The sequence below is a fragment of the Notamacropus eugenii genome, chromosome 3 (genome assembly GCF_028372415.1).
Source record: "Notamacropus eugenii isolate mMacEug1 chromosome 3, mMacEug1.pri_v2, whole genome shotgun sequence".
In the NCBI taxonomy this organism is placed as follows: Eukaryota; Metazoa; Chordata; class Mammalia; order Diprotodontia; family Macropodidae; genus Notamacropus; species Notamacropus eugenii.
This window is the reverse complement of record NC_092874.1, coordinates 175,325,270-175,386,217: the sequence shown is the minus strand read 5'-3', so window position 1 is coordinate 175,386,217 and position 60,948 is coordinate 175,325,270. Positions and strand designations below refer to the sequence as shown.

At 37.4% G+C, this 60,948-nt stretch overlaps 1 long non-coding RNA gene and 1 pseudogene across 1 annotated transcript; both read left to right on the top strand.

The window, feature by feature from the left end:
- Positions 1–13,446: 13,446 nt before the first annotated feature.
- LOC140531308 (uncharacterized) lies at positions 13,447–26,286 on the top strand. The gene is made up of 4 exons (XR_011976317.1): positions 13,447–13,609; positions 19,330–19,610; positions 21,831–21,972; positions 25,671–26,286. It is a non-coding gene; the product is annotated as an uncharacterized lncRNA (long non-coding RNA).
- A 20,025-nt stretch (positions 26,287–46,311) lies between these two features.
- On the top strand, positions 46,312–47,790 carry LOC140531307 (NF-kappa-B inhibitor-like protein 1; annotated as a pseudogene).
- Positions 47,791–60,948: the final 13,158 nt, after the last annotated feature.

Genomic DNA, 60,948 nt, shown 5'->3' with positions numbered 1-60,948 from the left:
TGGAATATGGCAATAGGCTGGATCTTGAATACTCTTTGGAAAGAAAGTGCTACTGTCTCTTGAGTCCAGTTCTCCAATGTGCAGGTCAGAGGGCGAGTTACATAACCCTCTGAAGGTAAGACTTCTGCAGGTTCATGCAGGGATGTGAAGCTTGAGAAAACATGGGTAAACAATGGCAAAGAACTGTAGGAGGAAGGAGGCAGCCTGAGCTGCCGGCTCAACCGTGCTACTTAGGATAGGCTCTGCCAGCAGCTAACTGTGACCTCGTTCAAGTCATTCAAACTCTTTCGGCCACAGTTTTATCATTTTTTTTAAGATCAAGGAATGGGCCATGTAATATAGAAGACTCTTCCTGCTCTAAAAGTCTGTGATTTTATTTTCACTGCCTTTCACTATCCATTCCCTGTATTTATGAACAGAAAAAAGAAAAAAAAAATTGAAGCCAAGCAAGTCATAGGTTCATGGCACAAGATGGACTAGAACAGAGGTTCTTAACTTGGGTCTGTGAACTTGATTTTCCAAAATTATTTTTATAACTATATTTCAGCATAATTTGTTTTCTTTTTAAATCTTATATGTTTTCTTTTATATATCTAAAAATATTGTTCTGAGAAGGGGTCTTTTGGTTTCACCTGACTACCCAAGGGATCCCTCACACAAAAAAGGTTAAGAATCTCTGGGCTAGAGGTAAGCATAGAAACATGTCCATCTGCCAGAGGACCAAGTACTGCCCAAATAGCAGGGAAGTCTTTGAAATCAGGGCACTTCTCTCTTCTGCATGTTTATTATTATCTTTAAATTAGCAAATATACAGTGACCCCTTTCAGCCATTTTCTTTCTTTTTTTTAATTAGGGGATGGGTCAAGATTTAACCCCACCTATCTAACTAGTACCCAACTAATATCCTAATAGATTCTAGCTACATGTAACACAAGAATTTTCTGTTGAGGGGCAGAGCTGTAGAATAGGAAAAGCATGGAACTCAGACTAGTTGACAGTCATAGGTAGTCAGTCATAGATTATGCTTCCATATCCCATGAGGGAATATTCTCATTGGTCAAAAAAGGAGCCAATGGGAATGATCCTGCAGTGTGCTACATCTAACCTTTGCTTTATTCAACCTTGAGTCCTTGGTCCCTCATTTATTGGGTCTTATGATGTAAGCTTCCATTTCTTCATATCTAAAATGGATGTATTAATGCTTCCATGGTGACCCACAAACATGGTTTTGGAAAAAAGTTGTTTGTGTCAGATTTTTCGATGTTTTAATTGTTTTTTTTGTCTGCATTTTCTTTCCTTTTCTTTTTTTTTTCTTTTTTAAAATTCTTTGTTATAAGGTATAACTCTCCGGCAGAATTAGGGGGAAATTTAAGCCATGTAAAAGCAAAAGGTATTAATAAAATTTTATTTAAAAAAAGAAAAATGTAAAGTGCTCTATAAAGGTGAACGATTACTGTGAGACAATGAAACTGATGATTGAGGGAGGTTGTGGGACTTCTTTTTAAAGTTCTTTAAAACCACAAACCTGATAGCCACACATTCATTACCGATAGTTTGGTTACGCTCCTGACTGGATCCAGGAGGCCTCTTCAAAATCCCTTCTGGTACTACCTTGAATTGTGAAAGGAAAAATAAACTTGGACTTTTCCAGGAAATAGATGAAAAATGAGAGCAAACAAAAGAAATGATCATTTTAAACAATTGATGGCTTGCTATGTAAAAATCTGTAACCAAGGGAAACAACCAAATAATGTGTTTCTTTCCTCCACTTTTCTTTTACATTTTGGCTCCCCATTTGATATTAGCATTTATATGAAACCTGTGGGAGTTATTGCTTATCTCTCTCTCTCTCTTGTTACGTAATGTTCATTACTCATTAGATTGTAGTGTCCCTGTTATTTGCCCTCAAACGTTTCTCAGGCAACGTCATTCCATGTCATGTAGTAGCTCATATTTGTAGCCAGGCTTTAAGGTTTGAGAACACCTTTGCAGACTTCACCTCCCTTGATCCTTTAGCCTTAAGAAGTAGGTGCTATTATTGTCATCCCCATCAGAAACGAGGAAACCAAGAATCAGAAGGGTTTGGTGACTTGTCCAGGGTCACACAATATTTGAAGCAAGATTCTATCCCACTTCTTGCTGATGCCAAGTTCAGAGCTCTAGTTACTCTACCGTACTGCCTCTATTAGAGAGGTACTACTTAATACTTAAACTCATTCAAAAAGTTTCTATTTATGCACTATTTCTCTGTTATAGGTAGCTCTGTAGCATTTCTTTCCCAAAATGTCTCTATTGTTTTGATAAACCTTTATTCAGTAAAGAAGAAACTTACTTGAAAAACTATAACATATAATCTAGAACAGTTAGCACATAACTAGGTTATATGCTTTCAATAGATTTCAGTGCTTCCCTGTGACCTCCAGGATCATATGTAAAAACTTCTGTTTGACTTTCAAAGACTAAAAACTATAACATATAATCTAGAACAGTTAGCACATAACTAGGTTATATGCTTTCAATAGACTTCAGTGCTTCCCTGTGACCTCCAGGATCATATGTAAAAACTTCTGTTTGACTTTCAAAGACTTTCATAACCCGGTCTCTTCCTACTTTTCCCGTCTTCTTACACCTTACCCTTCTCCACATACTATTTAATCCAGTGACACTGGCTTCCTTACTATTCCTCATACCTGGACTCTCCATCTTCCAACCCCAGGTGTTTTCATTGGCTATTCTCCATACCTGGACCATTTTCCCTTCTAATCTCTGCCTCTTGGCTTCCCTGGCTCAAGAAGTCTTTCAGTCTGCCTTAATCTGAGACAGTCCCCAATTTATCCTATATATGTATATATATATATTGTGCCATCATTAAGTGCCTTCACATAGCAGAATAATAATACTGGGCTATAAGAAATGATGAGCTTGTTGATTTTAGAGAAGCATGGATAGACTTCCATGAAATAATGAAGAGTGAAATGAGCAGAGCCAAGAGAATATTGTATGTAATAACAGGGACATTATTTTTTTAATATATAATTTATCTATTTTTCAGTATTCAACATTCACTTCCACAAGAATTTGAATGTCAAATTTTCTCCCCACCCCCACCCCAGTATAGTGTGCATCCCATCCACCCCTTCTCCCAGTCTGTCCTCCCTTCTATCATCCCCCCTTCTTTTATTCCCCTCCCTTCTATTTTCCTATAGAGCAAAATAGATTTCTATGCTCCATTGCCTGTACATCTTATTTTCCAGTTACATCCAAAAACAATTTTTAACATTAATTTTTAAAGCTTTGAGTTCCATATTCTCTCCCTTCCTTCCTTCTCACCTGCCCTCATTGAGAAAGCAAGCAAGCAATTCCATATAGGTCATACATGTGTAGTCATGCAAAACACTTCCATGACAGTCATATTGCAAAAGACTAACCTCTGTCCTGTCCTGCCCTCCATTTATTCCATTCTCTCCTGTGATCTGCCCTCCCACAATAGTGTTTGCTTCTGATCATTCCTTTCCCCAGTTTGCTGTCCCTTCTGTTATCTTTCTTCTTCTATCACCTTCCCCCTTGCCTTCCTGCAGCATAAAATAGATTTCCATATCCAGTTGAGTGGGTGTTATTCCCTCCTTGAGCCAAATCCCATGAGAGTAAGGTTCACTTGTTCCCTTTCATCTTCCCCCTCTTCTTCTCTGCTATAAAAGTTCTTCCTTGCCTTTTTATATGTGAGATGATTTGTTACATTCTACTCTCTTTCTTTTTCTCCCAGTACATTCCTCTCAATACTAAATTTTATATATTCCTTTTAACTACCTTGATACTGAGAAAGTTCTCATGAGTTACAAATATCTTTCCATGTAGGAATGTAAACAGTTGAGCTTTAAGTTGAACTTAAGTAAGTCCCTTATGATTTCTCTTTCCTGTTTACCTTTTCATGTTTCTCTAGATTCTTGTATTTGTATGAAATGCAAATATATGTATATGGATAAAACATATTTCATATTTCTCTAGATTCTTGTATTTGAAAGTCAAATTTTGTATTCACTTCTGGTCATTTCAATAAGAATGCCTGGAAGTCCTCTATTTCATTGAAATCCCATTTTCCCCCTAAATTATTATACTCAGTTTTGCTGAGTAGGTGAGTGGTTTTAATCCTACCTCCTTTGACCTCTGGAATATCATATTCCAAGCCCTTTGATCCCTTAGTGTAGAAGCTGCAAAATCCTGCATTATCCTGATTGTATTTCCATAATACTTGAATTGTTTCTTTCTGACTACTTGTAATATTTTCTCCTTGACCTGGAAACTCTGGAATTTGGCTGCAATATTCCTAGGAGTTTTCCTTTGGGGCATCTTTCAGGAGGTGACCAGTGAATTATTTCCATTTCTATTTTACTCTCTAGTTCTAGAATATCTAGAATATAGGGCAGTTTTCCTTGATAATTTCTTGGAAGATGATGAGTAGGCTCTTTTTTGGATCATAGCTTTCAGGTAGACCAATAATTTTTAAATTATCTCTCTTGGATCTATTTTCTAATTCAGTTGTTTTTCCATTGAGGTATTTCACATTGTCTTCTATTTTTTCATTCCTTTGGTTTTGTTTTATAATTTCTTGATTTCTCATAAAGTTATTAGCTTCCATCTGCTCCATTCTAATTTTTAAAGAACTATCTTCTTCAGTGAGTTTTTGGACCTCCTTTTCCATTTGGCCAATTCTGCTTTTTAAGGCATTCTTCTCCTCATTGACTTTTTGAACCTATTTTGCCATTTGGGTTAGTCTATTTTTAAAAGTGTTATTTTCTTCAGCATTTTTTTGGGTGGCAAGCTGTTGACTCATTTTTCGTGATTTTCTTGCATTGCTCTCATTTCTCTTCCCAATTTTTCCTCTACTTTTTTTACTTGATTTTCACAATCCTTTTTGAACTCTACTGTGGTCCGAGACCAATTCATATTTTTATTGGAGGCTTTGGATGTAGGAGCCTTGACCTTGCTGTCTTCCTCCAGTTGTATGCTTTGATCTTCCTCATTTGAAAGGGTGGAAGAAAATACCTTTTCACCAAGAAGGAACCTTTTATAGACTTATTTTCCCCTTTTGAGCATTTTCCCAGCCAATTACTTGACTTTTGAGCTCTTTGTTAAGTGAAATGTATACTACCCTAGGTTTTAGAGGTTTTGTGCAGCTATTTTCAGAGATATCTCTAGGTACCTGAAAGTTCTCAGTTCCTCCAAAGTGATATAATCAAGGGAAAGGTGTTTACTTCTATCCTGGTCTGCGTTCTAGTCTGTGAGCAACCAAAAGCACTCTTTTCTGCCCTGCAACTGTGAGTAGGATTCCCTTTCCACAGCTGTCACCAGGTCTACCACACCAGCACTCCTCCTTACCCTAAGACCACCACTCAGGACTGAGACCCAGGGCAGCAGCTGCTGATGCTGTGGCAATGGCTGCTGGTGCCCTGGGGCTAGGGCTGGGCCAGACCATGCTCCCCTCTCATCCAGGTAAAAGAGTGTTCTCACTGACCTTTTAAGCTGTCTTTGGTGTTTGTAGTTTGAGAAATGTGGAAGCCACAGCAGCTGCCAATGCCTTGAGACCTGCTCCAGTCCTATCTGTGCCAGTGTGGCCCATTCTGGGTTGTACTCCACTCCAAACCTGGTAAAATAGACCCTTCCTGTCAGTCTTCCAGGTTGTCTTGGGCTGGAAATCTGTTTCACTCTGTCATTTTGTGGCTTCTGCTGCTCTAAAATTTGTTTAGAGTCATTTTCTACAGGTATTTTAAGGTATTCTACAGGTATTTGGGGGGAGAAATTGAATAGGTCTCTGCTTCTACTCTGCCAACTTGACTCCACCCCCCCCCCTGCAGGGATATTATTTTTAAAGCAACTTTGAGGAAATAAGCCATTCTCACTATTATAAACACCCAAATTAGCTATAGAGGACCTATAAGGGAAGAAACTATCTGCATTCAGAGAAAGAATTCATAAGTAGAAGTATGTATTGAATGATTTTATGTACTTTGTGCGTTAGATCCCTACTAATGGTTTTTGTTCTGTTTTCAGTCCTTTTTCCTTGGCAAAGAGAAAGAAGCAAAATAGGAACTGAGGAGCTCTCCTCTCATTGCTATCCATTATTATCATCATCCCCTTTACTCAAATATATGTCTCCTTTCCTTCATTTTCCCATTTTCCCCAATATAACCAAAATACAGGACTTGAAGGAATCTGTATTCTATTTGCAAGAAGAAAAAAAACCTCTTTACTTGAATTAATATCAAGAATCCTCTCTACAGTGTGTTTCAGCTTAGCATCTTAAAACTTTTCAGATTTTAATTTAATATGAATCATGAGTATAACCATATTTGATTTTGATCCAAGTATATTGTGCTTACAATGTCTTATTTAATAATAACATCACTGACATTTATTTTTCATATTTCTTCCTCCCATAGATTTATTTCCATGGCAAGTTTTAATTAATTTTTTGAAAAAATCTTAATTGCTTATTTTGTTTTCCTTATTAGTCTATGTGATGTTAATAATTATAGCAATTATATGTATTATATATACATATAGGTGGGATATGTATATATGTATATGTGTATATATGTATGTATGTGTTTATCTATCTACACATAGATAGATATACACACATATACAGTGCAAATGTTTTCCATTTGAGGAAACTGAGACTTAAAGAGCTTGAGTGATTTGTCTAACTTTATGCCATCAGAATTTGAACCCATTTCTTCTAAGTTTAGTTGTTATCAAAGAAAATAAAAAAGAACATTCATGGAGTTGTTCTTTTCAGAAGAGGTGTAGCTACAGTGAGGAAAGGAATATAGGACCTACTATGTGCCAGGCACTGTGATACGTGCCCTTTGCAAATAATGTTTCATTTCATCCTTACAACAAGCCTGTGAGGTAGGTGCTATTATTACCATTTTGCAGTTGAAAAACGGAGGCATACAGAAGTTTAGTGACTGATTATTCTTATTTCGAATAGAGGAAACTGAAGCAAATGGAGGTCAGGTGACTGATTATCCCCATTTTTACAGTTGAGGAAACGGAGGCAAATAGAGGTTAAGTGACTTGCTCATGGTTACACATTTAGTAGGTATCTGAAGCTGGCTGTAAACTCAAGTCTTTCTGATTCCAGCACTCCATTTACTGCCACACTAACTTTCTTACTTTATTAATCTATCAATAAGCATTTGTTAAGTGCCTACTATGTGCCATGATGCTGTATACAAATAAAAGGAGTCTTGATCCTTATTATCTTCATCATCAATGTCATTATTATCATAAATATCATATCATCTTTATCATCACCATCATTGTTGACACTCATTTATTGCATGCCTACTATGCGGTGGGAACTATGATAAGTGCTAAAAATAAAAGGAAATATGGCACAGTTCCTGTTTGTGTGAGGCATAGATGTGTATATCTACATATGTCTATATGTAAACATACATGAAAAATTTACCAATACAAGATCATATATGATGTGTAGATTTTAAATTCAATTAACAAACACTTTTCCCAACTTCCTCCCACCTCCCCCCTCTAACTGAGAATGAAAAAGAAAAACAAAACTCTCCTAACAAATATGCAGAGTCAAGCAAAACAAATTCCCATGTTGGCCATGTCCAAAAACATATGCCTTATTCTGCATCTTGAGTCCATTATCTCTATTAGGAAGAAACTCTGTCAGGAGGGCTTAGTGCCAACTGACTGGGGAGAGACAACAAGTAAGCTGAGAGGAGAGGGAGAAATCACTGAGGTCTAGGATAATCAAAGGCATCTTCCTGGGGGAAGAACACATTGAAGTAGATCTTGAAAGAACATGAGGACCTTGGGACCACAAAGGCAAACATGTGCCAGCTGACCAGGGATTAGGAGCGAAGTTGCAGGTATGGAACAGGGTGAAACCATCTTGTGTCACCCATAAGCTCAATTGTGTGGCCTTGGCCTTGTGGTCAAAGGGGCAGTACAGTATAGTGGAAAGAGCTTTGGATTTATTATCGGAGGTTCAAACCCTAGCCCAGCAACTTACTATCAGGATGGCATTGGGTAAACCACTTCGTCTCTCTGGGCTTTGTTTTCCTCATCTGTATGAGGACATTGGATGAGATGACTTCCAATTCTATGTCCTGTGCTCCTAGGAATACTTTTGCTACTGACTTTACTTTGTTTGTTGTCAGGAAAATATTTTGCAAATTGTAAATTGCTGTACACATGAGTACTGTATTTTAACCAGGTATAGATAATCATGATCAGTACAGAGGCATGTGCTGGAGCCAGTTCAAACCTGTGAGAGAGAATTGTTGAATTTTCAGTATGATCATTTACACCTCGGTAATCAGCAGATGCTACAATTTATTGTTTTGTTAATTGTCTAGAGTTAAGAAAATGTTACTAATGCAGATTAAACTTAAAAGTGAGATTTTTTCCTTTTTTTTTTTCTGGAGCCTGTTAAGCATTTGCTAGCACACCCTTAGGACACCTTTGATGTCCCCTGAGAGGAGGCACTGACAGACATGACTCAAGGATTTCAATCAGACATATGTTGGTCTCGACTATTATTATATTGTAGTACGACATGCATAAGGTATACGTATATATGTGCATAAACACAGGCTGAGCATGAAATTAGGTTTGTGTTTTGTAATATCTTGAAAATGGCAGCTGGTAAAATGAGATTTATGTTAGCTTGTAGGCTTCCTTACATCTGACGATTTTATTTCACAATGTAACACACCCTGCATCTCAATGTACTTATCCTTCTTCATACTGGAACAATCTTCTTTTACAAACTCCTGAAAAATAGAACTGATGGCATCTTAAATTCATGGTACAAACCTCACCCAGTTCTGCCTTATAGTTATTATTTAATATTACAATTCTGTATTCTTGTTCTAGTTACATCCTTAACAAAATGGCTGTGAGCAAGTCATGACTTCCTTGGGCCTTAGATTTCTCCATTGTTAGAGAATGGATTATAATTAGATGACCTCTGATCCGTCGAGGTCTAAGACTCCAAAATTTTAGGATTCTGCCATAAATAGGAGCAGGTCAGGGGACATGTTTCCTTGAAAAATACTTCTAGACATTTGTTGCCAAAAGGAAGTATTTGTGTATTAAATTGCTGGAAAATGACTAGATCAATGAGATTCTTTGGCTGGGTCAGTTGAATGAAGGAGATTTGGAGATGAGGCAACATCTGGCTTGTCCCATGTTCTCCAAGCAATCTTAATGGAGGACAAATGGCAGGTCTGGCACTCCTTTGCAAATAGAACTGGTATGACTCCAAGTACCTATTGTCAGTGACTGGTTTTTGCAGAAGCAGTCTTGAGTCTTAATAATACTTAGCATTTATAAAGCACTTCAAGCTTTGCAAAAGGCTTTACAAATATTATTTTATCCTTATTAAACCCTTGGGAGATAGATGCTGTTGTTAGCTCCACTTTACAGACGAATAAACTAAGGCAGACAGTGGTTAAGTGACTTGCCCAGGTTCACATAGGTACTAAGTGTCTGAGGTTGCTCAGTGTCAGTTCTTTCTGACTACAGGGCCAGTGTTCTACTCACTTCATCAACCAGATGCCTTGAATCCTAATAAAGATTCAGGAAGGAATATCAGTTGAAATTTCTGAATCTGTGATGTCTGTGTAAGCCTATCTGTAGTTTTCTGTGTTCACGTTTAGAAAATTTGGTACAACGTACTGAGTCTTGCCCCTAACTATCACTGAGTACAAAGAAAAGGGTTTGAGGATGTAATGTTTCCTTGACAAACATCAGATATTCATGTTTAAGTCTCTCTAACTTCTATAGTTCCTTGAGATTTTCAGTCAGCAGAACAAGTAAAGCCCAATTGTCCAGTCCAAGATATCGTACGATAGGGATCTGGTGCTGACCCTATCACCTTGCTGTACTGATGCCATTTCTCCATGTGGAAGTTGCTGGGATCTTTGCTTCTGGGAGAATCTTGACGATATATTAGAGAAATGCTAAGGGAGGGAATGTGGAGCAGGCCTAGACGTTCTGAAAGTAGTTCCAAAGGTCACTCCTGAAGATCTTGCTTCTTGGTGATTGGGCTAGTTGCAAAACCTGGCCTGAATTCCAACTCCCAGAATCCTGCAGCTTGTTCTTTGTGATTAGAAACTCCATTCCCTGTGCTTAGAATGGAAAAGACCAAGGACTGAGGGTATTTGCTAGGGGGACAGATGGCTTCAGAGGAAAATATGGCCCTGAGGCCTTTCCCCTTACACCATAGTTTTTCACGTGATACCAGGGGAGGAAAAGTCACTGAACTCTCCTAAGCATGGATGGAGTAAAAAAAGAGCTGAGGTTGACTTGAGCTTTTCTGAATATGCCACCAATTATAGCTGTAGCTTAAGCGAAGAGCACTCCTTGTTGTCATGAGAATGGCTCACTAGACCAGTTACAGAATGTGCCCAGGGTCTCCAACACACTTCCCTTACAGGTGGCCAACTCTGGGAAGCCACACGAAGGTCCTCTACGAGCTGAGGTGGCACCAGATCAGCAAACTGCTAGTACTGGTCTGCACAGGCAGCAGACTACCATAACAAATTATATGCATTTTTTTTGCCTGTTGCCATTTTGAAGAGAAGTCAGGAAGGCATGTTCAAGACTTATGTTGGACACATGCTAGCTGTATGATCTGGGCAAATCACTGAATATCTCAGTGCTCTATTCAAATCTATGTAATTTACAGAGTTGCCAGTCTTTAATAGCAGAGGGAATCTCCCCACTGAGAGCTCGTTATAGTAATGAATTCACAGACCTAAATCTGGCTTACTCCCATCCCTGCCCCCCAAAAAAGTCCAATCTCTTTAGTAAGGTGGCAGGTTCCTGAAAGGCAGAGATCATTTGACAATTTTTCTGTATGTTCCTTAACACCTAGGGTGATGGTATTTCTTTATTCATTCAACAACCATTGATTAAATACTTATTATATATGGGTGCTGGCAAAGATATATATATATATATATATATTATATATATGATACATATATATGTTATATATGTAATATAATATTATGTGTATATATATGTATATATATATGTATATAACACATCTTCCTGCCTTACTGAAGCTTACAATCTAGCTGAGGAATAGTCACATGTAAAAATATGCATGTAAAAGGTAATCAATAAATAGTTAGTGAGAAAGCAAATTGATGAAATGGAGGATATTATCCTGTGAAATTGCCTTGGACTGGAATTTTGTGTATTGATAGATTTTTCAAAAACATTTTCAAGGTGAGTTTATTTTGTTTGGACTGTCATTGAAATTAATCCCATAATAGCCCATAGTCATTTTGGAGGTGAAGATAACCTTGGACTTGATCTGTACTGTTTCTGTTTTGTTTTTGTTCAATAGGATTCTTGTCAAAGCAGCTGGATATTCCAAGATCACCTCTTCACAGTACATTGAGTAATAGTCCCACACATGCCATACTAGGACATTGTCCTTGTGAAATCCTGCTAGGATGTACTAGTACGTACTGGGTCAATAATAGAATATTCTTGGAGACTTGGAATTGTTTTATTCTTTGTATCTACATTCCCAGTTCTTAGCATGGTGCCTGGAAAATAGTTGACACTTAATAAATGCTTGTTGATTGACACTGAGTAGTTTCTTTTATTGAAATCCAAGACTGGTGAGTTGCGTACTCTTTCCCACCATTGACTTATTCCCTAATATGAAACAGGTTATTGAAACTTACTACCTCAGTTTCTTTATCTGCAATGTGACATTATTGTAGCTTATCTTAGAAGGGTGTTGTGAGAAAAAACTAATAAAACTGTCTTAATAGTAACTTTCATGGTATATTAACAATTAGTGCTACATGAATGCTGAATTATGAGCTAGAATTATATCTTCATGTATGAGAAAATCAAGTTGGGCAATTTTCCAGTATTTAATCATGGGGACAATTTTTTCTCTTTCAGAATGACACAAAGATGAGAAATTTTTTCCCCTTGTGGGAATATGTAGTAAAGGTTCATAGAATTTTCAAGTTGAAAAAGACCTTGTCAAGATGATCATGTGATTCATTGGGTTGGGCCCATTTAAATGACTCTGCACAGATTGGCATTTATTTTCTTTTGTAAAGACCTGGAGAAAAAGGAAGGTATTCTCCACAATCTTCTTTGATAATCCATTACAATCTTTAGCAAGCCAAGTATAACTCTAAGAATCAATGTCGGGCTCCCAGACTTGGACAATGGAGGCTTCACTAGGGTATTGTTTGTTCAGCCAAACTTTGGAGTAATGGAAAGACATATAGTCTATCTCTCCACACTGAAAAGAGTAAAAAGCAACAGCTACTGGATTAAAGCAGAAAACCCCAATTCATTAATAATTAGCATCATATACATCTTTAACTAGGGATACTTTGATTTAATTATGAAAGACCTGATAACTTAGATGTGCAGACCAAAAGACAGACATGATTACTGGGATACTGAGATAATAAACTTTTCCCTCAGAACTCAACTAGTGGGAGTCAGTGTTACTAGTGTGAACCAACAGTTTTATTTAACAAAACCCAAGTAATCAAAGTTGATTCCCCTCCAAATTAGATGGGATCCAATTAAAGCCAGCCCAAACTTAGGAAGTTGCCTACAGTGGCAATGATAATAATATACCTGATATGGAGGAGTTCCATGGATTCATTAATAGGGAAAATACAAATTTCTTTAAAAAAAAGATTGATTTTGATATAAACTACACTTCACAAGAGCAGAAAAGTGTATCTTGCCTAAACTTTGTATCTCTCCCAGTGACTAGCAAGGTGTTCTTCACTCAAGTGCTTAATAAATATTTGTTGAATGAATAAATGAACTTGTTGGTTTTTTAAAAAATTTGGTTTAAATTATTTTTTCCCCTCAAATTGAAGAACCAGGTATCAAAGAAATCACATTTTTCCTCAGACCGTCAGGTGAGAGAATTTTCAACTGGGAATAGAATTTAAAAATCATCAAGTTCAACTTCCTTATTTTACAGATAAGGAAACTGAGACTCTGAGGTTAACTGGTTCACAACCAGGAAGGGGCAGAGGATCATAAATTTAGAGCTAGAAGGATCAAGGATCTTAGAAAACATCTTGTCCAGTTCTCTTACTTTAAGGATCAGGAACTCATGGCCAAAGAGCTTAAGAGGATTTAAAATACAGGCCTCGGGACTCCCAAGTCTAGCACTTCCCATGTCTCCCACAGTAAATAGCATGCTCTTAATCACACAGCTAGGTAAGGACGGGCCAGAATGAGGATCCAGGAAGTTTCCTGCTTCCCACTAGTCCAGTGCTTTTCTCTGTAGAGACTTTTAGCTCAGTGTCAGAAAGGACTGGAGTGAACTGGGAGAGCCAGCTGGGGCGGGTTTGCTCTCCACCCTTTCTCTTTAATCAAGATAAGTGAGGAAGCCTTTTCAGTTGCAAAGGCTGCTTCTTGCCTCTGGCCTCACTCTCTCCAGCTGATTAGGGGTACATTTGAAAGGATGCATATCTGAGATATGACAGTTAAAGTTCTTGCTCTTGGCTTCTCTCCCTCCAGCCAGTCTCTAGGAGAAAGGAAAATTCTACTTTGGAGGCAGGTAAAATAATTAGAATTTAAAACATTTATTTTCTGGAAAGGGAATTCTGAAGTCTTCTGGATGAGCTCCTAATTTTATTTCCACATTTTCATAGCGCTAATATTCCAGACATTTTGCTATTTTTCAGTTGTGTCTGACTCTTTGTGACCCCATTTGGGTTTTTGTTGGCAAAGATAGCTCATTTTATAGATGAGAAAATTGAGGCAGATAGGGTTAAGTGATTTACCCAGGATCTGAGGCCAGATCTGAGCTCAGTTCTTTCTGACTCCATGCCCACCGCTCTATCCATTGTGCTACCTAGCTGCCCACTTGCGTCCAGGATCAAAAGTTCAAAAGAAAAGTCTGCATACTATATCATGATAGAATAAAAATGGTTTGTTTTAGAAATCTTGCTACTTCTTTTTCAATTTTCTTCTGTTTGTGACCTTCTAATTTTCATCCATAAATGTTCTCAAGATTATTTGGCTTAATTATGTCTCTTGCCAATTTTTTTTTAAATTTGTTTTTCTCCCTGTAGCTTCTCACTCTTTTAGGAGGCCATGCTGTTCCAAATCTTCCACCATCCTTCTCTGTACAATTTTACAAACAGGTTTATATCTTAAATTGATATTATCTATGCCACAACTCTCTGTTTAGCAAGGAAATCAAGTGTTCGCTAGCTGATGTAATTTTGGTATCTTTTTTTGTGTCAAATGATTTTTAAAATTTAATTTCCTCAGGAGATAGTGATCATCTGGGTGGATATCTGCCTTTTCATCCATTTCTCATTTTCTGATGTTAATAGCTTGTTCCATCAGGTCAGGTTGTGGTTGTTTTAATGTATTCCATGATGTGTTATTTTTAATCACTCGTCAAGATATTTAGTATTGATTTTGATCATTGCTTTAACCAGAACACGTTCTATTTGTACACAGATGATTGATTTGGAAAGGACTCTGACTTTGGAGCTATTTTCTTTCTGTTAAAATCTATCAGTTTCTTTTTTGAGATTTTTGTTGTTGTTGTTATTTGTCATGTCTAGCTTGACCTGATTGTCTTCTTGAAGAAAGTATTCATGATACATACAGTCTTGAGGTTTCTGTATAGGCTACAAACCTCTGATTTGCGTATTTCTTACATCTGCATCATGTTTTCTAACACTATTCTAGAATCTCCCCTATGTTCACCTATGTGTTCTAAGCTGTGTGTTTGGTGTTCCTCTTTAAAGCTGAACTCTGTACCTTTAAAGAAAGATGGTAAGCATGGAGGAGCAGCTGTGCATAGGAACCTTTGTCTGCTACTTAGGGCTGCAGACAATGAGGATGTTTGCTAAGCTTATAAAAAATGTGTGCAAACAGCAGGAAATGAAGTGAAAATTGTGGAAATTCTATTCTTTAATAAAACAGAAAATGAAATGGATCTGGAGAGGATGTATAAGTTTCAACAATAGAAGCAGAATTTCATTGTAAAATTATTTTTACAATTAAACCAACATTTGTGCAACATCTCTAGTTTCTTGGTACATATGATTATTTGTGAGCTTAGCATAGCTCTATAGATGAAGTGGTCATCATAGCTCTAGCTTAAAGTAGATGTATGATTTTACTTTATGATAATGTGACCTTTGTAAAAAATTTAGATTTGAAATGACACCATAGGATCAAGAGAAATCTAGGTGAGAACTGAAAGTACAATTCACTATGCTGAAATAGTTGTATTTTAAAATTTCAGTATCTATGATATAAATTTCATACTTCATGATTTTGGGGTTACACAATCTCATTTATTACATGGTCTCAACCACAATGTGCTCTATTCCTATATTTATGCTTGGTGAGCGAAAGTAACATTTTAATTTTTTTGTCTTAGCCCAGATGTGTTACCTCGTCTATATACAGTTTGGAAATTTCCTCTACCAACTTATCTGTATGTATAGTCTTAGAGAGGTGCTCAGGGCACCAAGAGGTTAAATGACTTGTCAGTGGTCACACGCCTACCACTTAGGATCAAAAAATTATAGGATGATAGAGCTAGGAGGAAACTGAGTCCTAGGGAGGTTATATGACTTACACAAAGTCATCTCTCTCTCCCTTTTGTCTCTCTCTTCTGCCCCTCCCCCCCCAACATCTTTCAGGAAAATGAATTCTAGCAAGTAGGGAGATGAAAGTGACTATTTTCAGTTCTTGTGATCTGAGTTTAGAAGGAGTCAGATTGGTAAATTTGCCTTTTTGTAATAATTGCCTTTAGGATCATAGAATGTTAGAGCTGAAAAAATATCTTAGGGATTATCTTGTTTACTATTCTAATTTTACAGATATGAAATATGAGACTGGGAGTGGTTGCTATTTGTCTGGTAACCCAACTAGGAAGTTGGGACACAAATCCAGGACTCATTGCTCTTATCATTTCACTAATAGCCATTCTTTGAATGAAATGGTTTTTATTAATTAGATTAAGATCATAGATTTAGAACTGGAAAGAACCTTATGGATCATCAAATATAATCCCACTATTTTGCAGATGAGAAAACTGCGACTCAAAGAAGGGAAGCTATTTGCTAATGGATATACTGATATTAATGGCTAGGCCAGGATTTGAGACCAGGTCCTGGGATTCCATATCCAGAACACTTTAATTTATGAATTGTTTAAAGAAAATTATTTTGGTTGGATTTCTTGTTTAATCAAAAAGATACAATAATGGTAACTTTCTGAGGAAAAGCACCTGGTAGGATTTGGAGATTTTGGCAGTCCGCTGCTCTGGAGGGATCATGATTGCCGCCAAGAAATATCCTAATTGCAGCATAATATCCCAGAACCCAACCCATGTTTCCTGGCTTATAGGTTTCATTACAAGATATTTTGATATGGAATCTAAAACTTACAAAGAGCAGAAACCTCAGGAAATACATGTAAGATGTGTCACGTCTTACATGAGGCTCTCATTTGTCTCAAGGCAATTATTTTGGAAGTATGGCATTGCTGACGGATAACAGAAGATTTTGATCCTATAAATAAGACTGAAAAATACCTTTTAGATTAGATAATCAATCCATAAGTTCCCTTTGAGAAAAAGATTTTATAATTATACGATTTATAAGAAAGTTTTCATCATATATTAATAAAGTATGAAATAAAGAATCATACAAAATATTACTCAGCCCTATTCTACAATTCCTTGTTGGAGGCAGAGGAAAAGGAGTAATAGGGTCCTAAGAATCACAGTTTATAAAATCACCATAAACATTAACTTAGTTGTTGACTCTTTCTATGGGAGTAGCATGGTACAATGGAATGTGTCATAGTACCATGGAAAGAGCATTGACTGTAGAGTCAAAGAATATGAGTTCAAATCCTTTCTTTGATGCTTGCAACATATTTTAATTAGCTTAAGTTAACCTTCCTGGAGCTCAGTTTTTTCGCTTCATATGCAAAATGAGATATTTGGTTTAGATGGCTTCTAGAGTTTCTTCTAGCTCTGGCTTTATTATCATATGGGTAATCCCTGACCAGCAAGTAGATAATAGTATTGGATGAACTGAGGCACATCAGTCTTGATATTTTTATTTGTAAATAAGACAAATGGAAATTGTAGCTGAATGGGAAGATGACTCCCATATGACTCTTTGCAAATGAAAGAGTTGGTGAAACTGATTTGATTGTGCATCCTGTGGCAACAAGAAACATCATTCTCTGGTATATTTGGTCATTTTTTATTGAACTACTCATGATAAACATTTGCATAAAAGTCACCATGAAAGTGATTGTATGCTATGTGACAACATCTGTTGTAAAGGAGGAGAAGAGAAAAAAATTCTATGAAAAACACTGATGGAAAAAAAGACCCTCTAAATTAAATCAACATATACTCAAGAACCTCTCTACAAAAGGGAGTTTTGGGGAAGAGAGAAAAAAACATGTTTAAAATATGGTTTGGGAGTGAGAAATTAGTGAGGCTAAAAACTTGTCCACTCTATAGGAGTCTCACATCTATGTATTATGAACAATTTCTTGAAGAAGAAAATGAAGAGGACTTGGATTCAGCAAGTATCAAATGATAGCACAAAAAATGAAATTGATTATATTTTTAGATTCAGGGAACAGCCAGTCACTGATGGGTAACCCATTTCCAAATTAGTATCCATTTATAAAGAGACCACCAAGAGAAAATAAAAATGAGAAGATATTGAGACAACTCCAACCTGATCTATTGAAACAAGCCATTAATGCTATAAAAAAAAGAAAGAAAAGCTAACAACCCACATGATCACTATTTCCTAAAAAAGCTTAGTTGATATAAATCAATTGCCACAACAAGGAGACCAAAACTGCTTAGAAATTGCCTTTGACAGCAAACACTTGATCTTCTTGCCAAGCAGATAACTAATAACAGTCAAATGAAATTCTGATTTAGAAGATGAACTAATTTGTAAAATTTTATAGAAAGGGTGGTAGAAATTATGAACGTGATCATCTCAAAATTTATCAAGAAGTCATGAAGGGAAAAAGAAATTTAAAGAAAACTTAGTGAGAGACCCAACTAAGTCAAAGTCGTTGCTACCCAGAAGGCACTTAACAAATTTTTATTGACTGACCAACAGACTAAAGATGGAACTGGAAGAAAGGCAAGTAATAAACAAAAAATAGAAAGGATATGTCAAGATTTCTTTAACAAACTGTTTTCTCCATCAATAAAATTGAAACTTCACAAATGGACTTCAACAATGAAATAGAAGTCACATCACAGAAAACAAAAATGGAAAGGACAGCTAGATTAGACCAAAAGTGTGCAGAGGAGATTCCTGCTAGAGGCAACATAGTTCAAGGGGCTTGAATAAATTTTCAAGATTTTTGAAACTCTTATTATCAGAAAAAGGTAACTAAGGAAAAACCAACAACTATTAACCCACAACCCTTATTCCCTGTCTTTGCAAAATCTTTATGACAATAAAGTACATAAGAATTGAAGGCATTCTTGAAGGTTTGAGAAGGGAATAGGAAACTATTCACATAAAATATTTTACAGCAGACATAAGTCCTTTGTTACGTTTCACTGAAAGGTATAGGGCAGGGGTGGGGAACTTGTGGCCTCAAGGCCACATGTGGCCTTCTAGGTCCTTGGGTGTGGCCTTTTGACTGAGTCCAAGTTTTACAGAACAAATCCATTTTATTAAGGATGATTTCTTAATATCAGTGAACATTTCTTAATATCAATAAACCAGTGAATATCAATTAGCTTTTATTAAGGGACAATTTCTCAATGAAAAATGAACAATTTCTTAATATCAATAAGTCAATGAATATTAATTAGTTTTTATAAAGGGATATTTACTTAGAAGGATAACAAGACCTAAAGTAAAAATTCAAACTTAGAGGTGCATTCTCCACTCTGTATATCTGTTTGACCCCAGGTAGAGGTCACTCAAACTCAAAGTGGTTGCTAAAAAATTGCCTCCCTCTCCAAGCCAAAAGGGGTCTATTCCCTGGCCCTAGGAATTTTTTCTTGAAGTCCCCACCAAGTTCACTTCTGGGCATGGCACGGATGACAGACAGTCTCTCTCTTGATCAGCTGGGCTTATTCCTTGATGGGCTGGGTCAAATAGGTTACTCCTCAGGGTTGACTCCTCTTAGGATTTGGTTACTATAGCTACTGTATTCTGCTACTATCTCCAGTTGCTTGATCTCTAATAGATGTTTTGATTTTTTGAAGCTTACAACATTATAACTTTGTCTGTTCTCCAGATACTCATTCATATAAAATCAGGAAAGAGTAAGAGATAAGAGAAACAAAGACCCCTCATTTATAGATACATGATGTCCAAGTGAGATGTCACCAGAGAGAAAGCAAATCTACTCAAAACTTCTTTATGCATGCTTACCCAATGGTCAGATAAAGACTGTACATTACCACACAGTGATCTGACAAGAAACAATCAGAAGACAACTGCTCATTCTTCAAAATGGGAGGGAGGACCATGCCATTATGCATGTCCAAAAGCAGAACTCACCAAGCCTCAAAATGGGTGAGTACAAGACAGGGTATATTGAACATTCCTCTAAAGGACTGGGTCTTCACTCAAAACACTTTTGATTCAATTGAGTAAGATATTGACTTAAAGGATTTCTTTCAAAAGGCATCTTCCAGGCATATGTCAAAATAATTCAAGATTCCTTGAAAGATACATCAACATAGATAGCTAGAGTAGTTAATATCAAATGAAGCATGAAGCAATATGAATTCATTCACTAAATGTGGTTGCCACCCTCACAGAGGATAGCTACAGCAGATTCTAAAGGCAAGAGAAATTCCTTATAAATGAAGAGGCAATTCCATACATTTCTGTTTAATAGGGAAAAAGGAACAAATATTTATAAAACATCAACTATATGCCAGGTACTGTTTCAAGTGCTTTACAAATAATAGATGTCATTATAGGCGACATTATGCTGATTGCATCCATCTCTAGAAAATTTCAGAGAATCCTGTGTGAGATCAGTAATAAGTCAAAAAAGTTCATTCTATAACTATATAGGAAAAACAAAGTGGATCAACAATGCCTATTGTTCAGACCATGAAAGGTTGTTGCAGTCATGGACAACCTATGCAATTAGTCCATCAGTACATGTTCCTTGGACAGATACAGTGATCTAGGCTCAGAATTCATCAGGAGGCGTGTATGGGTCTTTGAAAAATGGGGCAATGATTTTAAATGACCCCAAGCTTCTCTGTGAAACAGAGGTTCATCTTTTAAGATCCATATTCTTCCAGGGATTCTAGATGGAAATTAGTTGTATTATAGTCTTCAAGGAATTAAATTTTAAGATTGCTTGATAGATAGCAGAGAGACATGTGGTAGGTGTGAGTAGGCAGTAGCTTATTACCAGAGAGGAGTTGCATAGGAGAGGTATTATAAAAGATGATGTCAAGAGAGATATGTGATCAGAAAAGGAGGTGGGTTAGACATGTAGTAAGGCCAAGGAGTAACTGATAGATACAACAGAGAAACCTATATATTTCATTAATATTCATGTAATATAAAGAGATTTAGAGGAAGATCCTTTAAACATTAGGAGTTCACCAGATCAAGCATTTATGGGGGGATCTTCTGAGAGTTGCACAGGATGAGAAGGCATGGATGGTTTGCAAGCTGTACCGATGAAGGGAATGCTCCTATTGGTAAGATTGCAGATCCTTTGAAATATTGTGTAAGGAAAAACGAAATGTCAACATGTAAAATTTAATGTTCTGTCTTAACTCAGAATAATTTTAATTCATATATCAAAATACCTTTAAGAGAAAGGAACCAAGTCTCTCATTAATGGATTCGTAATCTCATTGTTTTTAACATTACCTACATTTATATATGCTTACATATTATATTCTATGTAGCTTTTATTTAAGGTTGTGAAAATGTTTTCCTTACAACAATCCAAAGAAGTATATAGTTTAAGCAGTTAGGTAGCTCAGTAGAAAGAAGACTGAGCTGGGAATTAGGAAGCCCTGAGTTCAAGTCCAGTCTCAGACACTTACTGGTTGTCTGACTCTGGGCAAGTCACTTAACAACTCTGCAGGTGTGTCTTTAGCTGACAAATGGAGATTATAATGGCACTTACCTCCTGGGATTGTTGCGAGGTTTAAAATGAGATGATAATTGTAAAGTGTTTTGAAAACCTTGAAGTGCTACACAAATGCTAGCTATTGTTATTATAATATTTCCTTTTTATCAGTCAAGGACTTCAGGTTTAATCCCATGAATTGCCCTGACCATAGTTAGAAAATTAGTAAGTGACCAGGCTGAGACTTGAACCCAAAGTAGGCTGACTTGAAGTCTAGTAATTTTTCCATATGTTATACTGATTTTTTTCTGGGAGGACATATTGGTAACACACACACACACACACACACACACAGTCACACAATATGTGAACAAAATTAGGGTAGAATTGGAGCATTTATACAGATAATTTGGGCACAAAACACTTCAGCTCAGACTATCCAGATAATTGAGGCAAAATTGTTACCCTGCAACGATTAATTATTCATATAATTACTCTCCCCCCCCCCCCCACTTTCTGTTTCAATCTGCTTGTGTAAGCATTCTCAGAGAATTAAGCTACAATGATATGGGCAATTAGTTATTAACAGAAAAAATTCATTTTGGAAGTAGGAACAGCCCTTTACTTGAATAATTTATAATAGCTAGTCTGGAGAGCCGTCTGATGTTCTGTGATTCAATTTACAGAAGTGACCCAGGGTTCTCAAGGACCCTGACAGTGGATTGTAAACTCTAGCAGATTCTGCCAAACTGGAAAGGTCCGGGTACCAGTTTGTATGTCTATCACAAGAGGAGCAGCCTAGCTAAGGCTGGAGAAGCTCAATACCAGGTGGGTCATGGAGTAACAACTTTCTTGGCTGTCTTGATGCTCAGCATGGTATGGCCAGCCTTAGACCCAGGAAGACCTAGGAAGCCACCTCTGACATAGGCTACTTTGTGTGCTCTAAGGCAACTTTCTGAGTCCTTAAATTGTAGGGAAAATACTGGCCTGCATTAATAGAGGGAGTTTCCTGATCTAGGAATTCCCTCTTCTGGTAAAAATCACAGGTCCCATTCTTATCACTATCCCTAATAATGCACAAAGACTAAGTCACAATGGATAGGCAATTCGTCTTGTTGGAGGGAGTATGCAAACCAAAATCAATCAATCAACCAATCAATCATGAATTCTTGAAATATTGAACTAAGTAACTAGAGGAAGTAGAAGGTCAAGTTCATTGGCCCAGGGCAAAGCAACACATTGGATTTAATTGTGAGACATCTTGACCTCCTAGAGTAAACAAGTTTAGCCAAACTAACTGATTCCTGTACTTGAGTAAATGTTCGTGAACTTATTGAATTTTGAAAAAGGGACCATGGCAGATTTTGACATGAAGTATGACTTGTAACAAAACCAGAAAGCAGTTTCTACCCTGAGTCACCGGGTCATGACCCAGTGACCCAATGGCCACCCAACATGGCCCAGGATGATCTGCTGTGGATAGAGAAGTCATAGGCAGGAAAGGCAGCTAATGATATGCCTTTCATGTTATTGCTAGACATGTAGTGGCTCCTTAACTTCTGTGTGTCACAACGCACATTTAATAAAGCACAAAGGGTGATTTTTGGTGTAGTTTCATTTTTGGCATATAGTTTTCAATAAACAGATAGGGCAAGAATTGCAAACATCTATATCCTCATAAATTTAAAACATATTTTACTTATTACCATTAAGAGTGTATGATTCAATTTAACAAAACATTTTAAGATTGTCATTGGAGCTAAAAAGGCTTACAGAGGTTGCCTAGTTTAATCCAGTTGGTTTTACAGATCAGGAAACTGAAAGTTACACAGGAGGAAACTAACAGAAAAGGAGCAAAGTCTTCTGACTCCAAATCCAGCATTCTTTTCACTGAATAATTCAAAGAGCCCTTTCTGTCCTTTTGGTTTAAGACAGAGGTGTCAAACACTTGGCCCACTTCATGAGTGTGGCCCGAACCAGATTAAAATGTAATTGAGAAATATTTAATAAAAAAACAAAACTGCAATAGAACATAGATAATGTTAATATATGGTTTTCTAAGTCATTATTTAGCCAGCAGGGATCCCTATGTAAGATTTAGTAGCACCCCTCTCAGTTTCTACTTGAGTTTGACACATCGGTTTTTAAGAGGCTAAATTTTGAAACCAAACCAGTATATTCCACACAACAATTACAAACTGAATATTAACATAAAACTTTAAACTAAATGAGAATTGCTAATATAAAGGAAAGCATTAAAAGTAAATTTATTCTGAATTCAAAACTACTAGAATTTTCCTCAAAGTGAATATAAATACAATCATTCCATTTAACAAATGGTAGAGAAAAGCTGTTTTTACACAGGGGCCAAATGCTTTTTGGTACAAGAAGGATATTTACTTAATTTGCATTCAAGTTTAAAATAAGTTCAAGTGCTAATTTGTTTCCAGAAGTCATCCTAAGTATAACGATTAAAAACCTGAGTCAACTTTCTCTTTGATAATACTGATTTGTTTTGTTGTAGTTTTTCTACAATGAATATTCCCTAAATATTGTACTTGATAATGATGATCAAAAGAGTAGATTTGTCTTTTTCCTTCTCTCTATGCTCAGACCAGCCATTTTTTTTTTTTTATGGGAAACTGAATTGAAAATGAGAAAAATGAGAGTCAGATTTGGGAATGTGATATTTGTAATTTCTATTCCTGTTCTGTCACAGTCTGATTATATCACCATCACAATTCTCTTATATTTATTTCCATATTTATGTCATCTCCAAAATGTGGATAATCTATTTCATTCATTTGAAGAGATGAAAAACAATAGTTTCTTTAAAAATGACTGTCTTATAGTTGAGGAGGTTATGTGATTGTTACTTGACCTAACTGACCAGTTGGCAATGGTTGTGAAGTGGGGATGACATCACATGTGCTTCATCCATGCAGACAGAGCAGAAGCAATCATGAATGTCAAAAATTCTTAGACAAAGCAGTGTTTCATTCGAAGGTACTTCATGAATGCATTGATGTTCTATCTTAGGCTACTCCTACATAATGCAAAGAAAAAGTAGAGAGTTTAAAATTTTCCCCAATTAATGAGATCAGTGTAGATAGCTGGTCCATATAACTAGTACTCATTAGCTGAATCCTCTGCCTTGACTAGAAATATTGATTAAATTCATTAGCAGTGGCCAATAATTCTCTTTTATAGGAAAAATATTAATAACATTTATCATTTTTAAAAATTATAGAGTTCTTCTAATCTGAGTACCATAATAATCCTGTGAGATAGTTACTACATGTATTGTTACTTCCATTTTACAAATGAGGAAACTGACATACAGGGTGATTTTTTTTTTAAGTATCTTGCCAGTGGACATGACTCAAGCTAGTGTCCAAGTTGGGATTCAAATCTGCATCTTTCTGAATCCCAGTTCAGCACTCCAACTAAATTTGATACAGTTTCAGAGGTCTAACCTTAGATCTTTTTGAAGTGACACATTTCCTTTGGATAATTAGAAACCTCCTTTTATTGTCTGGAAAATCTATTGGAAGCCAGATTTTTTCGCCCAACCAGTTTGGAATACAAATTCAGGGTTTGAAATGAAAGTCTGACATAATGACTAAATAATACAGACTATTTTCAAAATTAATCTAAAATGTACTAAGTATATCTTTGTGGTCTCCAATTCCTCATCTGTAGAATAGTTTGTTGTTATTTAGCTGTTCAATAGGGTCCAACTCTTCATGACCCTGTGAACCATAGCATGCTAATACCATCCATAGAGTTTTTCTTGACAAAGATACTGGACTGGTTTGTCATTTCCTTCAACAATGGATTAATATAAACTGAGAGTAAGTGACTTGTCGAAGGTCACACAGCTAGTGTTTGAAGCAGGATTTGAACTCATGTCTTTCTGACTCCAGGCCCATTGCTCTATCCTGGTAAGACTGGACTGAAAGATCTCTAAAATCTCTTTCAGCTAGGAAATTTAAATGACTAGTATTAGGGGCAGTTAGGTGAAGTAATGTATTGGATGCTAGACTTGGTAAGGAAGGCCAGAACAAAAATCCTCTCTCAGACACTAGCTAGATGGGTGGCCCTGGGCAAGTCATTCAACTTTTTCAGGCTCAGATTCTTCATCTGTAAGATGTGGATGATAACAGCACCTACCTCACAGGGGGTTATAAAGATCAAATGGGAGAAATGTCAAGTCACCATACAGCACTGTCTTCATTCTCGCTATTTATTAGTACATTTGCTTATTTTATAGTTAGGATCAATGACTAAGAGGAACACACAGTTTATAAAAGTACAGTAAAAATCTATGCCACTTTTATGGATATTAACCAAAGGGTGAAGGGCCTGGCTGCTGCTTAATTCAATTCAAAATATCCAAAATTATGGGAGACAAATGTATATGCCCATTCTGTTATTGATTGTCTAGAAACAGAAGTAAAATACTCCATTGCCTTTATGGAATTCTTCTTTTCCTTCTCCTCCTTCTTTTTCTCCTTCTCCTCCAGCTAAAGATAAATGTCTTTGGATTAGAAATCATAGAAGAGAGAGATCACCGATGAAGCTGACAAGAATAAGAAGAAATGGAAGAGAGATACCGATACTCCTCATGAATTAAAGTGAGCTAGTAAGATGAGTCAAGTCTCAGTACTTTAAAAAAATTTTTTTTATTATGTATTAGACAATCATCAACAAATATGAGTGTTTCCAAATACATAGGATGGAAAAAGACAATTGCATAGGAAACCATGAATCTATTCATATAATTTTTTTTGGTATATATTAATTTTAATGTGGTATACTGCCCTGTGTTCCCTTCTGAATTTCTTTCAGCTTTTGTTCGTATATTTTAAAAAGGTTTCATTGATAGACTATTCCCCAGTTCTCTCTCTAAAACCCTTTCGTAGAACCAAAAGTGTAGTAAGTATAACATGTTTGTTTTATTTGATCATATCTGAAAGTGTATGTTTCATTCTACATTAAGAGGTGAAAAACATTAGCTTCCAGGGGTATTGATTAGTCATTGCATTGGTCAGGGTTGGTAAGGCTTTCAAAGTTGTTTTCCATCACGGTGCTGTGGTCATTATTTATAAATAATTATAGTTCTACCCATTTTATTCTGCACTCATTCACAGCTGTCTCTGAAACAATTTTTTTAAATCTTTTCTGACAGAGCAATAATATTGCATTACATTCTTATCCCCTGAATGAGCTCTTGAATGCGATTGTTCATCCATTGTTAGCAATCTTTGGACGAACTTGGAGAATGGGAAGTGTTTCAGAACTGGAGAAAGACAAATTGCCCCCAAAATGGAAGAGTGGGTTCTGCAAGCAATGACCAGTGAGTTTGCCTTAGATTTCTGCCAGAATACTAGGATGTAGCACTAAGATGGTCAGTGAACTAGAAAAGAAAGCAGGTAGCTTGGCTTCATCAAGAAAAAGTCCTGCCAGACCCACTTTATTTCTTATTTAGATGTAACCTTATTTGACAGGGGTAACTTGATAACTAAATGCTAACTAACTTCAATTGTTTTTAGCTTGCTAAGTAGTACAAATTCAATAAGTGTCCTCTCCATTTTGATCCCTTGGCTGTGATCCTGCTGGAGTTACCAAGATGCTGCTTGTCCCCGGAATGAAAAATTAGAAACAGAAAGCTGAAACTGAATCTGGGTTTGGTGTAAGGAAAACCTTCAGTTCAATTCAATTCAATAAAGCACCATGCTGAACACTAAGAATATAAAGACAAAAATTTGAGACATCCCTTGCCTTCAAGAAGCTTACTTTCTAGGGGAAGAGGGTGGACAACTGGTTCTCAAATAATTTCAAAATACATACAAAGGAGACACTTGGGGGTGAGGAGGGGGAGAACATTAATAAGTGAGGGAGTCAGGAATGGTATCTTGGAGGAGGCAGCACTTGTCTTCTATACCGAAGGGGAGGTGGTTGGTTCTCCTGCACTGGGGATCTTCCAGCAAAGGCTGGATCATTTCCTCTCCAATATGGAATAGAGTGGGTCCTTGTTTATGCATTCCATGGTTCAACCCAACTGACTTAATTGTAGTGGATACATTATTCCATCTTCCTCCTCTATGCTTTTGCACTAGCTGTCTCCCATGCCTGGAATGTTTGCCTTCTTTACTTCCATCTCTGAGGATCCCTAGCTTCTTTAAGACTTACTTTATGTACCACCTTCTATGTAAGGCTTGTCCTGGACTCCCAAATGGTTAGTGTCCTTCCTCTTCTCTGCCCAAACTAGTTTTTATTTACTTTGCATATATTTTGTATTCACTTATCTATGTACCAAGAGTCAGCTTGGTGGTGGACAGGAAATTGCCTCTGGAATCAGCGAGACCTGGGTTCAAGTCTCACCTCTTAGAATTACTGGTTACATAACCAGTGGCAAATAAGTTCTCTCTCAGAGCTCTAGGAAGAACTCTAAGACTATAAGTTAAAGAGAAGGTGCCAACCTGCAATGGTTGTTAAGGATTTAATATCAATTAATCTAATACTACACTTAATTGATTCAATTAATAGCAATTAATTCAATTGCATTAGTGTCCCTATCAGGGAGTTCCTATACCAATAATCACAAGTCTATTTCCTATCCTTATACATATTGTCTCCTGGGTTGGAATATAAGCTTCTTATGGGCAGGAACAATTTCATGTTTGTCTTTGAATCTCCAGTCCTCTGGAACACAGTAGGTGGTTAATAAATGAGTGTTAGATTGAATTAGATTATTCAGATATAGGTTGCATTAGTACTTCTGAGGTCCCTTTCAACTCTGAGTCTGGGAAGTAACCTAATTATTACAATTATTTCTATAATGAAGATACAAAAACCTCTGTCATTGAAAACCTAGAATAAAAGGCCAGCTATGGTGATGTTTCTGGATTGCTTTTTTTTCCCTCTGTGATGTTATAGACAAGTGTACCTCTCTTGTTTATAAGACAATCTTAGTAATATTAATAGCTGACAGATATTGCCCTTTAAGGTTTGCAAAGTGTTTTTATACACATTATTTCATTTGATCATTATAACAACCCTGAAAGTAGATACTATGGTTGGTCAATGAACATTTATTAAGTACCTACTATGTACTGTACCTAGGGGCAGAGAGGTGGTTCAGTGAATAGAGCAATGGACTTGAAATCAAATACTCATCTTCAGGAGTTAAAATCCAGCTTCAGACACTAGCTGTGTGACCTTGGGCAAGTCACTTAACTCTGTTTGCCTCAGTTTCCTCATCTGTAAAATGAGCTGGAGAAGGAAATTACAAACCATTCCAGTATCTTTGCCAAGAAAACCCCAAATGGAGTCATGAAGTGTTGGACACGACTGAAAACAACTGAACAACTGTACTGAGTACCGGAGATCCTGAGAAAAGCAAAAGACAGTCCCTGCTTTCTAGAAGTTCCCATCCAACGGGGGAAGCAAAAGGTAAAAAACTATGTACAGGATCAGGAAAGGCTTCTTTGATTGTGACTTGAAGAAAGCTGGAGAATTCAGGAGGCAGAGATGAGGAGAGAGAGGATTCCAGGTAGGGAGGGCAGACAACAAAAATGCCTTGAGTGGGAAGATGAGTGTTTTGTTCAGGGAAGGAGACCAGTGTCACTAAACAAGAAGATGTGGAGGGAGGTAGTGTCAAGTATAAGAAGTCTGGAAAGGTGGGGGAGGGGTCAGCTATGATAAGCTTTGGATGCCAAACAAACTTTTATATTTGATCCCAGAAATTATAAAGAGTGCTTCACTGGAATTACTTACCTAGGGGGATGTGTGACATGGTCAGACCATCACTTTCAGGTCACTGGGCAGCTGACTAAAGCTAGACTAAAATAGGGACTTGTGGCAGGGAGATCCAATGGTGGACTCTTGCCAAAGTCCAGGTGTGAGGTTAACTGTCCCCATTTGTAGATGAGGAAACCAAATCTCACAGAGGTAAAGTAACTTGATTAGCACATATCTACTAAATATCAGAGGCAGGGTTAGTACTCAGGACTCTTTCCACTGCTACTGCTCATTGACAACAAGAGTTGGTACTTATCCAGCACTTTATGGTTTACAAAGTGTTTTGCATGCATTATCTCATTTAATCTTCCCACTTACTCATCGAAAAGTGGATAGAGCAAGTGTTATTAGCCCCATTATGCAGATGTGAAGTGGGGCTTTAAGATGTGGTCACACATAGCTAGGGTCATCACTTTTATATAATTAATACATGATTATACACATTTGTGGGAACATTTGGTATGATAATGGTATTCTGGATTGGCAGTCATATCAAAGTAACTTTTCTTAATATCACAAGTAGGAACTATGTCTAATCCCCTATAATAAGATGGAGACTGATCTATGATGTCATGACTATAGGACCATGTAGGTCAGCATCTCCACAACTTATAGTCTTAGAGCACTGAAGGTAGCCTAGAGTCACACGGCTGCTGTGTGTCAGAACTGAGACCTGAACCCAGGTCCCCCTGTTTTCAAGGCCAACTCTCAATCCACTATGGGACCTTGACTCAGTATTAGGAGTGGTAATAGAATACTTGTTTGCTTCACAGCTGCATATGGAATGTACACATATGTATGTTTATATGTACATAAATATATTGCATATATAGGTATCAAAACTGTATACACAACATATAAAATAAAAAATGTGTATATACATGTGTATTCATGCTTGCATAAATACATTTGTATAGACAATATGTTTCTATATGTACATAAAATATGTGTATATACATGTGTATGTGTGCAACATATAAAATATATGTGTATATACATGTGTATACGTGCTTGCATGAATACATTTGTATAGACAATATGTTTCTATATATACATAAATATATGTAAATACATGTGTATGTGTGTACGAAAATATATATGTATATTATGCGTTCATGCATAAAATATGTATTTATACATGTATGAATATATTCATGCATAAAACATATGCATATGCATGTATACACACCTATAAATGTCTATACACACATATATATGTATATATGAATATGAATGTATACCCAGCAAGGCAACTATCTGGCCCAATGGATAGAGCACTGAGGCTGGAGTCAGGAAGATCTGAATTAAAATCTGACTTTAGACACTTACTAATTGTCCTGGGTAAGTAACTTAACCTTTATCTGCTTCAGTTTCCTTAACTGTAAAATGAGGGTAATAATAACTTCTACCTCAAAGGGTTGTTGTGAGGATCAAGTAAAAAATAGTGGTAAATTACTTAGCACAGTGACTGGCATATGGTAGGTGCTATTTAAATGCTTATTCCCTTGCCTTCCCCCATGTGTAATGTTTTTTGGGTTTTTTTTGGCCTGGATCCATAATCTCATAGGATCACATACTTAGAGTTGTAAGAGACCATAGAGGTCATAGATTTCTGCCCTCTTATTTTACAGATGAGGATTTGGAGATGCATGGTGGTTAAGTGATTTGTCCAGAGCTGCACAGCTCTGCACAGCTAAAAAGAGTTTGAGTTGGGAAGGTAACAAGACTTGACCTCTAAATTCCTGGCTCTTCCTGGCCCTAAGTTCAGCCCTTTATCCTGAATTCAATGTTCTGTTTACTATACCCTATTGCCTTTCTGATTTAGAAATTCGCTGTACTGATAGCAGACTGGCAACTCCACTGCATTAATGGGCTTAAAGATTTATCTGGAGTACACTGAGAGGTTAAAGACTTGTCCATGGTCACATAGTTAGAATGTATCAGAAGCTGGATTTGAATCTTTGTCTTCCTGATTCCAAGGCCAGTTTCTCCACCTACATTATGAAAATGTCAAATATACCCAGAGTGGACACCAACACTCCCTAGTGCAGATTAAACCAAATTAAAATGTGTTTGGAATATGTGTATTTAACTAAGTAAAAATGCAGTTGAACATAGATAATGTTAGTATGTAGTTTTCTAAGTCAATATGCCACCTGCGAGGATCCTTATGTGGAGGTTAGTGAACCTCTTTTTCTTTGAGTTTGACACTGCTGATTTATAACATCATGCTTTCTGTCATATAAAGACTGTCCATACTATGTAGGAACCTCACATAGGTTATTCATATGAAACCTCACTATCAGACCAAAATGGGCTATAATCCAAGAGGTCACACCTTGTGAGTGTGCTCAGAAATCCCAGTCATGACATGAGTTCCCTGAACATCATTCCTCAAACTCACTAGTCACTTTTTTGATCTTCTTGACCTTGAAGCAAAGACAGACTGGCTATGCTTTTTATGTAGATATAATGGGCAATAAGAGTCTTCCTTTCCCATTGAGGGTTATTTCACAAGCCATTTACTTTGACCAACTTAGAATCATGTTAGGATCTTTTGAAATTAATAGGAAATCTATGCTTTAACTTGTCCCAGGATAAAAAAAAGAGAGAAAATTTGGTGTCTTGGTAAGGAAGAGGTATGCAGAACATTTTAGGAAACAGGAAAGAAGGTACTGCTCTCATATTTTATGTTCAAATAGCAAATAAAGCTTTGGGAAATTTGGAGCTTTATTTCTAGAAACACCAGAGGACTCATCACTGTCACATGAAAATATTTCTAGTACAACACACTAGAGTCTCCCCATGAAATTATTTCTTATACTATAGAATATGGGGATAAAATGTGCCTTTGTTGGCTCTTGTGTACTTATAATATGCTGTTAACCTAGCAACTAGCTTGGTACCATGCACACAATAGGCACTCAATAAAAATATCAGAGAGCTATAGAGCCAAAAGGCATCTTAGCCATTATTTGGTTCAATTTTGTCATTTTATAAATAAGGAACTGAGGCTCAAGGAGGTTAAAAATCTCTTCATGAGAACTTGTTTGTTGATTAAGGTGTTTAATTGTTAATGTCCATTGTCTAGTAAATAAATATCTACAGATAAAGATACGAATGTATTAAAGCAATTTCAACTCTTGGAATGATGATGTTGAAAACACCAGGGGAATATTATTAGACATAATAACTGATTGCATCTCTGAAACATTATGGTATACTATAACATGTGAAAGTAATGGAATATTATTGTGGAGTAGGAAATAATGACTTTGAGGACCTCAGAGAAACATGGGAAGAACTGTTAAGAACTGGTAGAAAGCAAAACAAGTGGAACCAAAATAACATAAAGCCAACTACAACATACATGAAGAATTTGCTGAAAGGAAGTCAAATGCTTGGGAAGCGAAAAATCAGTAATGGTTCAGAACAGAGAATGAGATGTACCTCCCTGTTAAGATCAGAAAAGTGTAGGATTACTGGGACAAATGTCATATACATTGTTAGATACAGTTTTGTTTCAGGTGCTTTTGGTTAATTCCTTTTCTTTGTTAGTAAGAGAGAGGTCATTCTTTAACTCTTCTCAGCAATACAATGATCTAAAACAATTCTAAAAGACTCATGATGGAAAATGCTACCCACATCCAGAGAAACAGCTGATGGAGTCCGAATGAAGATCAAAACATACTATTTTCATTTTTTTTCTGTTTCTTCTTTTCTCATGGTTTTCCCCTTTGGTTCTAATTCTTCTTTACAACATGACTAATGGGGAAATATGATTAATATGATTATACAGGTATAGTCCATATCAGATTGCATGCTATCTTGGGAAGGGGGAAGCGAAGGGAGGGGGAGAAAATGTAGAGCCCAAAATCTTATACATGTGAATGTTGAAAACTAAAAACAAATAAATAAAATTTAAAAAAAATAAGAGAGAGGTCAGTCTGGAGGGGATGGAAGTGTTTTCTTCTTCCTCCTCCTCCTCTTTTTCTCTTTTCTTTTCCTCCTCTTCTTTTTGAAATTACATCAATATATAAACGAATGGCATGAAAAATGTATTTCAGAGAACTTTAGAGCCAGAAACACACAATTGGTGGTTCATTCAAAACTTGACTAGTGTTACCTTCAAAGCCAGTCCATTGCTGGTATAAATACTCAGCAGCTCCTGAAAGTTTTCTTCCAAGTATGTTTTGCATTTATTTGGCTTGGGCCAATGTCATTAACCATTTGTTTGTCCTCTAGTTGAGGAAACTGTACCTATTCCAGTGGTTACCAGTACTTTGTAATCACTAGAAATGCTCATTAGACGGTCTTTTTTTCTCTTTTGAATTGACACAGTGGTGGTTGCCTGAAGGGGGATGGGTGTTGCTGCCCTTGTGAGATATTGAAGGTCTGTTTCCACTCTGTACCTAGATAGAGTGATAGATAATAATCATGTCAGAAAATAAGTAGGTAGATCTGGTTGCCTGATCACCATGACACAGTACTGGAGATAGCTGACTGGTTGTTAAAGAGAGCTTTGTTAAATCATTAATTCAATTGAATTCAAGAAACATTTATTGAACACTTACCATGTATGTCCACTGTGCAAGTCACTATTGGAGATATGAAGTAACGAGATATGATTAATTCCCTCATGGAACTTATAATCTAGTGCTTGAGATTTTAAGACATGTATGCAAATAATTGTAAAAGTGTGATAAGTGCTCTATGAAAGTACGATCAAAATGCTGTGGGAGGAAGCAGAGGAAAGATGATTTCTAATTCAGGTGAGGAGGGAAGGCTTCATGTACAAGGTGGTGTTTGAGCACACGCTTGAATGATATCTAGGATTTTGACAAATGGTAATATGAGAAAGGGCATTTTAGGTGGAATAGATAGTATGAAAAACATAGAAAGCAGGGAATAGTGTGCTCTTTTTGCTGGAGCATATGGTATGGGAAAACCTGTAGTGAAAAATAAGACTGAATAATAGGTTAGAGGCAGACTGAGGAGGGTTTTGAATGCCTGTACATAATGGGGAACCACAGGAAACTTTTGGCCATAGGAATGATACAATCAGAAGTGTGTTTTGTCAAATTGTATGAGAGACAAAGTCAAAGAGAACATTTAGGAAGCCATCTGTGAAGCCAAAGCCAATCACTCATGGCAGCACACCTGAGGACTGCCACTGCGAATGATAATAGCATAGTATAATAAACTCTGTTCAGCAATAAACTAAATATGGTTCAATAAAGTGTGGCATACCATTCATAACAACATCCTTAAACAAAACATATCATCTAATACATATATATGTCTCATACTCAGTATGTCATATGGTGCATAATATATATCATTATACATGGGAGGAGGGTCCCAGGCTAAGGTCTTCCCTAGCATGACACATCCTTAAGGCATAGCAGAAAAACCACATCATCCACCTGTAGATCACTGTTAACAATCTTCTTCATCAATACACAGTGTCCAAGTAAAGTCCTCTCTTATCTTGATTTGAGGCTGACTTCCAAACCCCATGGCTCCTCCTCCAGGCCCCCTCTCCTAGCTCTTGCCTGGGTTCACACACAGGCAACCCTCTGATCCTGCTCCTTGTCTCAGCTCACGGGGACCATTCCACTCCAAACTCTTTCTGCTTCTGCCTGACAGCAGGCTCGAGGGTCTACTGCCCACAGCTTCTGTTCCCAGGGAAGCAGCATAACAATATTTATACACATTACCAGCGCCATCATCAATTCACTCGTAAAGATCAACAGACAGAGTTTCTGTCTGAGAAATCAACACAGAGCAACAGACAGAGCACTGATACCACAAACATTCTTTCTGTTAGGCCTCCCCACAAGCAAGGTCCCCTTACCTGCTCATGGTCACTTTTTTCTCAGCTCTACTTTTCTTTCTCAGCACTTCTTCTGACTGTTACACACACACACACACACACACACACACACACACACACACACACACACACACACACACACACACATACACACACAGAGTTTCTAATCAAAAACTCTTGATTGATTCAATCAAAGACAAGACTCAATCAAAGGTACCTGATTGGCTAAAACTCAATCCAGAAAAAAAGCAAAAAAAAAAAAAAATCCTGCTTTTCTTACTGTTACACCATCATAATTGTCCAAATGAAAAGTAATAAAATTCTGAACTAAGATGATGTTGAGGGGGAATTAAAATGAGGGGGAAAATGTAAGTGATGTTGAAATGCAATTAGTAAAATTTGGTTGATTAGATATTGGTGGTGAAAATCAAGAAAAAGGGAAGATTCAAAGATTATTCTAAGGCTCCTACTCTTTCTGATTGGGAAGATGATGGTGACATTAATAGAGACAGGAAAAACTGGAAGAGATCTAGGTTGGGGGTGGAGGAAGTGATACTTTCTGCCTTGTACATCTGGGGTTTGTGATGTTACAGGGAAATTCAAGTAGTAATATCCAGCATATTTTTTTTTCATAAGAAAGTTACTTGTAAAAAAGATCTTGGAAATCTTATATGTGTGATCTACAAGCTCAACATGAGTCTACTGGATGGGAAATGAGAAAGAGAATAGGTTAAGGATAATAGGATTATAATATTTAAAGTTGGATCTTAGAGATCATTCTAATCCAATCTCATTTTACAAATGAGGAAATCATGACAAAGTAAAGGGATATAATTTACCCAAGGACACACAAATTAGGATTTGAACCTTGGTCTGAGTCTCAGGTTTTCTGACTCCAAATTTAATTTAAAAAAATTACTGAGCAGCAGAGTCAAGGTCATGGGGTCAAAGATTTAGAGCTAGAAAGGGACCCTTTATCATCTAGTCTAATCCCCTCATTTTGCAGAAGAGGAAACTGAAGTTGAGAGAGGCAAAGCTACTTGGCCAAAGTCACAGGGAGAGTATAAAACACAAACTGTAGTGGAATTGAGGGTCAGACTTAACTCTTCCCTGATCCCCTCACCTGGAAGTGATCTCTCTTTTTTTCCTGGGCTCCCATGTAACACATTGTTTATATTTCTCTGATGTTGCTTGCCATTTTCTGCTTTGCGTTATAGTATTAATGAATTTTGTTTGTTTTTATACAAGTCCTATTTCCTCAGCTGGATTATAAACAGGGACCATGTCTCATTTAGTTTTGTGTCCCTCACAGTGAATATATCATAGACATGCAATCAATGTTTGTTGAGTTAATGAATGAAAATTGAATGACCTATACTGATTATTAAATAGGAAAGAAGGATTTATAATTCTTTTATCTGTAGATTTTTATAAATAGGAAGAATGGAAAGAAATGAGGTAGGAAAGGGAATGGATTATATGAATTTCTTAGGACCTATACAGTCCTCAAATTTGCTGATTTTCTCTCAAGAGAGATTTTGATACTAATTTGGTGACTCTAGTAAGACCATGTATCAGAATTTCAAATGCTCTTTACTAGAAGTAGTTATTAGGTTATGCTGACATTAGTAAAATATCTGAACAAATATCTATCCAAGTGAGTAATCCATCTCTGTGAACTCCAAATGAGTAAAACTCCTCCCAGAAACTATTCTAATTGGGTTAAAAATTCTGAGACAGTATTTTTTCTGTCATTTTCCATGAACTAAGGAACAAATCATTTTGTCTGCCTAAGCAACAAGGTCAAACCAAATGACTCCTGGAGTCCAGAAATAAGTTGTCAATCTTGAGTGGCCTTGTTTTAGATTAGATATTTGGCCTCCAAGTTCAGATAGGTGTCCAAATCGCCTACATCTGCAAAGGTAAGCTTGAAATTCCACAGGAGTAGGGTTCCCCCCCTCTCCCCGCTGTAGATTTGGTGATTCTTTCTGATTCAATTCAGGATAAGGGAAACCATTTGGACAGCAGATTTTCATGGAGCATTTAAGGAACTACATTTTTGTTTGAAGAGCAGTAGAATGAGAGACAGAATAAATGGAATACATCTAAAAGCAAGACCATTCCATCAAACCTCGGTCCCTGGCATTTGCCCCTGTATGTCTTACACATCATTTTTTTTTTCTTTTAAAAGGAATTGCTTATCTCTTTTCTATGTCTGAGGTAATGACTTTTTACTTGAGGAGGTAAGTCAATGAAATCAACAAGCATTTTTCAAGTCCCCATTCATGTATCAGGTACTGTGCTGGGTACTGGAGACACAAAGACAAAAAAATAATATGAGATGGTTCCTGCCCTCAGGGAGCTTATTCTACTGGAGGGATACAGGATGCATAGAAATACAAAATATACACAGAAAAAGAAAGTCATTTCTGAAGATGGGAGTGAGCACTAACAACTGAATCCAGGTCTTCTGACTCCAAATTTATGATTCAGAACAGGTCTTATATAGGAGGTGGGAGCTGAGTGAGCCTTGAAGGGAACAAGGGATTCCAAGAGGCAGAGGTGAGGAGGGAGAGCACTTTCAGGCATGGGGGACAGGCAGGAAATGGAATGTCACTTATGGGGAAATTGCAAGGAGGTAAGGATATTGCCACGTAAATAAGTGTGAGACTTCCACTCTCCCTTAAGTGAGATTACATTTCCTGTTAACATCAACTTGGTTCATACTCCTGCTTTTTCCTGGTCTTTGGAAGCCTTAAAGATTCCTCTATAAGGATGTTTAATTCAATTCAATGAACATTCATCCAGCTAATAAGCAACAAATAAATAATTTTAATAATAAAATTAATTTTATAATAAATAATTTATAATAAATATAAATATATATAAATTATATATAAATATATAAATTATATAAATAATTTATAATAAAATTAATCAAGCAAGACAATGTGCTAACGGCTGAAGGCTGCCCTTGGCAGTTTCATTTGACAGGAGCCTGACCTATAGAAGAGGAGGTCAGGGACCTGGAGTTGTTGTGTGCTGTGTGGATAGCAATATAGTCTCAATAGCTAAGATAAAAAGAGGCCTGGGGGAATATTTGCACCTGTTAATGTCCTTTCTGCAGGCTATCCCAATCCATTTTTATTAGTATCAAAAAGATTACAAGGCAAGCCCAGGATAATTCAGACAATCAGCTTCCTAGGGGCAAAGCTCAGAAGTGGATATACATGGCATTGAGTACAATCCAGACACACAGGTGTAAGAGAAAGTTTTTTTAAAGAAAAGAAGGTGACAAAAAGTCCTTTTAAAGTGCTGATTCCAAGCTTGATCTGTCTCTACTTTTCCTTATAGGGATTATAGCTATATGAAGAATCCAGGTTAAGGGCACTTGGGGCACCTGGTAATGCCTCACTTAGAACAGTAGACAATGATTGAACCTCATTAGTTTAATCTGCCCCTGGAACAGCCTGGTTTATAACACAAGGCCAGTTCCTTTCCTTAATAAGGAACACTATCCTCATTGTCTTTTGGGGAAGACAAGGTTATGTCAATTAGGTCCTCTCTGATTAATGAGATGCTCATTCCCTGTCAGTGACCACCTCCCTCCCCCAAGAATATTTCCTTGGGCAATCATTTGTAGCACCTGAAACAGAACAAATCCTTTTTCTTTAAAAAGAAAAAAAAAAAAGAAAAAACCCAGAATGGAACACTTTTTTGTTTTTGAAGTATTTGGCAATGAATGGGGAGCTTGTTGCTGCCAATACAGCTTAGATATCAGGTCATCCGTCCAGTACCTATGAAGAGCTACATAATTGAGGCACTAGTCTCTCTATTTTAAAATATTTCCACTACCCAGAAATTTGAACAGATCTCAGAACCCTTTGTAGGCAGTTTATCTCATAATAGACCTACCTATTAAATGGGCCGAAAGAAGAAGTTATGAATCCTCATTCAGAGGAAAATTCTGTTGTATTCAGTTCTTGTTTAGGAACTGGGGTAAATGAACCTAAACACCTATAACTCTCTGTCAGGAAAGTTCCTTATGATAAAGAAGGTACATTATCATTATAATTATTCCCATGATTGTAGGTCTAACTTACTGAATAAAAATGATATGGATATGGCTAGCTCACTCCTCGCAGCATTGCTTTAGTGGCCTAAACCTATGTGCTCCCTATATGGCTAGTTCCTGGACTTTACGCTAGAGTTGGCTTGGTTTAGAGGTAATGTGTCTTATCCACTGTGTACTAGAGTACAAAAGAGTACTCAAACCTTCTCCAGAACATGGATGTATTTCATTCTTAAGAACTAAAAGAGGCTGTGACCTACTGCAATTGACAATTTATTCCAATTTGTCAGTGTAATTTTGGTAATTTCTCCTTTACCAATTACATAGCGCTAACTCAGTGAAACCACAGCAAAGGACTATATAGATATACATTTTGTGAAAATTTGAACAGGGATGGGGGATCAAGTTTACTTTTGTTTAACAAAATTACCTTGGAAAATATAAATGAGTAGCATGAATGAGACTGTAGTGCAGAAAGTCTATAATCTTTTAGGGGACAATGGACTCCTAAGCACCAACAAGTATTTTGGAAGTACTCCATTTAACATGCCAAACAATGAACATCAGAACTACAGGATCATCCATTCATTAAATTAGGTTCCCTAAATTAAGCACACATTGAGAGCTTAGTTAGAATGACTGGATGTACCTGAAGGTCATAAAAGTGCTTTCGTTCCTAAAGCTATAAGTGAAATATTTCCCTAATCCAAACGGACACTCCCAATTCATCCCAATGAAGGTTTTACCAAAATTCTGGTTCCTTGAGTAGGATTCTGCTTGTCTAATTTCTTTTGCTGCAAATGCCTAGTTGATTGAAGTGGATATATTGATTACCTTAAATTAACTATGTAGGTGGATCATTTCTATAGCACCTATTAGTACAGCTCCTATTCCCTGAGCACTGAGGCAAAGACGTCAGCCTTGAACACACAAAAGGAGGCTCAGCCTTTTCCCTGAGCTCCTCATTGGTCTCAAGCCTATAATTTAGACTGAGCTCAAATTCTTCACATCATGCTCATTTTGAAATGAACTAGGGTTAATCTAGTTAATTCAAAAAAGGATGATGAGTTCATCCACTCTAAAAATCAATGCCTTGGTCTTATTTTTGCAAATAGTAGCCATCCTTTGTAAAATGTAAAAATAGTAAATTAGCAACTGCCAAGAAAAAAGAAAAATGCCCCAAATAAAAGTAAACTTCTTGCATTTCTAATAATCTATTATATTTCCTAGGGAAGGGCCCTTTAAGCAAGGGGAAAATTGCAAATATCACTAAGAAAGTGTTCTGTTCATAGCAACCAAAGAATTGAGCTTTAGAAATTAGCCCTGCTATGTATTTTTTCCATTTAGTGATCATGGAAATCAGTCTTTAGGCTTCTCATTTGGTATTCACTGAAATGAAAACATAATCCAAGTTAATTACTGTTCCCCAAGGTATCTGGTTGCACAATGTTTTATAAAATTAAAACCTGTTAAGTACCCATGAAAAAAAACACGTTTTAGATGCAGAACATTAAAACACACACAGACACACACACACACACACATACACACACACACACATACCCCACAACCCACCACCTTGCACCTTTAATTCTGCTGTCATGTACGCTTGATTAACCTGGAACAACAAAGCTTTAGGGAGTTTCAGGGCTGTTGGAAAATTTCTTAGGACTCATTTCCACCTAAAGGAACTGAGAAAACATGAAGATCTAAGGGGACTCACATTTTGAGGGTCAATTCACTATTTTGACCTCTCAATCCTCTGATCCTCAGACTGACCTAAAAACTGGGAACACAACTATATTGTTCCTCCTGTGCAGAGGAAATTTCTAAAGAAATTTGATTTATGATTATTTGGTTAGGAAAATATGGGTTTTGAGATTTGTTGGTATGATCTGGGTCAATGATTGTAAAAGGAATAATTAAAACCTTTCAGGCTAACCACCATAAGGTAAAGCTGAGGAATATACTGAGTTGTTATCTGCCTTTAATATTACCATTCTCTCCTTACTTGCATTGAGTTTGTTTAATTTAAGTGGTAACCTACCAATTCATGTGACTGCCACTGTGAATTCATGCTCTCTAACCCTACCACTGTAACCTCAGGTAATATTTCCTTAGTTTCCTCATCTATAAAGTGAGAGGTTTAGTTTGGGTGGAGGTAGATTTGGGTGGAAATACCTACTTTATACCACATCTATGCAGTATCTCCAAATCTCAGTCCATTTGGTTCATTTAATTTGATGACTGGATAATTACTTCAGGGCTAAATATCAGTCAAGCTGATTATTTGCTGTCATGAAGAACAAAAGAAGATATTAAAATTTCTTACTTTGCAAATAGTTGTACTGATATTAATAAAGTCTTAAAGCTTTTTTTTCCTAAAGTTTTAGATTTAAAAAAAAATACATTTTAACAAGGCCATGGACATTTCATGGTAAGAAATGATCCATCAAAGGAAAATCAAGTAAAACGGTAAATTTCAAGTTATTATCGTCCATTACTAAACCTTAATCTGTGCTGAGGGATATCATTCATTTATTTTCTAAGCACAAGAATAGTGGCTTTGTCAACGACAATTCTCAAATCAAGGAGACATTGATTTGGTATCATGTGTCCCCCTAAAGCTTTATAAAATTAGAAATTTAACTTCATATAACATGATACACATGATTTTTGCCCCTGTGATGGATGCATATCTGTTGTCAAAGGATTTACCACATTGACTGCAGGAACTCTTGAAGAATATCTACCAAATTCATAGAATCATAGAATCTGTGAGCTGGAAGGGACCTTTAGTTCTACAACACTTCTAACAAGTGGTCTCTGATTGAAGGCCTCCAGTGAGGGGGATATTTACTACCTCCATAAGCATTCCATTTTATTTTTAGACAGCTCAAATTGTTAGGAAGTTTTTGCTTATATCAAGCCTCAACTTGCTTCTGCAGTTTCTACCCATTGATCCTAATCTTATGAAGTCAAGGAGGACAACCTTAATCTCTCTTTCATAGGATAACCCTTCAAATACTTGCAGACAGTTAAGGAGGCTTTATCTCTAAGGTAGGTAGGTAGGTAGATAGATTTATTAGGCATTTATTAAGTGCCTTCTGTGTATATGCCAGGTACTGTGTTAAGCCCTGAAAAGCAACAGGGACAACGTATAAAGTCTAGAGAACCAGAATTGCCGCTGGGAGGCATGTGAGCATGGCACTTTCTCAAATGGAGCTTCTGGGCCGAAATTCACTCATCTGAGAATGGGGCCACAGGGGCAGAGGCATCTCTAGGATAAGATGGCAGCTGAGATGAAGGTGGAAACATCTGGAAATCCAGGAGCAGAACTTGGCTAAATATTTCCGGTTCTTTCAATTCAATATAGCCCTCTAACCATCTTGGTCACTCTGTTCTGGACACACTCCAGGTTGTTTGTATCTTTCCTAAGCTGTAGTGCCCAGAACTGAAAATGGTATTCTAGACGTGGTTTGGCCAGATCAGAATATAGAGGAATTCTTAATTCCTTCATCATGGGTCATGCCTTTCAATGAAGTCTAGGTTAGCATTAGTTTTTTGTTTTGCTTTAGTGGAAACTGAGGCTCTTCTTTTGGATCATATTGAGCTTATAGCCACCAAAACCCTGAGACAGTGTTACATATGAATGGTTGGTTTAACTATGTCCCCCATCCTCTGTGCAATTTGTCTTATGAACCCAAGTATTGGACTCGGATCATTTCAAAGACAAAAACTGCATGTTTTTGAGTATAATAGAAATAAAATGTACCAAAATGAGGATATACAGTTAATTATGCAGGCAGTTGTTAAATAAATGATGCTCAGTTTCAAGTCATAGTTAAGATGGCAGCTTTTGAATACTCATGAATATTTAGTTGAGTACAAATGTTCTTAAACTTATTATTCTAAAATGCTGGGTCCTTAGCAAGGCTCATTAGGTCTAGAGAGAAATAAAAAGAGGCATTAACCTGAAAAAAAACCCTTCCATGTGTTTAAAAGTCTGTAAAAATATTTTCTTTTTCTGTAACAGATTTTTTTTTAAATCAACCTACTGAGACACTGAGGCTAAACTAGAAAAGGAGAAAAATCATTCTTGAATCCTTAGCCAAAAAACATAGTTGTTGTTAGTCCTTTGTTTTCAAAGAGGATCAGCAACATCTGGGTGATGTCTTGACTTGTATATAAATTGTATTTAAGTGAAAAAGAGTTGAACAGTCATCAGCCTCCCTGTCTCTTCCAGAATCATCAAAGTCCAAGACCAAAGTCCAAGACAAAAGTCAAAATGACTGGTGATGGCCCAGGATTCAGCGGGTGACCTTGGTGTCTTTGATATCTGACCAAGGTCTAAGCACTCCGAAGCATCTGCCTTCATGGCAGCTAAATTTTCTCATCTGCCCATTCCCCTGGGGGTAGTCTTTAGAGGCTTGGGATAGACATCTCCCTTACACACTGACTAGTTTGAGATGTATGGGTTACCCTTAACCTGGGTTTAGCCCATCTGCCAAGAGCGTTTAGCAGGGTGAGGCTTCTCGACATGCTACAGCTTCTTGGAACTGCAGGCAAGAGTTGGGTGAAAGTGGACACCAAAGATGGACAACCAGCCCTCAAAAAGGTTCACACCAGAGGTACTAGTCTTCCCTGAATACCCCAGACATGCCTACCCAAAAATAAAATAGGGCTTGCTTAAGTAGATTGCAGTTCCTTTCTGGGTATGCCTTTTATTTTAAGTGTAATATTTGGAACTGAACCCTCAACTCTTCTCCTTTTAATCATTTTGACAATAAACTCACTTTCTAGGCTATGCTTGATTGGGATCACCATCGAAGTTAGAGGCAGTTGGGGCTATCAGTGTACTTAGGATACTATTGCTGCCTTGGTTATTTGAGTAGCTTGCCTTCCATTAAAAAAAAAAGCTAATCAATTTTAGTTCAAAATAGATTCAAATGCCACATAAATTGTTCTGCATCGCTATCACTGCCCAGGATGTAATTGCTTTTGGGAATCAAATTCATGACTTGCATTCATGGGTGGGTGAAACAGAGGTAGGGCTCTCTGAGTCATTGCCATGCAAAGGAGCATGTGGTGGTCAGGTGACTTTTTCTCTTCTCCCACTTAAGAAAAACTGACATTCCTTGTCTTTTAGCAGGCCCCACAGAAATAGGACACTCCAAATTTTGCTTCTAAATTAGCTCTGTTCATCTTCCTCTTCAAGTCTGAACTCATTCAACTTCTAAGAATATAAAATTTGGAGACTTTTTGCTTATGAAATGACAGTGGCTTGAGGGGGAGAGACAGCCTACAAAAAGTTAGTTGTAATCACAATAATTTAGCTTTGCAGATAATATTTGATCTTCACAGATTTGATTTCAAATCACACTGACTTTTAAAAGAAGTAATTTATCTATTTTAGCTAGCTGGCTCCTCCCCAATTTGAAACTGGGAAATTCTGAAGTTAACTCTAGCTTTAGTATTAAGTGCCTTACAATGCTAATAGATTCAGACAAATAACAGCATTGGAACAGTAAAATATTTAATGGGGATAGAAATTAGTAGTAAAGCAAAGAAACAAATAGCATACATTTCAGAATTAATATGATGTCCTTCCACTCACCTCTCCACCACCCTAGCAGTTGGGAAGTGAGTGTCTCCAAAAGACTCACATTTGCAATAGGATCAGCTGCCGGCAAAGGTGGATGAACAGAAACCAGTGCAGACACACTCGGTGTCTCAGACCGTTTTTTGCATTATTCACACACACTAGTCAGTCTCCTAAATTCTTGCCTTTGCATGGTCTGCTTCCCTTGCTTGGAATGAACCCCCTTTTCTCTTCTACATCCTCAAATTCCTAGTTTCCTACAAGGCTTAAGCACCTCCTGTTACATGAGGCTTTCCTGCTCTCCCTTGTTCTTCACCTGTTGGTACCTTCCTCACCTTCCTCAAATACCTTGTATTTTTTTTTTTTTTTTGCTGTTGAGTGATCAGCTTCCATGAGTTCAATGATCACTTCATACAATTATTATCTTTCTAAAGATGATTCACAGATTTGCATATCTATTCCAATTCTTTCTCTCCAGTTCTAATCTCATTCTACCAAAAGCATTTTGGACATCTCAAATTACCCTGAAGGCATTTCAAACTTAATATGCCTGATAATTGTTCCCTCCATACCAGAGATGTGCTGGTAAATGTTCAACAACCAACTCTCCAGGAGAAAAATGTACCCTAGACACAATTTCAAGTTTAACCTGCCTTTGTAACATTTTCTCCATTATGTTCTTAAGTTTAGACAATCAACAAAACAAATTAAGCCCTGATTTATAGGTTACCTATGTCTGAGGTATAAATCTTCACATTGAAAATTAAACAATAAGTTCTAGCAGGCCATTTCAAGCTGGGTTTCTGCCCAGAACCTTCTCCTTCTCCCAACTTTTCTATAACCATCAATGATACCAGCCCTACAAAGCCACTGTCAGTCAGCTCCTCACTCTTACTCGCCCCATATATCCACTTCTCAGCTAGACTATTGGAAGGCCACTTCTAATGGGCCTCTTTGACTAATCTCACTTTACTGCAATCCAAATTCCACTCAACAGTCAAAATGATTTTTTCCAAAGTACAAGTCTGATCATGGCACTTCCTTTCATCTGTGTCCTTTCCCCTACATTTGACGTCATGGTCTTCTTCAGCAATGAAAGATGAACACACACACAGGAACTACTTATTGCCTCTATAGGACCAAACGCAAAATCCTATTAGCATCTAAAGCTTTCATGACCTGGCTCCTTCTTACTTTACTAATCTTTTTACACTTTACTGCCCTTGACAGGCTCTATGATCCAACTACAGTGGCCAATCTGCTGTTCCTCACACATGGCACTCAATGCTCCCCTTTCTTACCTTATCTTGCCCCCTATATTCCCTGGCTCCATCAAGACTCAGCTCAATCTCACCTCCTATAGGAGACCATTCCCAGTTTTCTAACATTCAGTAACTTCTGTCTGAGATTACCTTCCATTTATAAGTATGTAAATCTTGTAACTACATAGTCAATGGAATCTTGTTTCCCCCATTAGAATGTAAGTTCCTTGAGTGAATAGTGATTAACACATAATGATCACCAAATAAATGCTTATTGACTGACTGCTGGGCAGCTAGATAGCACAGTGGATAGAATGCCAGACCTGGAATTAGGAAGACCTGAGTTCAAATTTGACCTCAGACACTTACCAGCTGTGTGACCCTAGGGAAATCACTTACCCTTGTTTGTCTCAGTTTCCTTGTTTGTAAGATGAACTGGAGAAGGAAACGGCAAACCATTCTTTGTGTCTTTGCCAAGAAAACCCCAAATGGGGTCATAAAGAGTTGAACACATCTTTTTTTTCTCCTCCAGGATTCTCAGGCCCTAGGTAGGGCCCTGACTCAATTTAACTGGATTTCAAGACCCATCATGGGTCCTTCCTCTCACCAATGTTGACGTGAACACCATTTTCAAGGAACTTTGTCTACAGGATGGCTGAGCAAGCTCAATCCTTCTTTCAGTGCCACCTAAAGCTGGATGTAGATGCTGGAGAGCCACCACCACTCCAACAAGCCTGTGCCTGCCATGATGCCCCTGCCCTTCAACTGCTACTCCACCTTGGGGCTGACCCCACTCACCAGGACTGCCATGGGAATACTGCTCTGCATGCTGCTGCTTGTCAGAGTCTTAGTGCCTACAAGGACTTCTTCCTGCCTCTGATGACACAATGTCTGACTGCCATGAAGATGAAGAACAAACAGGGAGAGAGCCCTGGGAACTTCTAGGCTGGGAAAGTCCCCCAGAGCCATCTACAGAAACTGAGGGAGAAGAGGAAGAGGCTTACAGGGAGAGCAAATGGAGACAAAAACTTCAGGAGGAGGGAGAAGATGAGTGACAGGAGATGCTGGGGAGGTTTGAGGGTGATGTGGATGGCATCATAGACACCCCAGAGCCTGAGTCCTTCTCTGCCTAGACGGAACACCTGGCCAGGGAACATGGCCAGAAACTACAGCAACAAGCAACAGAGAGAGCCCAATATCCAAACTCATGCCAGCTTCCTCCCGTAGCTGGCAGCAACAAGAGGAGGAACATCATCTACTCCAGGAGCAAGCCCAGGCCAAGGAAGAAGAACTGAGGGAGAGCAGAGCCAAGAAGACCCAGCAAGCCAGAGAGATCCCACTAGGACAAAGCACAGGGGAGACCTCACCAAGGGGGGGGAAAGATTTTGGTGTTTTAGAGCTATATCCTGGGCCTGCCTTGGGGGAAGGGACCCTGAGGCAAAGGCAGCAGCAAAGGGGCCTCCACCCACAGATCCCAGGAGCCCTAAGAAAGTATTTGAGGACCCAGCAGGTTCAATGGCATCCTGACTAATTCCTGCAGAGATTTAGGTGCCAAATTGAAACTAGGGAAAGGGAAAAAGTAATGGAGAGTGTGATAACTCTGTCCCAGGCCCTCAATCACCATGCAGAAAGCCTAAAGTAACCCAGAGGAAAAAGACAAAGAATGGGTACACATGATGAGAATAAGGCAGACAACAGAATTCAGGGAATAAGGACAAAATGTAAGACCTGGCATGAGGGAAAAACTGGGTGTAGGAAGAGAAACTGAGGGATGGAAACTGTAGAAAAGGATAAGACCCAAATGAAGATGGGTTGTGGGTTAGAGATAAAGCTGAGCTGGAGCAGTCATGGGAGGTTGCTACCACTAAATCCCTTGTCTTCCTACTTATTTCCTAATAAAACCATTTCCCATCTTAAAAAAAAAAAAGAAGAGTTGGACCCAACTAAAACGACTGAACAACAACAAAAATTGCCTGACAGATATATGAGTGCATATTAGTAGATGCTTAATAACAGCTTGTTGATTGATTGATAGAGGTTTATAATCTAATAGTTTAGAAATCAAGACTTCCAGGTTCTTTTCCCTATTTCCCTCAGGAACTGGGTGATTTTAGGTGGGCTACTTAACCCTTATATAGCTCATCTTAAGAATTTATAACATTTGTCTGTGAAATGTTTGAAAAGATTTGATGAAATTGCTTTTTGCTTCTGTCTCCTCATTTTGAAGTAATAATACCTGTACTTAACTGCAGGTTTGTGATGATGCTCAGACGAGCTCAACCTTACTCTGGAAATCCATCTAGTTGATTATTCCCTTACATTTTTTTTGTAAGGCCTTTATTCTGTGGTTTCTGTGTGAGAAATGAACAGTAGTGGTATTAGAACATCTGCAAAAAATCAGTGATTAAATAATTAGTGCTGATAATCTCACTAAATCTACATAAACACACACATACAGAATCATCTCTACCTTGTCTTTTAGCATCTTTCTGAAAGCAACATAGATTTTCCTTAAAATATCACACAGAGAAAAAAACTCTTGTTTAACCCTCAATAAACCAGTGTTTTAGGGCCAAATTCCTGACAGGCATCAGTTGAAGCTTTGATGTTGCTTGTTACACCTGTTTGAGAATGGCTTGGATAGGATCAATACTATTTAGCGCACATATCTTCCCATCTCACAAATGTCCTATGGCTTAAGCCAAAAGAATTGGTTTCTATCATCCAAACACATAGCCATCCAAATAGATGACTGAAGCAGGGTTGTCAGAGACTTAGACTTAGGGAGCACACAGGCTTAAAATGTAGTAGAAAGGATTTAGGATTTAGAGACGATATGACACAGTCAGCAGAGAGCTGGCCCTAGAGCCAGGAAGATCTGAGTTCAGGTCCTGTTTTAGACACATACTATGACTGGGTGACACTGGGAAAGTCACTTAAATCTTCACTGAATTAGGTGACTCTCTAAGACTCTAATTCCTGAGAAGATGCTAATTTGCATAACAGGAGTTCTTCACCTGGAAGTGAATTCACAAGTCCCTATCCCTTTCAGGAACTTCCTTGGGGTTTCTGGACACTGAAATGAACAAAAAAATCAGAGAACTTTAAAATCAGACTATGCATCTGACTATCCACACACTTAGGAGCAGGCTGACTTGAAGTCCAAGGAGAGTGCTAGGATTTCTTCCAGGTCTTGCCTTGAATTGTGTTGTCCTCAAAGCAGGATTCACCAGGAATGATAGCTGGACAACAGGAAGCAATGTCAGTTCTCTAGGCCTCAGGGATAGGTCTTTGTGAGACGGCAAAGGCTGAGGGAGGGAGACAAGGTTTCTTCCTTCTGGTTTTCTGGAAAGAGGTAGTGTAGTGTTGGGAAAAGACAGGCTTAAGATTTATCTGTTTACAAACTGCAGCTTAATCTGGTGAAAAAGCACTTGCGGCCATTTACCTCCCAGAAAATGTGGAAAGCTGGTTCACTTGAGCTCCAGTTTATATGCGTTCCACGTTCACTCACCTATTCTGATTTTAATTCAAAGGTATGTAAAGGTATGTATGTGTATGTTGGAGTAGCCAAACAATACTGAATGAATCATGTAGGCTGCAAACATTGTATACCTTCCCTGTAAACAGTTTTCTCTTAGGAAATGTCTGTGATGACAAACTATTTACAGTCTGTTCTTTGCTAGTCACATGGATAATCACTTCCTCTTAACATCCACTCCTTGTGCTACAAAACACCTTTATATGAGCAATACTCATCTCTATCTATCTATCTATCATCTATCTATCTATCTATGTATCTATCTATGTCTATCTATCTATCTATCTATCTATCTATCTATCTATCTATCTATCTATCTATCTATGTCTATCTATCTATCTATCTATCTATCTATCTATCTATCTATCTATCTATCTATCTATCTATCTATGTCTATCTATCTATATGTCTGTCTGCCTATCTATCTGTCTATCTAGTATCTGAGTACTCTGAACTTGTGCCCACCAGGCATGCTAATACTTATCCTGAGCTTATCGACTTAGATCTTGATCTAATTTTATTGTAAGTGATTAGTGTAAAGAGAACAGGTTTATAGGCAGTACTGAAACCTTAAATTGTTTCATATACATTGCAACTGAGCTTTAAAAGAATTCAGGAAGAAACTTACCTGCTCTCATCTTCTCACCCTCCCCTCCAAAATCAACCCCAAAACTTGTTTGCAGAGAGAAAATATTTTACTTAGGAAAATTATCTTTCTTGCCTAATGGTACTTATGTCCCTGTTTCATTTAACAATTTGTTTTCCTTTCAGGAGGTGCCAGTGGCTCTGTGCCAATTGGGCACATGATGAGACTTCAAGGTATAGCAATAATGTGGTTCTACCAAACTTCGTCCTGGGGCCAATCCAATTCCATACTTTGCGTTTCTCATTTCTGCTGAGCCAACTGAGTGACAGGACAGTGAACATGGGTGAAAAGGAGTCTGATAGAAAACAAATAGAATCATGAGAGCCAAACTTTCTCAAGCAGGACAGGGCAGGTTTGCTGCTAAATGAAGACATGTGAATTTTACCCATTGCGATCTGTACAGAATACTCCAGCAGGCATTTACAGCCTCAAATGAAGCAGTCCTGCCAAACATGGCTTATTTAGATGTGGTGGATTTGGGACAGGTGGTTCAGCAACATTTGGAAATTTATAAAATTATTAAGAGAATAGCAACTCACATTTATATAGTGCTTGTTCCTCAGAACAGCCCTGTGAGGAGGGTAGTAAAACATCATTACCTCAATTTGTACAGATGAGTAAACTGAGGTTTAGAGAAGCTAAGAATTTTCCCATGGTCAAATGGCCCCTGGTCACATAGTGAATGTGGGATCTTGGACTCAGGTCTTCTAACACCATCTAATACTCTTTCTGGGACTTCACATTTCCCCTCCAGAAAATGTATTAAATAATTTTCATCTTCTGAACAGCCTGGTTTCTAATGTGAAGAACATCCAAATTTCCTTCTAAACCAAGAATTCTTTCTGCCCTTATTCTTTCTATCCATCTCTATAACTGCTCACTTAGAAAGATTAGGGAAGTGTGGGGACCCGAGCTTCTATTTTTCTGCCAGTTGTAACCCAACTCTTTCTTCAGGTGAGGTGAGACTTCAGGGAGTGACTCACCTCTTCTATGACAATTGGTTCACTTGGCTGAGCCTGTTCTTACTATGGATTATTTTAGTACTTACATTCACAGCTCGTGCCTCCCCTTTGTGCATGGCCTTATATCATTTCCATACTTTGATGGAACCATGATTTCACTAATTGAGGTGGGTGCTTTCTCCCATTGCACAATTCAAAACCCATTCTAGCCTTTTTGTTTTATATGACTCTTCTCCAGGTCCTTCCACAAGTCTTCTACTGAAGACAAAGCCAACATTCTAGAAGGCTTTCCTTGGGTTATCTAACAGTCATGGGTAGCCCTGCAACATGGAGGCTCTCTCTTCTTTCTTGCTTCTATCATGGAAATAGAGATGTCTTCTTTTTCCTTTACTATCCTATCCCCTTCCCCCAAGTCCCATAATCTCTACCATCATGCAACATATACAGTAGAAGCTATGTGTTTATTGAATAGAACTGACTTGGCAGGCAGCTTCCAGAATTCCATCTCTATCCTTCTATTCTCTCTTTGAACTGGATTTCTCACTGTCCTTCTACTTGAATTTCCCCATGCCATTTACAGTTAGACTAGGACTAGTCCTATGTGAAGAACTCCTAGTATGGAAGCAGCAGAGCTGAGACAAACTTTTGAAGAGGTGAAGGAAATTAAGCCAAGAGGAGGTTAAGACCTTGCTCATGTTCTCTTGGTCAAGCAGGGGATTTATGAATAAAAGTAGTCTTTTTTTCTCCCATTCACTGACACACTGCTACAGAGGGTTGCTTATTATTAGTGTTTCAACCATGAATAGAAATGTTTAAAAACAGGTAGTGGGTAGCAAGAACCCAATCAAACAAATTCTATAAGCTTTTTGAGCTCTGTAGAACGCTACCTTGATTCTTCATGTCCCTTTATGCCCTTGCCATTTGCTATTCTGTAGACTTAAATTTTAACCCTCTTTTTCATACCTATGTATTAATAGAATAGCTAGCATTAATATAGGCTTGATAGCATTGAGATAGTGCTTTAAGATTTGTAAAGTGCTTTATGAAGATCACCTCATTTTTTCCTTACAACAACCCTGGAAAGTAGGTACTATTATTATCCCTAGGCAGATACAGGTTAAATGACTCACTACATTTAGTAGACATCTCAAGCTGGATTTGAATTCAATTCTTCTTGATTGTGTCCAGCACTCTATCTGCAGTGCCACCTAGCTATTATTTACAATGATATTAACCTCATCACTTCCTAGTGGTCTTTAGATTCATATTTTGTTGTTTTCTTTGTTCTTTGGTGTATACTTTAGGTTATTTGTATAATAGTTCAAGAATGGACCTTTTCCCCCATGTTCTTCAGAAAGGAGCACAAATATTTAACATCATCCATGCTGATTTGTTATAACACTATGTATTTTGGGGTACATTCAAGAATGTTCTAGTAAATGTTTAACCATCAGCTCCGAAAAAATGTATATAAGAAACACTTTTAAGATTAATCTACATCATTAACATTTCCTCCATCCCTTCCTTCCTTCCTTCCTTCCTTCCTTCCTTCCTTCCTTCCTTCCTTCCTTCCTTCCTTCCTTCCTTCCTTCCTTCCTTCCCTCCTTCTCTTCCTTCCTGTCTTCTTGCCTTCCTTCCTCTCTTTCTTTTTTTCTTGGAAGCAAATGGGGTTAAGTGACTTGCCCAGGGTCACACAGCTAATAAGTATCAAGTGTCTGAGGATGGATTTGAACTCAGATCCTCCTGACTCCTGGGCTGGCACTCTATTCACTATGCCACCTACTTGTTTCCGCATGTCCCCCCCCCCCCCCCGCTTCACCCTGCCCCCCTAACCCCAATACTTTCTTAAATCTTGACAATCAACAAAACAATAAATCAAGCCCTAATTTCCAAGGTGTAAATGTTCACACTGAAAATTCGAAAATTGGCTCTTGAGCAAGTATGAGCAGGCTCTAGCATACACTGGGTACATTTCATGACAGACATCCTATTTTGCTAACTGAATTGTAATAGCTGAAGGAGGAGGCAAAGGTAAGAAGGGAAAAATCATATTTTTTCTTTTAAAAATTATGAATTTAATGAATATGAAAAAGAAGTCATTTCCATATACAAAGTAAAACAGGAAAAAAGGATTTGATATGAAACCATAACTCTTTATTTTGTACTGGCTGCTTTTAAAAAAAAGTATATAATAAATTCATCATGCTACTTTCAAAGCCATCCTGTTTGCTTCTGTTTCCCTCTGAACTTTCTTCTGTGTAGGAAATCATATTTTATAACAGAGTGAACCAAAGCCTGGGTACCATCATATTAGTTAAACTTCTTTTATTGAAATTAAATTATTGCTATAGTAGAGAAAATTACCACTGTAGTTCAGGCAGTGAGATGAACAAGACAGTACAGGCTAGCCATAATTTTTACATATAGGGTAACTTTATTATTTACTTTATGTATTTTCAATAAAATGTATAGGTAATTAAAAATCTGAACTGCGGTGCTTTTGGGAATTTATAATAATTAGCACTTATATAGCACTTTATATTTTCCAGTGCTTTATAATCATTAATTAACAACTTCACACGGCACAAGTGAGGTAGGTATGCATGATTATGCCCATTTTACAGAAGAAGAAGTTGAGCCACAGAGTGGTTAAGTAACTTGCCTAAGGCCAAATACCTAACTAGTGGTAGAGTGTAGGTTAGACTATATAATACTATGATGGTAGTTCTGGCCTGAGCCACAAGGCCATACTTCTCTCATACAGGTGTTAATTGCTGTATTATTTATGTAATAGAAGAATCCAGTGATGAAATCATAGTTTAAAAATTTTTTTTAACTTTTTTAATAATACTTTACATTTACTAAGAGCCTTTCATCCAAGGATCTCTAAGCGCTTAATTAATTAAATTGGTGTTGTAATAGCCCTTGGAGGCAGGTGCAATATGTATTATTATCCACTTTTTATAGGTGGGTAAGTCGAAGCACAGAGAAAAGGCCTGAGCTTCCAGTGAGTCAGTGGCAGAACTGAGATAGACAGATACCAAGAGAACCAGAAGTAGGACCCTAGCATTCTCATTCCCAAGCACCTGCTGAGGCAACCTTTTGAAGAGATGAAAGAAATTAAGCAAAGAGAGGGTTAAGCCCTTGTTCATGTCCTCCTGCTCAAGCAGTGGATTTAGGAATACAAGTAAAGTCTTTTTTCCTTCCCATTCACTGCCACACTGCCACAGAGGGTTGCTTGTCATATATAGTGGTTTGACCATTAGTAGGAATGTGTAAAAGCAGATACTGGGTGACGATAACCCAATCAAACAAATTCTCTAACAGTTTTGTGAGTTCTGTTGAGCACTACCCCAATTCTTTGTATCTTTCTTTTGTGCCCTTGCTATTTGTTATTCTGTAGACTTAACTTTTGATCATCTTCTCATATCTAGGTATTAACATAGAACAGTGAGTATTAATATAAGCTTGGTAGCTTTATACAACTTTATAAGACTTTCTCTGTCATGAGAGTAGTTTACTCTTTCACGCTGAAAATCAAGGGACTTGTGCATTTTAAAGCATGAGAAATGGAATTTTAACATCATATAAATTAGCATCCTAAGACCATGCTCAGTGTAAAGCAGATGGTTGGGACAGTGCCATCAATGTCAGCTCTGTGGACACCAGGCTGAATGAGATGGACTGATTGTTTCCAGTGTTCAGATTCTCTGGGCTAGGGCTCACTTTTCTAATTTGCATGGTATTCTACAATCTAAAATGATAGAATCTCAGCATTGGAAGGGATCCCAAAGTCTTCTAGTATGACTCCTTCTAAAGCTTCCTTGATGAATGGTCTTGAAAAGGCTCAATTAATGGAGGAACTCCCTACCTCCCCAGGTAAGACCATTTCACTTTTGGATCCTTCTAAATACTAGGACAATTTGCCTTACATGAAGTAGAAATTGACTTCCCTACACAGTTTCTATCTTCTGGGGCCAAATGAAAAACTTGTAGTCTTTCTTCCCCATGACAGATATTAAAATATTTAATGCTATTGCCTCTAAGTCTTCCTTTTTTTTTCTAGGCCAATACACACACACACACACACACACACACACACACACACACCATTCAACTAATTTTCCCATGGTAATGTTTGTAGTCTCTAAGTCATATTATTTTGGGCCTGCTCTAGTTTGTCAATGTTCTTCCTAAATTATGGTACCCAGATCTAAACATAGGATTCCAGAAGCAGTCTGACCAACTCTGTAAATTAACATTCTCTCCCCTTCAACTTAATAGTATTTTATTTTTTCCTGTTACATTTCATTTTTAATAATCACTTTTATAAGACTTTAAGTTCCAAATTTTTATTCCTCCCTCCTCATGACAGTAAACAGTCTAATATAGGCTATACATGTTCAATCGTATCAAACATATTTCCACATTAGTCATGCTGTGAAAGAAGAATCAGACCAAAAGGGAAGAACCATGAGAAAGAAAAAAACAAAAAAGGTAAAAATGGTATACGCCTATCTGCATTCAGACTCCATAGCTGTTTCTCTGGATGTGGATGGCATCTTCCATCATGAGTCTTTTGACATTATCTTGGATCACTCTGTTGCTGTGAAGAGTTAAGTCTATCATAGCTGATCATCACACAATGTTGCTGTTACTGTGTACAGTGTTCTCCTGGTTCTGCTCCCTTCACTTAGCATCAGTTCATGTAAGTCCATGTTTTTCTGAAATCTGCCTGCTCATCATTTCTTATAGCACAATAGTATGGAAATTAGCATCTTTACCCACCCCTGTCTTCAGGCCTCTGGATGATATTTCAAGAAAGATGAATCTAGCTCTGGAAATGAATAACCTGAAACAGTTTGGATGGTGAGATAAATCTTACCTGGCTTCCAGAAGTCTGGGAACACCAGAGAATTAGAGGGAATTGACCTCCTTAAGGAAATTACTTTTTTTTTTTTAAAGATTAAAGATAAAAAAATATTTTAACTTAATTTTTTAAAAATTTCAATCTTAAAAGATCCTTTCATCCAATTTTTAGCTGATATCAGGAAATATAAAAGTAACCAGAATAGAATTGAGACTAAAAATGGAGGGGGAATAAGTTCTGGTTAAATGGTTTACATCTTCATGGGAAGCTGGTGCTGACTCTGGGTGACTTCAGAAATGAAAATGTCCCAACAAATGTACCACCTGAAAGGTGAAAATTGGAATAACTAAACTTTCTCTGTATTACCATGTATTTACTTTGGTATATGTCTTTTGTGTACACACATACCCATACACACATATACACACACACACACACACACACACGTTTTGTCTCCTGATGGGATATAAGCTCCCTGATGACATGAACTGTTCAATTTTTTTGGTCTTTGTATCTCTGGCATCTAGCATAGTTGGTCCTTAATAAGTGCCTGTTGATTAAAGGCAGTATGGTTCAGTGAAAAGAGTGCTGGATGTGGAATCCAAGATCTGCATTCAAATCCTGGCTTTGCCATTTACTCCCTGGGAGAAGTCACTTAACCTCTTTCAGTTTAGTTTCTTCATCTGGAAGAGGAAGGGGGGTGAGATGGCCTCTAAGGTCTCTTTCAGTTTTAAATATGAGATCCAATGTTAATGATTGATTGATCATATAAATACCCTGCTGATAGGCCTGTCAGCAGGTCTGGCTCAAGGAAAAAAAATCTGGCCTCAATTATTAGGAGTCAGTTTTTAGAATTTGTAGGTTTTCCAGGCCCCTTATTTCTGCTCTCTACTTGTTGGTTTGTTTTTAGGCCTTCTTTCATAGGACAAATGATGAAATTAAACTTCTATTTTGTTCCTTGTGAGCAACTAAAAGTTGGTGGCATAAGAGATGGAAAATACTTCTTGAAGTGAAGAATTCCCTTCATTTATCTATACTACCAATTAATAATGAAGAGATATGCCTGTGGTCTTCGAAGACTCTGCTGGAGCCCCCAGTCACATTCTTAAATACTTCCTTTAGGACTCTGATCCAATAACAATTCCCTCATATTCTGGGACTCTTCTTGTCTCCTTCCCATCTGCTTAAAACTATGCTCAAAAGGGAAGAATAGAAGAGAAAAAAAAGAAAAGAGCTGTCTCTTGGCCCTTTTACCTCATCCTTTCTTTTTCCTCCCCTTCACTGCTAAACTTTTGGAAAAACAACAATGCTCTTTCCTCTTCACCATTAACTCTGCCTCTCCTCATTCTCCTAAAACTGTACTTGAAAAAGAACTCCTTGATCACCAAATCCAAGAGCCCCTTCTCAATACTCATTCTCCCAGACCTCTGTGCAGCTTTTCATACTGTTGACTCCTATCTCCTACTTGATTTTCCTCCTCCTTTGGTTTCAGGGATACCACATTTTCTTGGTCTTGTCTCCTAGCTCTCCAGTTATCTCCTTTATGTCTTCTTATCTTCCTGAGCTGAATGTAACTTAACACAATGACTAAGCTTAGTCCCAAAGAAAAGATGAAAAAATGAACTACCTTCCCTTATTTTCAGAGGTGGGGGACTATGGGTACGGAACATTACTTATACTGTCAGATTTATCTGATGAGTTGATTAGCTCCACTGAACTGCTCTTTCATCTCCCTGTCAGACAACAGACATTTATTCAATGCTTACTATAATCCCAATGGAGATAAGCAAATAACCTGCAATTTATAGTCCTCGAGAGTTACTTGGGAGCAGTAAGAGGCTTCGACTTGCCTATGGTAACAGACAGAAAATGTCAGAGGCAAGACTTGAGCCCAGGCCATCTAGCTGTAGAAATTGGTCTATCCATTACACTACTGTACTAGCTATTACATAGATTATTGCACTAGATTATACTAACCTTGACTCTTGCTAGAATGCTGCAGTATTAGTAGCAAGTTAATTTCTAACTAATGAAAGTCTACCTCACTTCCCTAATTTGGAGCTACCCACAAGCCCTTGTAATAGCAGAAAAATCTTGGAGCCAAACAGGGCTGCCATATTTCTTTCTCATCTCTACCCCGTTTTCTGTACATGGAATTCTCTCCCTCCCGTTATGATCTACTGATTTCTTACATACTTTAAAAGCCCCAATTCAAATGTCACCCCATCCATGAAACTTCTTCTGAAGTTCTACTAGAGGAGTGACTTTAATACCAGCACAGGAAGATAATTTGATTCTCTTTTTAAAAAGTCAGTCCTGCTTTGATTTATAAATTTGAGTAAATTTCTTCTTAGATGTTGTTGAATGAGTTTACTCATCTTTTTAATTGGGACAAGGAGCCTAGCCTTCTTTTCCTAGCCCAATTAATGATTAGAAAGTATATTCTACATTCTCATTGAAGACAAGTTTCTTTAAGGTTTTAGTTTTTAGGATTTTTTTTTTTGGAGGGTGAAGGTAAAGGAAGATGGAAGTTGGGGTCAGGTTTGTAGAAAAGAAATTTCTACAAATTACAGATAGCAATCTAATGACTGTGAGAAAAGTGACAGCAGAATAGGAAAAGCAGAGAAGACAAGGAGAAAAAATTTTTTTTTAATCTTTCAAAGTTTAAAAATGCTCATTTTTGGCCAAGTCTCCCAGGCTTCTCTGATTGTTTGGAGCCTAATGTTGCAACACATAGTATTGTGTAGCTTGTTTTTTTTTAGCAGCATCAAAAGGTCTGTGACAGTGAAGGCAGTTGGAGGCTGAAGGTAGGAAACGCCTCTTCTTTACATTGGTTGAAGGAGTCCATAAAAAAGTGAAAAGTTAATTGTGCTCATTGAAGAGATTGTGCTTATGTCAGCATAAGCATTGTCTGGTTTAATGTACATCTTGGCAGGGATCCAGTGAGCCATTAATTAATACCATGTATTAACTGTCAGTGGGTAAACACAAATGCTAAATTTCACTGTTTCTTTTTACAATAAAACGATGGAGCTAAAAATCATGAACTTAATGAGTATTATTGCCAACAGTTTCACTTCGAACTATTGCCAGCAGTTTCACTTCATTGATTTATAGCTCTTTAGGTAGGAGAAGCCTGAGTCATAGGATTTAGGGATAGATAGTAGAATTTAGGGCCAAGAGAATTGATGCCCAGAGAAATGAAATGACTTGTTTGCCTAAGGCCACTCCACTAGAAAGAAGTAGTATAGAGATTCAAAAGTTGGCCATGTGTTGGCAAATCTAGTGTCCTTCCCACAATCCTGTCTCTTCTGTCCAGTGGGTTCTTGTTGTTGAACCATTTCTGTTGTGTCTGACCATGACCGCATTTGAGGTTTTCTTGGCAAAGATACTGGAATGGTTCACCATTTCCTTCTCCAGCCCATTTCACAGATGAGGAAACTGAGGCAAGCTGGGTTAAGTGACTTGTCCAGAGTCACACAGTTAGTAAATGTTTGAGGCTGGATTTGAACACAGGTCCTCCTGATTCCAGGGCTGGTGCTCTATCTATCCTCTGTATCCCCTAACTGTCTCATGCAACAGGCACAGGTCCTGATTTCTGTCCATTGGTAGCCTTTGGCTTTGCTACACATTTTATCAAGCATCCTCTAGCATTAGTTTCCTTTGCTGCAGCATCTCATTTGTTGCCTTTTGTCTAGCAAGGATGCTTTTAAGGCATATTAAGTTCAATTTTGTTAAGCACATTGTAGTCTAGCAGTTTCTAGTCCACTTTTCTTAGTGCAGTTCATAAGGACATTCATTAATTAATCCATTCATTCAGCAAACATTTAAGTGGCCATTGTGCGAAAAGAATTATGCCAGGCACTGCAGGAAATAAAAAAGATAATGAAGACATTGTCCTTGCTTACAACCATGTGTAGTGTATGATGGCACACAAACAAACTATACCTATATAATGGCTATAATTCAGAAACAAAATAAACATAGAAGTTTTGCAGATATAATCTCTCACATACACAGAATGGGACCTATGCTAATCTACTTGAAGTACAGAGAAAGAGATATCATTTCTGACTGACGGGACCAGGGAAAAAATGTCAAATTAAAAAAAAAATTGAGATGTTCCTTTGTAGTCTGCCTCTGAATCTGTTTTTAGATATGAATCTAACTGATAATAAAGGCAGGCTGATCAAATCTAAGTAGTTTGGAAGTCCCGTCCTTGGATCTGGATTGTAAATACCAAGAAGACAAATGCTCATATTGAGATACCTATCTGGTTTCCTTAAAATCATTCCTTAACTAAAGCATTTGAAAGATTTTTGTCCTAACACAGTAGCTTTATCTAGGGATGACCACTTCACTAGGGTAATTTTTATTATTTTCTACTTTAAGGCAATCTTATATTTAGATAACTGGATCACTGGCAACCTTTATTTTTCTTTCCAACTTCCCTGCTTATGGGCTTACCTCATGGCAGAGATGAGAGGGAAGTTTTTGTGGCACCATTTCAAAATCCAGACATCTCTCAGTTAGTCACTAAGTTAATAACAAAATGAGAACTGTTAAAGATGTACCAAACCAAGCTAGAACTGGAATTACCAGGGACTACTTCTCACTATGCCCAAGGGGAAAGCTGAACAAACAAGCACTTCCAGCCAGCTTAGAAATGTGTCAAAATGACACCTGTGAAGTGTAATAGTGGCTTAATAAAAACCTCCACCTCACACTGTGCAGTAGAAGGAGATCATCAATGTTATGAAAAACTTTTCTTCTAAAAAAATCTCTTTTCAGTCCATCATTTGACTGAGATTTCAAGGAATACTTGATAGGGTCTCCTAACTCTTGTCTCCTTCATAAGCACATTTTCCCCCTCTATTTTCTCTCTTATTTATAATGCTTTCAATAACACTGATTATGTTTTAAGTTTCAGTCAGTTGATAGCCTATGAAAAATTTTTCGAAAAAAAATACAGGAGGAAGGATAGCTTGGTGCAAGGGTGGGAAACCTGGCTTGGTGGATTAAATGCAGATGAACTGATACTCTTTTAAAAACTCCAAATTTGACTTGATCTATGACTTTTGAGTAAATTTCTTTTCATACAATGTTAAATCAGTTTATTTATCTCTTTAACTGGGGGCAAGGAAGATAGTCTTTTATTTCACGGCCGAATTAGTGATAAGAAAGGACCTCTTCCTTCCATTGCAATAAGA